General features: G+C 40.7%; 3 protein-coding genes across 3 annotated transcripts; all 3 read left to right on the top strand.

Annotated features, from left to right (window-relative positions):
• The first annotated feature begins 14,882 nt into the window (after positions 1-14,882).
• On the top strand, positions 14,883-26,144 carry LOC131240521 (very-long-chain aldehyde decarbonylase GL1-5-like). The gene is made up of 10 exons (XM_058238799.1): positions 14,883-15,039; positions 15,495-15,718; positions 16,381-16,613; positions 20,841-21,060; positions 21,837-22,212; positions 22,307-22,414; positions 24,011-24,211; positions 24,294-24,392; positions 24,490-24,663; positions 25,624-26,144. Exons 1-10 carry the CDS (start codon positions 14,980-14,982, stop codon positions 25,783-25,785), a joined length of 1,857 nt encoding a protein of 618 aa, XP_058094782.1. The 5' UTR covers positions 14,883-14,979; the 3' UTR covers positions 25,786-26,144.
• A 5,228-nt stretch (positions 26,145-31,372) lies between these two features.
• LOC131240520 (uncharacterized) lies at positions 31,373-33,538 on the top strand. Its single transcript, XM_058238798.1, has 3 exons — positions 31,373-31,649; positions 31,747-31,835; positions 32,026-33,538. The coding sequence occupies exons 1-3, from the start codon at positions 31,569-31,571 to the stop codon at positions 33,026-33,028; spliced, it is 1,173 nt and encodes a 390-aa protein (XP_058094781.1). The 5' UTR covers positions 31,373-31,568; the 3' UTR covers positions 33,029-33,538.
• Positions 33,539-43,672: 10,134 nt separating this feature from the next.
• On the top strand, positions 43,673-49,907 carry LOC131238673 (protein unc-13 homolog). Its single transcript, XM_058236292.1, has 5 exons — positions 43,673-44,608; positions 44,943-45,824; positions 46,268-46,729; positions 47,873-48,062; positions 48,402-49,907. Exons 1-5 carry the CDS (start codon positions 44,072-44,074, stop codon positions 49,388-49,390), a joined length of 3,060 nt encoding a protein of 1,019 aa, XP_058092275.1. The 5' UTR covers positions 43,673-44,071; the 3' UTR covers positions 49,391-49,907.
• Positions 49,908-51,641: the final 1,734 nt, after the last annotated feature.

Here is a 51,641-nt window from a genome sequence, read left to right as displayed (position 1 = left end):
CACATCAAATTTTAGCCATTGTATCATTGTGAAAGTGGCCCAACGGACAGATCAGCCCCTAAAATCTTGATTTGGGGCCTGCCTAATATCTGGATATACTTAAATTTCATTGTCAATGCCTTAAAGTGGATGGGGAAAAGGATGGACGAAATGGATTTCTCACAAACATCACAGTGGATCCCACATGAGGGTGTGCATGCATATAGTGCACGCACACGCGAGCCACACCGGACGGTCAGCCCGGTCAAAGACGGGCTGACCCGTCTCTCCTTCTCCTTCTCTGTTTCAAACAGCGGACGCACCCGGTCCACCGGTTTCACGTAGTGGGGCCCACCCCTCATCCAAATATTCCATCTGGCCCGTTCATTATGCACAGATGGGGGGTATTAACCACACCTAGGTTCCCTTTTGGTCCTATGCATGCACTCAGGCAATCTCCACCATCAAACGCCGGATGGACGGCGGAATAGAAGATCATGTGGGCCACACCAAATCCAATTCAAAAACATTCATACCCAAATAGTTTTTCGAGCAGAATGCAGTGGATGACGTCGATTTCTCAAAACAGCAGTAAAGTGGGATTTTTGTGGGCCACCATCAGGTATCAATGGTCCAATCTGGACCGACCAATAAAAGTCCAAGGACCCTCTCGTTCAAGCCTAGGTGTCCTTTTATTTCCATGCACGCGAGCACGTGTTAATCATGATCAAAAGAAGGATGGACAGCGGAATGAATTCTTCCCTGAGCTGCATCGACAGAAAGCCAAAACCGGTTGTCTTCACTGAAATTTCGAGTAGAAGCTGGTGAACGGAGTGGATCTCCTGTCTGACTCAAGAAAGGGCCCTTAGAGAACATCAGCGTAAGTGAATTTGTCTCCTGCTGTTACAGGGAGTGCGTAAGAGCCTCTTACGCACTTCCAGCCACCGACTGGAACATCCTATAAGTGAGAGAGAGAACGTGAGACAGAGGGATCGACAGCTGAGAAGAGTTGCTGTGGACGTCAGGAGCAGACAGAGAGAGAGAGAGAGTAGTATCTAATTTTTATTTGTTTTATTTCTACCATTTTCTTTCAGGATGCTTAGCCTAATCATGTTGCTGGGCTAAACCTCTTAGCTAGGGTTAAGAGGTGAAGCTTATAGCGTGATGGGAGAATCTATGCGTGTGCCTTTTGTTTAGATTGAATGGATTTTGATTTAATTTTATTATGGAAATATTTTTAGTGTTCAATGGTTTGTTGTGACTGAAATTACAATGGGTTTGCGATGGCTTTGAGTATTTCTTTTTCCTTATTTTGATTATGACGTCAGGAAGCCCTGTTGTTCGCAATCGTCTCCTGGGCATGGTTGGATGTCGGTACCCTTCCTAACCTTCATATATTGTTGATTGGTTAGTAATTGGTTAATTCTGTTGTTTACTTTGTCTCACGGGCATGGTTTGGTGATGGAATCCATTCTAATTCATATACCTTTCATCTCTTAAAAACTATATCAAAGGAAGTTCAGTCTTGATTTTCATGAAGATGGGACTCTAAGTCCAGTTGAGTTCTTGAAACAGGCATAAGATCTCCCTGATCTTTACAAGTGGATCCTCTGAATCCCTAGTTTCCATTCCTTAAATTCTTTTAGTTTTAGATTAGTATTTCATCATTATTCCTCAAATTCAATCAATTTAGATTTCATCTTGGTCTAGTTCTATTTCTACTTGGTTTCAAATTATGTACAGGTTTCAGTCCCTTGGGATTCGACCTCGGTCTCACCGAGTTTATTACTACATCACAACCCTATGCTTGGGGAGTGAATACTAAAGTATGGATTTAACGCTCATAAATCACCAAGTCGAGGGACGGACCCCATTTCACCGAGATTGAAGAATTTACATGCCAAAGATCTGAGAAAATCAAGTGATTGGGTTTAAACGGGCTTGAAAGTCGTCTAAAATGCAAGATCACAGGGTTCCTACCATCCGTTCGGTGCGAAACTTTATATTTGGCCTGAGGACCCTAAATTAATCATACACATTGAATTTCAGCCATTGGATCTTTGTGAAAGTGGCCCAATGAAGAAATCAAAGGGTGCTAGCCATTAAAGAGCATCTTGGTAATCCATAAGCGATCAAGGCTCAAACTTAGGTGTTAGAAAGAGCGTGAAAAATAACAAGTATTGGTAAAATTTCGTCTCATTTGCAAGGTGAAGTAGGGAGGAACGAACGATAGAAGTTCCTAAAAGGGAGAGTGACAAATTTATAAATAAACAAAACTCCATATGCATGCACGTAAGGGAGAACAAAGGTTTGCTTCAACGGTGGGTAGTGCCTCATCATAGGTGGATGGTGTCGCCCACATAGAATTCAGATTTACTTTATACTTTGATCCATGGGCTTACATGTTACTAAGAAGATGATGAGAGGAGTAGATCTCCAAGAATGTCATCAGAAGTGAGCCCCACCTATTTTTGAATAAAACATCTAAACAGTTCCCTTCTCACGTAAAACGCTCAGTGGATGCCCCCGAGCCAATTGAGTTTTGATAGTGGGCCCCACCCATCATTCCATTGGATGATATGACTTGTTCAGTCGACTCAGTGGGTGGAGATGACCCCAGCCATGCTTTCCTTTTGGTCTCATGCACGTGTACGCAAGTGGATCGTGAGAAAACGTAGGATGGACGATGAATTGATTTTATACAGTGGACCGCACCAAAACTTAACCAAAACCACTCCTTTTTGACTGGTTTTTCGAGGAGAGTCCAATGAACGAAGTATATTTCTCTTCCAGATCTGATCAGGGGCCCACCGATTATCACAACGTAAGAGCTTCGGATGCGGTACGCACGGATGCACGTCCAGGAGGTCTGGCCATTGTGGCCGTTGTTCGATCACGGTCAAGTTCGGACTGTCCAAAGTAATGAGAAGGTGGGGTTGACCACCACCAAGAGGTCATATCAGAATTTTTATGATCATGGGGTTCTCACATAGCAGCCAAACACGGCCGCTTCCGAGCTTTCCTGTGCACGCATAACTCTTTGCTATGAAAGCTCCCTTCCAGCCGACCTAAACACCTATAAAAGGAAGAGAAGAGAACGTGGAGGGCATCTTGGTAGCCGTGGAGGCATCGGCTTGTGCACATGTGGAGTTCCTTTCTTCTTTACTTTTCTTTCTTTTCCTAGGATTATGTTCTTTTTCTCTCTTAGCCTAAGCATGTCTGGCTAAGCCTCTCAACTAGGGCTAAGAGGTGAAGCTTGTAGCATGATGGGAGACTTTTTGTTGCCTTTTGTTTCATGAACTGATTTTGATTCTAGTTGATTATAAGGAATGCCTTTAGTTTTTAATGGTTTGTTGTGACTTAAATTACAATGGATCTACGAGATCTTCTGGTATTTTCTATGCATGTGTAGAGGTTATGATCGTAGGATCTCTGTTGTTTACCATCGTCTCATGGGCATGGATGGATGATGGAATCCTTCCCTACATTCATAACTCCCTCAGATTAGATGTGGATTAATTAAATTCTGTTCTTTACTTTGTCTCCTGGGCATAGTCTTGTGATGGAATCAAGTCTAATTCTCATACATCTTATCTCTTGAAAACTAGATCAAAGGAAGTTCATAGTTGATTTTTAATATTATATCTTCCATCTGGATGAAGATAGGACTATGAGTCTAGATGTGTTCTTAAATAAAGCATAGATCTTCCTAATCTCTACAAGTGGATCCTTTGCACCTTAGTTTCTTACTGTTGAATTTCACAAATTTTAGTTAAATAAATTCACAATTATTCCCTTAATTATTCCTGATTAGATTACATCTTCGCCTAGTTTTAGTTAGAGTTACTTTCAGATTACATACAAGGTATAGTCCCTGTGGATTCAACCTCGGTCTTACTGAGATTATTACTACATCACAACCCTATACTTGGGGTGGTGAATAAGTTTTTGGAGCCGTTGCCGGGGACTGACGGTTATGTTTTTCTAAAAATAACTAGTTTTAAAATTAGGTTAAGATTATGGTTTTTCTAATTTTCTAACTTTAGGTTTAGGGTCTATTTTCTATTTGATTTTTAGAAACTAACCTAACTTTCCTGTTTTGTAGACCCTGATATAGACTCTTTAAAGTGGTAACCTCTTTCTAATTTTTCTACTTTTTCTATTTTTAGGATTAGGTTTGATTTTTTTCTATTTTTAGTAACTTTCTAACTTTAGAATTTCTATTTTTAGAAACCAATTTCTTCTGTTTTCTTTTGCAGGATCTTAACATAGGAATTTCTAATTTGGTAACTTCCTTCTAACTTCTTCTCCTTTTACTTTCCATACTGCTGTAGGATTTTTTTCTTTTATTTTTCTTAAGATTAAATTCAGAGTTAGGGTTTCACCATGTATATGCAAGAGTGGGAACATCAGTATACTGACAAGAATAATATATATTGGGATAATGATTATGATAGAAATCAATTTGTCTCAAAACCTTTCTAAAACCATCACCGAGAACTAACCGGAATATAATGCTTCACCGGTTAAGAAGTCCTTATGCGATCATATGCAAGAGAACAATTACACCCCGCAGATTAATAAAATAGTACGTGAGTGTTGGGGTTATCATAATTATGGGAGTGAGGACTATTATCACCCATCAGATAAGAAGAAAACAATGCGTAATTATATCATGGGTGATAATATATATTATCAACCATCAAATTTTTACACCTATGATCCGTATGACTATGATCAGTGGAAACATCAAAATTAGAAAGGTTAACCAATAATATGTTATAGTAATTATTCTCTTGGATCCCCTACCTTTGAGATTTAACCAGAAACGATACAAGAGGATTTATGTTTTAATCTAGAACACTTCAACCAGCATGTTGCGGACATGATGAAATCATTAGAAGTAATTGAATCACACCTCAATGAGAGGAACAAGGCTAGTTTACCCCAGCCTCAACCCAATCCAGAGGCATAAAGCGAGGAAAGTGACCCTAACTCGCTTTTGAAGAACTCTGGAATTTGGAATGAAGAGTTGGATTATGTTAATGAGCATATGGTTCAATTTCTCAAAGAGTCGATCTCGATGGCAGTTTAAAAGAATGATCAATAGACGTGGGTGTAACATCTCAGAAAAATCCGTACAAAGACCCGAGTACCACCTCAGGCAGAAATCGCTAAGGACCGAATTATTTAGAAATTAGATGAAAATTAATTAAGTACTAAACTGAATTAATTGGTAGATTAACTTGAATCGCTTTCTATACGATCTGTAAGACCCAAAACTAGTAGAATCGCTAACGCTACATTACCTAAAAACGTATGATCAATCTCAAAACCCAGTTGCTCTCGCGAGTATACTGAAACTCCGTATCGGACCTAAACCGCGCGTCAAAAGTCCGATGATTACGAAACTACACGCTTATGAGTGCCTTGCTGGGTTTGACAACAATCTTGAAAATCAAGTTCTAATAGTATTCAGAAACGCACAACTTGAGCCTGGAGCGAAGTATGTGAGAAACGCGAATATCATTAGAAAATGAACTGAAACTTAAGTGAATTGAGCCGTTCTCTTGTAGGCCAATTTTAAGGTTTCAGATCGTCAGATTCTGACCCAATTACACCCTTGGTTTAGGAAATTTTTTTAACACATGTCAGTGCACTTGTGGCCATGACCGAGTACCGATGACCGTTGAACTGAAACAGATCCTCCACGGTCGATCCACTGATCCGATTGGACCGAAGTCTTAACCTGACATAGATCCAATATTAGGAAACTTTTCTCAGCCCGTATGCGGGAAATGGGCCTCCAGATGAGCTCCGTTGGACCGAAACAGCCACCCTTTGGTTATATCCTAAGTATACCATGGCCCTGGGGCCAATTTCACCAGTTCTGGGCCTATATAAGGACCTAAACTCACCCTTCTCTCATTCCATACGAATTTCAAATTGTAGGAGAGAGAAGAGAGGAAAAAGAGGAGGAAAAGGTGAGGAGAAGAGAGAGAAGGTGAGAGATAGTCGCTGGGATTTGATCCCACCGCTCTACGTGCTGAATCGCCTCTCCCATGTCGCTACACCGGCAATTCCGATTCCGTTGTTGGGTAAGAAATCCTAACCCTAACCTATTTTAGGTATCCAAATAGAGTAGACGATGAAATAGCTAACCTATTTCATGCTATAGGTTGTCGTTGTGTCGTAGACGAAGACATAGTGTTTGAACTGAATTCGATACGAGTTTACCGACGGAAGGTGCGGACTATAAACGTTTAGGTTATGGTTTTCAAGGCTTTTAATGTCAGTTAATGATTTATGACTGACTTGATTGCTATCACATGTACTTAGATACGATGGTTTCCATGTATTACACATATATAAACTATGTTGAGTATAATGCATTTTATGTGTTTGTTGAAATGTTTGAATGAATGCGGAATTATGATTTGTGCTTACTATGTTTACTTATTGATAACACGTGATTGTTGTATGCGTGACAACTCTTTTGTGAGAGGATTTGCTATAACATGTGTTTTAACTAATTTATCACATGTATGTGATATGTGTAGTCTAAGTGTTTGATAAAATACCTGAATGAGAAAATGCTTGATGAAATGTACGTAATAAGGGCATTGAGATAGGATTCTCAATTCCCTTATCTATAGATATAATTTTTCCTTATGTAACCTATCTTACTACTATGTGATTTATGGATGAAATGCTTATGTATGAAAACACGTGTACTATTTGTTTGTTGAATGCTCAAATGAGATTTATATTTAAATTGGTTGTCACATGCCATCTTTGACTATCACATGTGAATGCAATTATTTTGGAGTGTGATTGGGGCTATGATGTAGTCCAGGCAATCGGTAATGATTCCCGAATCAGTGCCGAGGTCGTTTCACCGCACAAGATACCTTTGATGAATCCGAATCATACGTTATTTGTCGACAGTGGTTAGGCCACGTGGAGTGCTTACGTGCTTCATGTCGATTAAGTCAACATGCGCTCACTCTAATCAAGCTTGTCAAGTAAGCCGATTGGCCTAATATATGTTCACTATGTATGAACACTACTGCTTGAATCTAAGGTACCAACTTACCAGTGAAAAGCCCGTTTAACCTTGGTACCATGATCCACCAAGACTCATGAGCCGGACATAGTGGTATGGGACACCGTGGTCGAGCTGTCGGCCTACGCTGGGGTGACGATCCTCCCTGTAGTGACCAGTGAGCAAACCAAACTCGTGAGCAGAATACGGTGGTATGAGACACTGTATTCAAGCTGTCGGCCTACGATCAGGTGACGAGCCTCTCGTAGTGACCTCGAGTATACACTAGGACTATGCTAAGGTGACGAGCCTTTCCGTAGTGACTTCGAGTATAAACTAGGCCAGCACTAAGGTGACGAGCCTCTCTGTAGCGACTTGGAACTTGCCTATCGTATGTGACAAACTAGGATTGACGACCCTAAATGGATCATTATTTGGGTAAATGATATAAAGGGAGGTGTGTTAACTTCCCAACCTGCTGTATGAATAGGTCTAATTAAGAACTTGGTTAATCACGTACATGCATAACATTGCATGTGCCTTTGGCATAGGAGTTGAGCACAGTGGAAGGGATGCATGCCGCGATCATGAGATGATGTCGCAGAGGGAATGTAGGCGAGGGCATGCATCATTAACACATATCATCCTTGCATTAACCAGAGTACCTAGGATACTGCTTGATTGAATTGATACTATGTTAACCTTTGCCTTATAGCTCCACTGAGTTGATCACTCACTCCTACTCTAGGATGGTGTTTTAAAACACCAATCAGACATTGTTGTAGTTTCAGGTGATGACGAGGCTTACGAAATGGAGCATGCCTTCTATGATGACGAGGAGGAGTTCTCCTACATGCAACTCTCTGGCGGGTTTATAGACCTAGAGTTGCACATTGGGGCTACAGGGATATGGATAGATGACATTACACTTCATCATTTTGTATATTTTGGAATTATACATGTAACTATTTAACTTCGTGACATGTTCATACTCTGGGGACTTACAATCACTTATATGATTTACATACTTATCACAGTCTTCCGCTTGCGTAATCTAATTGTCTCTAGAGTATGATATGATAATTAGGTATAATCCCACTCATGTTTAATACACTAATACAGACAACATTTAATCATCATTATCTATGTTGCATAAGTGATGCATTGGAACTCGGGAGTTGAGCTTCTACTCGACCCCCGATTTTCAGGGCGTTATAGTGGGTGTCTTTCAAATATAATGATAGTGACATACTTCACTCACATGACACACATGCATGATTTCAATGATGAGGGAGAGTTTAGTTTATTCGAACGTCAACATAATTTAGGAATAAAATGTGAGAAAAGCGATCCCATCCCAAGTGTGCACTGGACGGAATTAGATGATGATGCGCATTGGGATGATGATTATGAATGTGCAACCCAAATTTTCCTGGAATCAATCTCAAGTATGGTTTAAGAGAGTGATCAAGAAGTACATAAAGTGATCGGTCATAAGGATCTACTCCACTCATCTACATGCCTGATTTAAATATGGAGGATGAGCCCCTTACAACCGACCCTTCCAACTCTTGTGAAACATGTTTAGACGACTCATCTGAATTGAATGATGATATAATTCGGGAGAAGGACGAGTTGCTGGATATGACTCTGGAATTTGAAATCACCATCTGAGCTGTACACTTTTGACGATTCAATGCCTCTACTGAGTAGCTTCAATGAACAGAGTGGTCACATCGATACTTCCCCTATTGATTTTCAATCTATTTGTGCAGGGCAAGAACAAGAGAGTATGCTTATTTCTACTCTCGAAAAAGATAAAGGAGTTATTGGGCATATCATCACAGACTTCGATGTGGTGAATAAACTCCTTTCAACTAAATGTTTCGACTCTTTAAATGATTGCTTGACACACTTTGTAGATTCAAACGATCCCATAATAAAAGACAAAGTGGATGCCTCGCAAGACAATATCTCGGTAGTTGTCATGAACCGAGAAAACCCTTACTCTGAAGCCCCTCCTTCCCCTGACCTTGAATGTTTATCATTAAAGGAGGAGGAGCTAGAAATTGAACTGAAGTTTGGAACTTCGGAATGTGTTGAGACTACATCTATTGAGAATTTTCCTAAATTTTATCTAGCTGTAATCTTTGATTCACCATGGAGTACTAACATTGAAACTTTTTCGGTCACAGGTGAATCATACATACTTTGGATACCTCAAGCGATTCAATGACAATTTCATACTGAGGTCAATAAATTTATCTGGAAATTCATGCTCCAGGGCATCCAAGCCTATTGCAAAAATGGCTTTTAGATGATCTTGTTGAGAAACCTACTGAGAAATTTATCAAGATACTGGTTGGAAGAGGAACCTTGCGGCATGACTGAGTAGCTTTTCCCCTACTTTCATAGGACTAGGATAGTTTACTTTATATCGTTCTACATTAGTCGGTTTTATGCCGTTAGGTTAGTTTACTTTCCTGTTGTTTTAGGACAGTTTACTTTTGTTTAATTGAGTTTTGTGCCGAGCTGCGTATATGCTGAAATCTCTTTGGGAAAAAACTGCTTAACTCCGTCATCAGGTACTATCTTTCCATCACTTCTCCTTAACTTTCATTGTCTTATGTGCATTACATGCTTATATCTTTTACACTAATGACAATGTAGATTTTAGGTTAGAGATGAGAAATTAGATTACCTAATCAGTATTTTCTTAGTCTTGAGTAAAATTTGTGAAAAGTTTTAATTTTTTTTGAAATTTCTTGTGAATTCGAAGTGATTTTGACTGCCATATTTGATTTAGAATTATAAGATACGTAATATTGGTAATTTATGACTCTTGGATTCAGCCACTGTTAGACTTCACAGTTAAGTTCAAAATTTTAATTCATAATTGGAAGTTTTAAACATTGACTGAGTCATGATTTCACATATCACACCTAGATTACACGTTAAAGCTTCAGCTCGATATTGAATTGTTAACCTGGTAGTTAATAGGCATGGAAGGAGCCAACTTGGGGAATTTGTCCATCATGTTCAAAAAAAAGTTATCTTTAGAAAAAGGTTGGACGAATGGTCTTCACCATAGGTTTTCTCCCTATAGGCGAGAGTTCGATTCCCCTCCTTTGCTCTACCTGATACATGTGGTTGTGGGCGAACGGTCTTCACCATAGGTTTGCTCCCTATAGGTAAGGATTCGATTTCCCAAGGTTGACACGACGTGAAAACCGTTGATAGAAAAAAAGAAAGAAAGAAATTGAACTATAAGGAAAGTTTTGGTTTAGGTTCAGTTATCCAAAGTGTTCCTTTTGGTTATCACTGTTATCATGAAGATTAATGATCGGACCTTTAATTGTGATAAGTCAATGATGAACTATACACCCATGAAACTCAATGTTTAGAATTTTTCTAATAAATGGATTAATACCTTGAACTTGACTATGAAGTTTACTGTGCGCCTGAGCATAGGAGAAAGTAATGCCCAACATTCATGAATCCTAGAATTCTATTGATTGGATTGTTTTTTTATTTTTTTTTGAAATATCACTCGAGTTTATAGAAATTGTCTTGTAATTCTTAAATTATTTTTTGTATACTTTGCTCAGGACTAGCAAAATGCTGGTTGGGAATTGTGTTGAGGGTCAAATATTGCATATTAGACCCCAGTTATTACCTGAATTTACGAACATAATACTGTTTAATGGCCTATTTTAATCGTGTTTGTGATACAAAGTGTATTTAGGAGCATGGACTGAAAAAGGTACAAAAAGCATAGATTTAATGCTCATAAATCACCAAGTCGAGGGACAGACCTCGTCTCACCGAGATTGAAGAATTTACATCCCAAAGATCCGAGAAAATCAAGTGATTGGGTTTAAACGGGCTTGAAAGTTGTCCAGAATGTAAGATCACAAGGTTCCCACCATCTGTTCGACACGAAATTTGATATCTGGCCTGAGGACCCTAAATTAACCGTACACGTCAAATTTCAGCTATTGAATTTTTTGTGGAAGTGGCCCAACGGAGAAATCAGAGGATGCTAGCCATTAAAGAGTATCTTGGTAATCCATAAGTGATCAACGGTCAAACTTAGGCGTTAGAAAGAGCGTGAAAAATAACAATTACTGGTGAAATTTCGTCTCATTTACACAGTACAGTAGGGAGGAACAAATGAAAGAAGTTCCTAGAAAGGGAATGATGAATTTGTAAATAAACAAAACTCAGTATGCATGCACGTAAGGGAGGAGAGGTTTTCTTCACGGTGGGTAGTGCCTCATCATAGGTGGATGGTGTGGCTCACATAGAGTTTGAATTTACTTCATACTTTGACCCATGGGCTTACACGTTGCTAAGAAGATGATGAGCGGAGTAGATCTCTGAGAATATCATCAGAAGTGGGCCCCACCTAGTTTTTGAATAAAACTTCCAAACAGTGCCCACCCGAGCCGATTGGGTTTTGATAGTGGGCCCTACCCATCATTCCATTGCTTGATCTAACCCATTCAGTTGACTCAGGGGGTGGATATGACCCCAGCCATGCTTTTCTTTTGGTCTCATGCACGTGTACGCATGTGGATCATTAGAAAACTCATGATGGATGGCGAATTGATTTTATATAGTGGTCCGCACCAAAACTCGACCAAAACTACTCCTTTTCGACAGGTTTTTTGAGGAGAGTCCAATGAGCGAAGTGGATTTCTCTTCCAGTGCTGATCAGGGGCCCACCGATTATCAGAGCGTAAGAGCTTTGCATGCGTTACGCATGGAAGCACGTCCAGGAGGCCCGGCAGCTATGGGCCGTTGTTCGATCACGATCAGGTCCGGACCGATGATCCAGACCGTTTAAAGTAATGAGAGGGTGGGGCCGACCAACACCAAGAGGTCATGTCAGAATTTTTATGATCATGAAGTTCTCACACAGTGGCCAAACGCGGCTGCTTCCGAGCTTTCTTGCGCACGCGTAACTCTTTGCTGTGAAAGCTCCCTTCCAGCCAACCTAAACACCCATAAAAGGAAGAGAAGAGAACATTGAGGGCATCTTGGCAGCCATGGAGGCATTAGCTTGTGCACATGTGGAGCTCCTTTCTTCTTTATTTTTCTTTCTTTTCCCATGATTATATTCTTTTTCTCTCTTAGCCTAAGCATGTATGGCTAAGCCTTTTAGCTAGGGCTAAGAGGTGAAGCTTGTAGTGTAATGGGAGACTTTTTATTTTTGCCTTTTGTTTCATGAACTGATTTTGATTTTAGTTGATTATAAGGAATGCCTTTAATTTTTAATAGTTTGTTGTGACTTAAATTACAATGGATCTGCGATATCGTTTGTATTTTCTATGCATGTGTAGAGGTTATGATCGTAGGACCTCTATTGTTCATCATCGTCTCATGGGCATGGATGGATGATGGAATCCTTCCCTACATTCATAACTCTCTCAGATTGAATGTGGATCGGTTAAATTCTATTGTTTACTTTGTCTCCTAGGCATGGTCTTGTGATAGAATTCAGTCTAATTCTCATACCTCTCATCTCTTGAAAACTGGATCAAAGGAAGTTCATAGTTGATTTTTAATATTATATATTTCATCTGGATGAAAATTGGACCTTGAGTCCAGATGTGTTTTTGAATAAAGCATAGATCTCCCTGATCTCTACAAGTGGACCCTAGTTTCCTACCTTTAAATTTCACAAATTTTAGTTAAATAAATTCACAATTATTCCCTCAATTATTCCTAATTAGATTACATCTTCGCTTAGTTCTAGTTCGAGTTACTTTCATATTACGTACAAGGTACAGTCCCTGTGGATTCGACCTCGGTCTTACTGAAATTATTACTACATCACAACCCTATACTTGGGGTGGTGAACATGGGGGCCCACCTTGATAATGTGTTGTATATCTGCACTGCCCATCTATTTTTCCAGCTCATTTTAGGGCGTTGTCCCAATAAGCAGATCCAAATCTCAGGTGGACCACACCACAGGAAAAGTGGTGATTGAATGCCGACCATTAAAAATTTCCTAAGGCCCACTGTAAGCCCATCCGTCATGTTTATTTTCCATCCAATCCATTGATAAGGTCAACCAAACTGGACGAAGTGAAAATGGTCATTTGCCCCTTTTGGAACAACCGTAAATACTTTTCTGATTATAGATCTACTATATTAGAAATTTAATGTATCTTTCTTTAGTAGTGTAGTCCTCCATAGATTTGGAGATGTTTAAGTTATGGGAAAACAGATGGGAAGTATCGATATACAAATAAAAAATAAAAAATCATCAAGGTGGGCCCACACGGTAACGGTAACACCTAATTCTCTCCCCTGGAACAAAACTTGAGCCACTGAAGAACGCATTTCACTTCCCCGTTGTAATAAGATAAGTTGGAATTGTTGATTTGAATTTGGAACATTTATGTGATAAGTCTCATTTTATAGGGTAGACAACAAATAAAAGCTACCAATAGAATATTTAACCTTCAATAATTTGGTTCTTTTGCTTTAAGCATGGAGGGTGACGGTAGTTGGTTTGGATGTGTTATATCAAATAAAAGGTTATACCAATAAGAAAAAAAGAAAAAAAAAAAGGCTCAAATCTTGTAGTTGGTTTGGATGTGTTATATCAAACCATTATAATTTAATGGCCCAAATTATTTATATGATGAATCTTATCTTAAGATTGAAAATGGATATAAAAAAAATGAAAAGAAAAAGAATGGTAAAAAGAAAGAAAATAACCTTTTATATTAAAATATTTCAACCTTTTGATCAGTTGAATATTTACCTCTCAATATGCATTGTCTCATTAAATCTTACATAAGTTTTTCCTTTTAAGGGTCTCAGAGAAAATTAACAAAGAGATTTTGTCTGTCACTTGATCATGAAACGAAAGTACGAACATAGGTTACCAAATAAGAAAGCATCATTTAAATCAAACCTCCATAATTTAATGATCCCAGCTGCTTATATGATAAATCTCATCTTGGATTGAGGACAGATAGAAAAAAAAAAAAGCAAAAAAGAAAAAAAAGAAAAAAAGAAGAAGACCTTTTATGTTGAAATAATTAAACCCTTTGAGCATTCGAAATTCACCTCTGATTATGGATTTTCTCATTAAACCTAGTATATCAACATATTTCAACCCTTTGATCATTTGAGTATTTAATTACCTCAGAATATGAATTGCCTCATTAAACCTTTTATATTGAAACATTTCACCCCTTGATCTCATTTGCATATATACCTCGTCCATGCATCTTACTTCAGTAATTTGGTATGTATTCTTGCAAGAGAGTTATTTGATACTCCGCTTAGGTGTGACTCTTGATACACATGCACTAAAAAATGGTACTCGTTCCACATATTAACCCAAACTAAGCCAATTAAATTGAAACCCCATATAGTTAAGTTATATTATAAAAATCAGGTTGGTTAAACCTCTGATTCAGGGCAAACTGTTTTTTAAATAAGACCATCAAATATATATATATATATATATATATATATATATATATATATATATATATATATATATATATATATATATATATAACTTTAACCGTTCAATAAATGCCCAATGATATGACATTTCAATGACCAATTAAGAGTAATATTGTTTGGTTGATGATACATCTAAAATAACACTCATAAGAAATTTCGGAGTAATTTCTAACTGCCTGTGTATCAACCATCACACTCTGCCCGTGCATCAAAGCATTCCTAATTTCCCATTCTGGCGTTCCTTCCTTGTTGTTAAACCTCTTCGTGCGAGACGGTTGGAGCAGTACAGCCCGCGCCAGCTGAAGCTGTGGTAGCATTTATAGCCACTTCAACTATCCACCCGAGATACCAATGAAATTACATACCCTGCCATCGCATATGAGCCCGACCCTACGTGTATAAATTTCGATGAAAGCCCATCCCAAAACGGAAGACGATCACGATTCACGAAGCGAAGGATGGCTACGAAACCCGGCCTCTTAACCGAATGGCCATGGCACAGGCTCGGAAATTTCAAGGTATTCCAATTTTACCCCTCAGCTTGTCAATATTTTCTCCTCCAAAACTTGCATTTGCTTGCATGAGCGTCCTCGATCTTTTTGTTGGATCAATGACCACGACACCCTCTACATCTTGACCATTCGTTGTAGAGACCTGAGTAATCCTGACAATGGTTTGTTAATCAAACATTTTGAAAGGGTTTTCAATATATTATTATCATTAAAAAAAAATCACTTTTCTAAAATTCATTTTCAACCGTTCAAATCAAAGGTTAATGTGGATTAGCGGTTCTAAAGCATGTGGTGAGCGTTTTTCTGTGTATTGAAGATCCAACCGTTGAGATGGTGGATTGGAGTGAATAAAAAATGAAAATAGAATTTTGGATGGTTCAGATATCATATCTTTAACTTGTTTGGTGTAAGTAAGCTAGCTTTGGCTAATCTCTCTGTTCTTTTCATGTGTGTTGTAAAAGTACATTGTTTTGGCGCCATGGGTAGTGGAGAGCGTGTATTCGTACGTGACAAAACCGGAAGGAGAGAGGGATCTGTCCAACTTGCTGATCTTACCATTCTTGCTGTGGAGATGGCTGCACAATCAGATCTGGATTAGCTTATCCCGCTTCCAAACGGCTCGAAGCAAGCACAGGATCGTACACAAGGGTATTGATTTTGAGCAGGTGGACCGGGAAAGTAACTGGTTAGCGTCTCTATTCTGTCTCATGTGTATGAGATAGTGGATGGGACCCACTGCAATAGCCACGCTGGAAGAATGATCTGACCGTTGATTTATGGGTTTGGACCTTAGAGGTCACAGATTGATTTTGAACGGTCTGGATTTAACTATATTTAACTTGGGTTTTGATAGATTACAGCGAGAGTTCCATCACTGTTGGATGACACACGTGTTGGAGATCCGGGCCATTCATCAGTTAGTCTAGTCTCTCAAGATGTCTGCTGATGAAGCAGATTGCCCGTGTGTGTGAAAGTTGATGCTTGGAATAGAATTCCAGCGGACCATATTTGATGCACTTTCATGGCTCATTTGATGAGTGTACTGCCCGATTTTTGGCACATGCCATTTTCACAGTGTGGAACACGTAATGAATGGCCCGGATTTGTCACGATTGTGCCATCAGTCGGTGAAACCAGATCCCCATCGTATCCTGTCAATGGGTACCTACGTATCATTATTCAGAATCATTCGTTCAGCGTTTGTTTTTGGGTTGTGTTCCACCTAATGAAGCACCCAAAAGGTGGATGGTTCCGATCATCTGATATCTATGCATGTGGGTCCCATAGATAACTTCATGCATATACTTCTGTACATCTCATGCGTTTGAAAAAAAAAATGGATGGCAGGGATGACCAGATCATTTTGAATGGGACCTTTCTCTACATGTTTAGTAAGTTCGTACCCGGATCCGATCACTTACCGTTTTGGAACACGGAGGGGATAGTGATGAACATATTCCTGCATGTGGGCCCGGTGGAGTTCCTCTACTACTGGTGTCACAGAGCGTTGCACCATCACTATCTGTATTCTCGGTACCACTCCCACCACCATTCCTCCATTGTTACAGAGCCCATAACATGTAAGGCCCACTCCTCTCTCTAAACCTCTTTTTTTTCTTGTAGTATTTTATTTTTGAGAAATGATCCAGTGCTCACAAAGGACTACAAGTTATTGTGCTCTTAGTTGTATAGAAACGCTTAGATCAGCTCAAAGGATTGATCTGGACCGTCCATTGGGTTGATCACTTTTCACAGGCCACCGTGGACGGTTCAGATGAATATTTGGACCTTTTAAATTTCCCAATGAGATAAGTAGCAGCATCGCTTAAAGTGTTATGAGAGCACATGGATCATTTCTCATTATTATTATTATTATTATTATGGAAAGGATCTAATACAATAGGGAGAGACTCTTATGTGGCACTGATGTCCACCTATCCAGACCATCCAAATGGCAGGTCCCATCGTGGATGGTGCTTATTTCTAAAATCACGCTGATTAGGAAATCCTAACTATTCAATTAACGTCTATCAAATGGATGATTATAATTACAATAGTGAGATATCCAAAACCCAAGGTCAAAAATCCGATGGTTAGATCTTTAGTGCAATTATTCGGTTTTGCTGGATCCATGGCTGGGCGGGGATTTAATAGTTTTGGTTTGGATTGTCGTACAATCATGCCATGCGTACGGTTGAAAAGTCTACACAATTTTTTTTGTTAAATTTTTTTTATTTTTAAATCTAGCATATAAGACTACAGTTGTATCTTAGCCTTACCATACAGCCAATTGCTTTGGGCATCGGATACAGTCGGATCGTCAATCTGGACCGTTCAACCATTCCAGCTTACTCTTGGCAAGCGATGGTAAAGAGCAAGCAAATAAAAATAGGCCTAATCACCAACTTTGTCCTATTTGATGGACCGTCCTTTGACTGTTTTTCATTACAAAGAAACACTTTCGTAAAAGATGCTACCCATCTCATTTGGAGCGGATTGCCTGTGGCACGACGTAGCCCAACCATGACGTATGTATTTATCCACGCCACCATCCGTTTTGCCGGTTCATTCAAAGCATGAGCCCAAAAATAATGATGATCCAGTGCTCAGGTGACTGTACCGTATAAAGCAACAGAGATTGAAATCGCACCGTTGAAAACATCCTAAGGCTAACTGTAATATTTAATTTTCCATCCGAACGGTTCACCAGGCCAAAAAAGGTGAATGAAGGGGAAACATAAAGATAAGCTTGATACAAAACTTCTGTGGTCCCCAGAAAGTTTTCAACGGTGGGCATTCAATCCTCACCTTTTTCTACGGTGTGGTCCACTTAACCTTGAATCTGCATCATTTTTTGGCTCATTTTCTAAAATGTGCTGGCAAAACGGACGGACAGGCTGTAACCAAATGACGAACGCTGAAAGGGTCTCATAATTCCAAGGTCCAAAATTTTGCAACATATATAGACAGCTCAGATTGGTGGTTGGACGTCCACACATCCAAAGCATCTTTTTGCACGAGGCCTCTAATACAACTCGAGAGGCAAACAGACGGTTCCGACAATATTTATATCTGCAATTAATGACCGAAAGATAGACATAACTTTTACGTGCTAGATTACGTGAATAGTTTTCTATTGTACTACCGGTCCATGGTCCAATGATCCGGGCCATTGATATGATGGGCCACATTCTAAAAGCGGAACAATGTAAAATCAGGAAGCGGATTGCGTAGAGTAACTCACTACCCTTGGCGTACCGAGTAAACTCTGCGAGGCCCATCATGATTTATGTATTTTATTTGCTCCATCTGTCGGTCCATTTTCCTAGATAATTTTAGGGATTTAGCCCAAAAATGAAGTATATACAATGTTCAAATGGATCACACCATGGGAAACAATTGAATTAAACATCTATCCTTGAAAATTTCTAAGGGTATAGAAGTTTTGGATCAAGCTTATATTTGTGTTTTCTGTTCATCCTTGTATGTATGATCTTATGAACAGGCTGGATGACAAATAAACATCATTGGGGCCTGGTAAGGTTTCATCGGTGAGAATCATTATCCTACTGTTTTCTGTGGTATGATTCACTTGATCTTTGGATAGACCATATACATTCAAGGTGGGCCTAACCGAGTTTACTCAGTACTATAAGAGCGTACTGATGAGTAACTAAGTACGCAATCCAATTTTGTAAAATCAAGCATCCTGAGTTTTGGAGGAGCCTGAATTTTTCATTCCTTAAGCTGGGTGAGAGGACGGCCTATCAATGTATTATAAAGACTTTAACATTCACCCACACCATTGCTACTTCAACAACACAATGCCTACTGTTCAGATACAATGTGAAATAACACTTGCCCGTATATATCAATGTCCTTAAAAGGTCTTTAACAGTTATAATATTAATAGTTGCTATCATTTTGTTTATTTCTGCGGACATGTCAAATACCGATTGTACTATTTTTGGCAGCTTTTTGCCTGGACCACTGACATAAATGGGTCGACGTGTGGTCCATTTTTAAAATTTTTTTTAGAATATTACGGAAATACCTCCAAAATATTATTGGCCAACCAACAATAAAAGATAGGATTTTTAAAGGGGCTGTAGGCTTATGGTGGTAATTGGCAGATGTGAACCCACAGGCTGTATTCACACCATCCAAACCTTCTATAAAATGCATCACGTGAGAGAACCACTGTCACCCAAAATTCAGCTTAATCCAAGCTAAGATGTGTAGACTGGATGGCATATACACATCATATGGACCCCACATACAATTTGGACAATTATAATGGTGGGACTTCCCATGTCAACTGTTTCCCATGGTGTTGTACTTCTGAGCATTGAATCGACTTGAATTTTGGGCCCCAGTCCAAAGTCAGGGCGGCACACCTGATGGACAGGGTAGATCTCATCCACATGAAATTGTTCTGTCTGTGTCAGAAAACGCCATGCTCCACCTTTGATTAACTGATGGCCTTTGTTTAAAAGTGACTGCCTTTTTTTCGTAATGGAATAATAGATGTTATGTAAAAGTCATTTTTTGATCGTAATAGTATCTTAGCTAGATTATTAGAATTTGGAACGTTGGTTACAGAAAGCCCCACCGAATTAGTTTAGAAGTACTAATTAGAAGTCATGCATGGAAGATAGTTGCCGCGGTAACACGTGTGCCACATGGAACACGTGCCAGGGACTCGGTCACCGTTCATGTGGGGTACGCTATGTATCATCACCAGTCCAAAAATCAGGCTGGCCCACTCGTCAGGTGGACCCCACGTGTGTGAATAATGGACTGTTAGAGAAAATTGAGCATGGCAGCCTACCTGACGAATGGACCTTCTTGATTTTTTAGCTAGGCGATGCTCATGGTGGGCCCCACCAGAGGACTCGTCTCCCTCTAGAAGGGGCGCGCATTTAGGAACTCAACTAACGTAATCCTACCTGGATTGTCATGAATGTTGCCCTCCCAATGTGAACTGTTTTCTCTCATTTTTAAACCATTTATACGCCAGTAGTCAACGGCTAGGATGTTCCCATTACCTGGACTACATGCCCATCGGATCAATGGTTCCAATCACTCTATATGTCAGCCATGTGTATACCGGAAAAAATTCCACTGATCATAGATCTTCACTGCTATACAAAGGGCGGTTGGAAATAGACGGTCCACATCTTTTCAAGACCTTCCTATAAACGATCATCCATAGAAATTTGTATGCATAGCTCATCCATGGTGGGTCCCACTAGGTGAATAGGTGATATGCAAGAAGTGGGCAACAGCGGGCTAGCAATGCGTGTAATTTCGCTATGTGGGTCCGATTCGCCCACCATGACATGTGCATGAAATCTGTCCATCCATCACGTTCACTGCCACAATTTCACCCTAGAGCTCAAAAATCAGCCCGATCAAACACTCAAGTGGCCTCATCTGAATTTTGTAATGCCTTGATTTTTTGTCTAACTACGTCCTAGTGGGCCACACCTGATGGCTGGATAGCTTGGATGCCATACACAAAACACGGTAAGCTCCACAGAAGTCCGAAAGATTTCATTGAATAGGCACTCCCTTCCAACTTTTCTCTGTGGTGTGGCACACGTGAGTTTCCAATCAGGCTGATTTTTGGCTTCATACTGTAACATCTAAGGGCCCACCTCAGTGAATCTGATGCACACATCATGGTGGACCTCAGCGTTGATACTATATGATCGTTTTCCATGTTCTAGTATACATAGATATAGAGAGAATTGTTTTTATTTATTTACTTGTTTATTTAATTTGTAACCTTGTGTTGGTGGCAGCTGTGATACATCCATTTGCGGAGCACTTGCTGTATTTTGTACTGTTCACAATACCTATGATTACCAATGTGATGACAAGGACCAACTCCATCGTAGCAATGGCTTGTTATGAAACATACATAGATTTCATGAACAATTTGGGCCATTGTAACTTCGAGATAGTTCCCAACTGGCTCTTTCGCATCTTCCCCCCTCTCAAGTACCTCATGTACACTCCCTCGTATGTCTTCGTCCCTCTATATATTCCATGGAATTTTTATTTTTTTAAAATTATTTTATTGCTATCATCTGTCTGATCTTGTAACCACTTTTTTTATTTTTTTTATTTTTTTATTTTTTTATTTTTGGGGTGATGGAGATGGTGTAATGACAATTTCCTATACATGTGATATACCTGGGTGAGATCTGACTGTCTATCCAGAGAGAACTTTGATGGTAACCAAATGGGCCTTCAAAGGCATGGATTACTTTTAATGAGGAAAAAAGATCTCATAAATTGGATAGATAGGATTGTCCTACCAAGACAAAGGTTGGTTAGTGGCCAGTCAATGGAGTGGGTGAGCGGTATAGATCTCATTTAAGTATGCCACTTATATGGAAAACGATGAGAGGAGGCATTAATTAGCAGGCTATACGTAAGTGTACTTCTAGTATGATGGTACTGAATGAGATGTAGAAGAAGGAACCTCACTGCCGCCGTTCATTGTCCGGGGTCCACTGTAAACATGCCCTGGCCAAAAAGTCCCGCGTATCCATCATCAGGTGGACCTCACATGTATATGATAAAAGATGGACTTCAGGAAGATATTACCATTGTTTACATTTGGCCTGATTTTTGGACACTGTATGTTCATAGCAGGCCCACTTGATGAATGGTCTGGATCTCCAATATATTTGCATGCCTGTTAAAAGACCCTTCTTCATCTCAGTTAATGTACCTTTTTTTTTTCTTTTCTTTTTTTTTTTGAATTTCCAACCAATGTTACTTCCAAACAGGTTCCATTCTCTCCATCACACACAATTCCGTACAAACTACGCATTGTTCATGCCAATGTACGATTACTTATACGGTACTGCAGACAAGTCGTCAGATTCCCTATACGAAACCTCCCATAAAGGGAATAAGGTAATGCCAGATGTGGTCCACCTGACCCATCCAACCACATTGCACTCCATCTACCATCTACGGCTAGGATTTGCTGGCTTCGCCTCCAGACCTTATGCTTCCAAATGGTACCTGTGGATGATATGGCCGCTGACATGGGTTTCCATGTTATTAACATGGGTATTTGGCTCCACCTTTACTGTGGAGAGGAACAGGTTAGATAAACTCAAAATGCAGACGTGGGCCATACCAAGATTCACCTTCCAGGTAAGATGCAAATGTATTTTATGCTTCGATTTAATGATCTTTTGCCACGTGTTGTAGTGATCTAACCAACGGTTGTGATGGCTTTCGTTGGCAGTATCTATTGTCATGGCAAAGAGCTACGATTAATGGCTTGATTGAGAAAGCCATACTAGAGGCTGATGAAGGTGGGGTGAAGGTTATAAGCTTAGGCCTTCTAAACCAGGTAAGTTCATTACCTTGGATCAGAATCAATACTGCAAAATAAAATGTCTTTAGTTCTTGAAAAATATCAGTAAATGTCTTTTTTATATAAGGGGGCGTTTTCTTGCACCAAATATCACCATATTTCATGACTAATCAGTGATATTTCATGAAATTTTGTGCAACCAAACACACTCCAAGGCTTCATTTCTATGGCCAATTGAATTCAATTGAACTGTGATTATAAAAATTGAAGTTGTAGTAAAATTTCGTTGTGGCATTTAGGACAGCAAAGTAGCCCTCTAATTACATTTAGTGCCTGTTTGGATAACCACCATATAAGTTACTTTTTCAACTTGCAACAGTAGATAAGTAACTTATTTGAGATAAATAAGTTTGGTTTATGATCAATTATAAGTAACTTTTTTTTACTTAAAAGGTACTTAATTACTTCAGCTTAATAAGTAGAAACCAAGATAAGTTACTTAAGGGTTCCTTATTCATGGCTCAATGGTAAACTCACAAGAGTTTCAACACAAGGTCATGGGTTCAATTACCCTACTGTGGTGAAATTCCACCATGGTATGAGTGCGTGAGTGTGTGTGGAGTGTGAATGTATGTGTATGTGTAAATAATAATAATAATAATAATAATAATAATAAGTTACTTAAGGCTTAAGTAGCTTATCTCAAGTAAATTAAGATCCAAACACCCCTTTAGAGTCACGTTTTCTTTCTAAACAATCTTTAAAGTGATTTGATTGCATCTTGGAGCCTCAGTTACTTGATATGAGATGAAGGATAAATGTGATTTGGTTGTTTAAACTTCATTGAGATGATTATTTCATTTGAAACTGATAGCGGGTCTAAACAAAAACTTAAGGGAAGGTGTGTTTGGATTCTCTGCCAAGTTGAGTTGAAGTTGTTATTCATGGAAAGTGGGAAACACTGAAATAGTGATTTCTTTCCTTAGCATGGTCCAAATTACAATTATATTATATGAAAGTAACGTAAGAGCTATCTGAGGAACACTTCCTAGTTATGAATGCATGCCAATAAGGTAGGATAACTTAAGGAAAATCTCTTAATGGTCAGGATTGAAAAAAAAAAAAATCCAACAACCACTACCTTACAACCATTTTTCCGTTTCACTAGTAAGTTCGACTAGTATTTTAAAGTTTCAAAAGTCTTATAATAGCTTAGAGTACTTCTTTAAATTATAGAAAATAGTTTGAGAGATTGTTTTCTTTCTCCTTATGATTTAAGTGCTATCCTTGAGAAAAGGATGGTGATCTCTTCTTTGCCTTCATGCTTTGCTGCAATAACCAAGAAATATTAAAATTCACTAATCCTGTCATTTCTTATTAATCAAAATGAATATTCACAATTCATGTAGTATATTCAAACAAGCCCAAATCGTAGTCAGATTAAAAACATAAAACATAAATTGGATACTATTCCAATTTATTCCATTCTCTTTCACCTTATTCAAAGTTGAAATGAATTGTTTTACTTAATTTGGTTGAATGGTTATTTGCAATTGTCTACATAATTTTTTCAAGGCAAGTACAAGACTATACAAGTATTAATAAGACTAAAACAAAAATTTCAAATTCCAGGGAGAGGAACTAAACCGAAACGGCGAGCTATATCTACAAAAACACCCAAAACTCAAGGTTAAGATCGTCGACGGGAGCAGCTTGGCAGTCGCCGCTGTGCTTAACAGCATTCCACAAGACACAAAGCAGGTTCTTCTGAGAGGGAATCTCACTAAGACAGGTTACGCTGTTGCGTTAGCCTTATGCCAGAGGGACATCCAGGTACGATTATTCACACTTACTAATATATATAGTTTTTTACTGTTATAAATGAAAGATTAAGCTTATATTATAAATGAAACAGGTAATGACGGTTCGAAGGGATGAATTCGAGAAGATGAAACTGCGTTTCCCTGCTAAGTTGGGCAGCCACTTAGTCCTTTCAAGTAGTTACACCTGTGAGGTAGTCTCTCTCTCTCTCTCTCTCTCTCTCTCTCTCAGTGTGTCCATCGATCAATGTGCCACGTGGTGGGCGGAGATGATAGTTGAGATTTTGGCAGGTATGGTTGGTGGGAGATGGACTGAGGGAGGAAGAGCAAAGGAAGGCAGCCAAAGGCACGCGCTTCATTCCCTTCTCTCAGTTCCCTCCAAAGAGAGTGCGCAGGGACTGTGTTTACGACAGCACTCCGGCGTTCGTCGTTCCAAAGGCACTTGAGGACATGCACGCGTGTGAGGTCAGTTGCCGCACCTGTATATTTATTGTCTTTCTCGTTGGTATGTCTCAACCGCCCACAAACATTGTCCTAAAATCACTAGGAACGCATGACACTACGTGGTTGTGTTCGAGTTGTGTTTGGTTGATCCAAAATTTGTGAAATATAGTGAAAAATAGACTGATATCAATTGTAAACTTTATGTGGAATTGAAGCTGACGGTGAGGACGGAGATTAAATAAACTATATAAAAGGCATACCTGATTGAGAAACCATAGCCGTAGGATATGGCCAGAATCTTATTCACCTTATACCCTTAGAGAAGGGCTTTAGTCATATGTAGGCATGAGGACTCAGCCTTGTATATATAACTTAGAGGGTCGAGGAGTTTGAAACTAATAGAAACTCCTCTCATTACTAGCCCCACGCGAATTTAGTAATCCTAATTCAACTAGAACATTGGAAATGTGACACAGTTGTGGCACATAGATTAATCACAATTGAGTGGGATCCACTGTACTCCCTATTACACTATCCAACCCTTGAGCCAATTCAGACCATTGATCAATAAAGCCCACCTTATAGAATTCTTACATTAGCGTCTTCCAGTACTTCATGAGATTTTTGGGCCATGGCCATCCCATGGAGGCTCATCGAATGAAGGGTCCAACATGTAAAGAACATATCAACAAACCCGTAAATTTTGTGAGGATCCGACCGGTCATTCTGCTGGCCCTTCTATTCTAATGACTTGATCATTCATTTACGGGCATGCGGTGGGCCACGTCCCACCTTCAGGTCCATCATATTCATTCAAGAAATTGGGCCTTAGTTCCTGGCCCATCTGATAACCAGGCTCAGCCACGGGCCTGATAAACAAATCACCTTGTCTCTCCTTGGGCTCCTTCCCATGGTTCTCCTTCACTTCCATTTTTTGAAACTTTTTTGAGTTATGGGATTTCTCATGTGCACTTGTCTCAGAACTGGCTGCCGAGGAGGGTGATGAGCGCATGGCGTGTCTCTGGAATAGTGCACGGGTTGGAAGGATGGGATGTGAACGAGTGTGGCGACTTGCTGTTCGACGTCGAGAAAGTATGGAGTGCTGCTCTTAAGCACGGTTTCCTGCCCTTGTCGCACGCTTGATTGTCTCATATAGAAGAAAAAAGCCCAGATAGAGATCTCAATGTAGGTGGCTATATATGAATGTTTCTAGCATGTGTTACTGCTATGTAATATGAGAATTTAAAATAACATAAGGCTACAATACATATCTCCTTAAGCTAGTAGATTATTTGTATGACGTGTGTACCATTAAGGAAATATGGCAATAGATTAGTTTGCTATTGAGATATGAGGGTGTGTGATTAGAAGGATTACATGGATCCAAAACATATGCTCTCCAGTAGCGAGATGTTTGATGAATGCTTGTATCGTTTGTATCATAACACTGGATTCATTAGTCCATCGTATCAATAAATTTGGCAGATGCGCCTCCAACTTCAGCTAGCTCTGCCCAAACGTGATAATGTTAAATGGTTGTATTAGATTCGGATTATTTATCTGGTGGACCAATCCATGTATGTACGCAGTCCAATAATATTGTTCCTCCAGTCATCAGGATGGTCCCACATGTGCAAACAAGATAGATGATTTTAGAAAGAAAAAAAAATGTACTGATTGTATTCAACCATTATTTGTGGATTACACAAATAAGCCGATGTAAGAGTATCGTGTATCCTTTGCTTATGGTGTAATGTGAATGGTGAAATAAACAGATCGTTTATGCATCAATAATGGAGATTCAAAGTTGTAATTTTAAGCGTGTACTAGTGTGGGAAGACAATCCCGCCGATACTACGATGTCGCCGAGAGAGGATGCTCGATCTTTTGCACCTTACACCTTATGAAAACCTCTCGTTGGGACTATGATTTTTCTATCTATATTGGTAAGGGTACGAGGACATGTATTTATAGAAAAGAGAGTTATAAAAGCTTACCTATCACACTTCTTCCCTCTGAAGTTTCTACACCAAAAGTTTCTATATTTGTCTTGATAAATGTATATAAGGACCATGGTTCAAGTGTCTCGTACCTCAAACATATCTATAATGACTACAATTGTAGTGGAGCCCACTAAATCGCTTAATCTAAACAATCCAACAAATATGTTTAAACCAATGATCATGTGTGGTTGACGTAGGGAAGGACGTGTTGAGGTTGAGCACCGTCTTCCTTGAGGGATAATTGTTCCGAATTCACATAAATTCTCTAGACTCCTCACAGGGATACCTCAAATCCACAAGAAAAAAATAGAAAATAATTTTTAGAAAATTTGCAATAATTTTTATTGATCATGAAAAAGAAGATTACAACTAAAAGTCCTAGAAATCGCGACTTACTATAAATAGTAAACTTACTATTTATAGACAGTCATAATTCCTACTAGTGGGCATGGTTTTCGGCATAAAATAGTGTCCTATTTGGCTCGACCGTATGATTCTCCTAATTATTCTAAGCACAACAGACGAAGAGTTATACTCAAAATAAAACCTACTATAAGTAGTAAAAACGAATTTAAAACAGGAATTTGACCGTTGATCTATGGTATTTCGTGAATTCGACGTGGGCAACCCGACATAGCAAGGTTAGGTTGGGTGGCTAAAGTAGCTCGTCCTACCCTAAAATCATTTATGACATATCGAATAACTCATTCCGATTTGCGAGATACGCCCATTTTAAGTTCTGACGGTCCACATCACTTTTGCCTCCAATCTGGCCTTTTCTGGTCCATCTTGGCCATGAAATTATCCGCGACCCGCTCTACATCAGTGGCCTACCTGACTGGGGTCTTACATATAGGTTGTGACTTACATTATGATAAGGAATTTACCTCAAATTATCATGTACTGAATCCATATAGGTTACCATTGATACCCTACAAGATACACATTATATATGTGATACATTGATTTATTAGGCATATTAGTGTGGAATTTTTAAAGGTAAATTAATGAAATAATATTTTATATAAATTATTTTTATATTTGTTATTTCAAATAAAAATCCTTCTATGTATTGATACATGACATCAATATTTTGTCTAAGGATTAGGTAAATAACAAAATATGTATTTATTTTTATTCGAAATTAATATTTTGTCCAAGGATTAGATAAATAGCAAAATGTGATTTTTTTATTTTTACTTGTGATTTTTCTTTAAATATAATAAGTATCGATTTACCATAACGGTCATTACCCATGCGTACGAAACGCATCAGCCAATAGGGTAGATATCAGCCGATATTTAAAATCATGATCTAGACTCGTTGATGGCCAAGGTAATCTTAGATATCTTGGAGCATGTACATGGTCAAACTCACCTCACAGATGGATTGGATATTGCATCTAGCAAATTGCGTGATTGTGTGTGAGCTGACTTGTACACAGGCGAGCTTCGCAATGCTCACGTGCTGACGCGAAACAGGCCCAGGAGGTTGATTATGTCCAACGTCAATGAAAAAGTACGAGTCTAACGCCGACGGAAACGGATTGGCTACTCCCCTGTCACCAGCCCTGTTGCTGATGGTCGGTGCTCTGAGGGCCCTACCATGATGTATGTGTTTCATCCATTCCGTTCATCCATTTTTAAAGATCATGTTAGAGCTTTATCCCAAAAATTATAGGGATATAAATCTCAGGTGGTCCACACCACATGAAAACAATAGTGATTGGATATCCACCATTAAAATCCTCCTAAGGCCCACTGTACTGTTTATTTGACATCCAATCTGTTGATTTGGTTATACAGGCCCAGATGAAGGGAAAAACAAAAATCAGCTTGATCCAAAACTTTTGTGGCCACCAAAATGTTTTTAATGGTCGACGCTAGTTCAACACGGTTTCGGTAATGTGGTCCACTTGAGATTTGGATATATCTCATTTTTGGTCTCTTATTGTAAAAACATTTATAGGGCTATAAAAGTTTTAGATTAGGTTAATATTTTTATATTTTCAGTTAATCTCAATAAGAATGATTTTTTGAATTATTATAAAAGCATCACAATAGACCTAAGAAGGTTTTAAGGTAGACAGTTTCTTATTCACTTTTACCTGTTGTCTAGGGGTGTACACGAACCGAGTTAGCTCGATTAGCTCGCTCGACTCAACTTAAAAAAGCTTGATTTGACTTGGTTCAAAACCGAGTTCGAGCTGCTTTTTTGAGTTCGAAAAAATTTTAAGCTGAGTTCGAGCTTACTTGAGCTTGACTCGACTCAGATTGAACCCCGACTTGAATTGAACTCAGATCGAACCAATTTGGTGACTCAGTTATTTTGATATTGATGTTGCTAAGCAAGTGTTTGATGAAATGACTCAACGAAGTGTTGGCTAGTGGCAAGGAAGGAATGTACATGAAACAAATACCTTTGTATCTTCATTTTATGTTGTCTAGTGTTGAGTGTTTGATGAAGTACTTGTAAATCAATGTTGCCGCTTTACATTCCATAAGAAATTGAAGGTGCATTTCACGTGTCTGAGAAAATGCCACAAAGGCTTGATCTTGGCTTGAACTAAGCTCAAACTGGCCCAAGCTACTGATTGAATTGAGCTGAGCTAGCCAGTTAGGCTCAAGGACTGAGCCGAGCCAAGTTCGAGTAGGGGTCAGCTAGTGGCCGAGCTAAGTCGAGTTGTGCCAAGCTTGACTCAGTTCGACTCGTGCACACCCCTACTATTGTCTATCCACAAACTGTCCTATTTTTTAGCAGACGTCTTACGATAATCTGAAAAACATAAACATTTGGTGGATTCCTCACTAACATCATGGTAGGCCCCACCTGCTTCCTATCTAACCCATATCATGTGAAAAGTAAATACTCATACTACATAATGACAATCTTATCATTTGACCATGCATGTACATGTCTAACAAAAAAAATCCCAAGTGACATATGATGCTTTTCATTAATAGTGGACAAGTTAAGAACACGTTAAGAGTTGTACACAAGTCAATCCATTCGAGCTTGGCTCAACTTGGCTTGGCTAGGCCGCGGGCTATTCCAGCTCGAACTTGGCTCAACTTGGTCCTCAAATCTGTCTGACCAGCTCACAGTAGCTCGGGCTACCTCAAATTGAGTTTGAGCTAATCTTGAACTCTATCTTTCGAGTACGAGCCTATGAGCTGAGTTCAAATTTATCTTTTAGAAGTTTAATATATATAATATATAATTTATTTAAATATATAAATATTTACGAAATATTTATATTAAGTGGATCCCATTCGAATTGAATCAAGTTCCAAGCCGAGTTGAGTTGAGATAGGTCTAACTCGGAGATGACTCAAAAAATTTCCAAGCTCAAAAAATCAGCCCGACTTGGACCCAAATTCAAGCCAAGTTGAATCGAACTTTTTCCTGTCAGGCCAAGCAAGTTAACCGAGCTAACTCGTTTGGTGTGCAGCTCTAGACAAAATGAACGTTAGCACCCGTTAAAGGCAATCATCACCCCATGCACAATTCGACTCATAGCATGTATTTATAGGAGTGAATTGAAAAACAAACACCTTTAATGGACACTGCAATTTGAACGGTTTAATTTGAATTATTTATATGTTGCTTGCACAATGTCTCACCACCCCATCAACCATCACAATTAAACAGAGTATCAAAATCTTCTTGAACCCAAAATCACTTTAGATCTTGATGACCAACGGGTACAAACCGAGATGTGCAATCCTCGTGTTGTAGCCCCTTGATCATCCGCATTGGAGCCAATGAGGAATATCGGTTGGGATCAGTCGACAGATGTAGCCATGTGGCCCATCCAGCACCACACACCTGATTTTATAGAGTTTGTTTCGCCTCTTTCACGACTAAGAATACAGGGCGTGATGCTGTCCACTGGGGCCACATGCTGAGATGGTCCTATGATTGGAACCGTCCATATTCTCTTTACTTCCACAAAATAGGCTATTTAACCATAATCACACTTCACAGATGAAGCTACCCTTAGGATTTTCAGATCTAAATGCAAGCCACTGAAAACTTTTAAATTGCTCCAAATTCATCTATAGATAGTGACATTAAAAATCATCCATTCAGAGTAATTTTCATAATTAGGCCTTTACAGCATGCACAACACAGACGGTTCAGATCATCGGACTGCTCAACATGTGGGCCCCATTGGGCAGCGACACTCCAGAGTCGCGTCTGAGGCAGAGCGAACTCTTTATAATAATTCAGGAGTGAGATTTGCTCCAGTGCATCCTGATGTATTCGAGTAGGATACATTGGGACATTAATCTTTGAATCTGAGGCATCTTCAAATGATCCAAACTGTTTATAAGGAAATTATCAAATTTTTAGTGGAAAGAAAATAATAAAATCTCCAGACTGGATCATTTCAATCTTTCCATAGTTTGATTATTTTTCTTTGAATATGAACGGTGGAAATAAACTTTGTATAATCGAAGTAATAAAATATTTAATCTAAGATTTTTTCTTTTTTCATACTTTCCCATCTAAGATGATCCCTATCAAATGAAAGGTTTGAGTCATTAGAAAGAAAAATAATAATAATAATAATAAAAATCAAATCCAACGACTAGATCCCGACGTATCATTTTTAATATGTCTCGATGTATCCGAACCAACCCCTTTCGGGAGTGTGTCAGGCAGGTCCCTCCCACAACGGTCACATTCTCGAAACCAAAATCCCCCCAACCAAACTTCAAATTTCACGACCGTTTTGTCCTCTACTTTCCCTTTTCTCTTCGTAGAGAATCCAAGGCTCCTTCCCTTCCGACCTTCTCCTATCTCTTTCTCCTCTCTGTATTTCAATCCCATTTTCTTCAAACATGATCTAGAAAACCTTTCTCTCTGCAATCAACATCATCTTCAAAATCGACCAAACATCTCCATACCCATTCTCCCATGGGGTGTTTTCTCGCCTGTTTCGGCTCCGTCAACCGGAAGCGTCGAAAACCCGCGAAGAAAACGCTCCAGAGAGACCGAGTAAGCACTCTTCAAGCTCAGCGGTCATTTTTCTTTCTTTCTTTAATTTCAGTTGAATTTCAATTTAGATTGACTTAATATGGGAATTTTGACACAGAGCCATAGGAACTATGAACCTCTGCAACCCATTTCACCTTTGAAGAAGACTACTACAGAAACAGCAATCAGCCCAATTCCAGAAGCAAGGTCATTTGATGTTTTTTGTTGGGTTTTTTGGTTTCTGAACTTTTGATATCTCAATCAATAATGTTTTAAGCTGTTTCAGGATTTTCTGTTAGTAGCTCATTGATATGTTTTTATCTAAATTTATACTTGTAGCTTTTGTGTTTGGATTATTTTGTTAAAAAATTCAATTTCTTTTATGTTTCATGAGCAGAGACAAACCTCAGGATCTTAGCTACAATAGCAGAAAGAAAGTCACCTTTGATTTGAATGTCGAAACATACATCGAGGTCTTAACTCCTGAAGTTCCAAATTATGCATCGGAGACGGATGAAGAGAAAGAAAGGGAAAAGGAAGAGAAGAAGGCAAGAAATGGAAGCAGACCACATTCTCTGTCCGAAGATAATTCAACTTCATCAAGCACGAGCACAGGATCTTACCCTTCAAATCACAGATACCAGAATTCTATAAACAGCAATGAAGAGGAGGAGGAAGAAGAAGAAGTTGAATATGAGGACAGTGATTTTGAAGATGAAGATGATGATAGTGAAGAAGAAGAGTCCTTTGAATCGTACTTTTCTAGGAGTCCGTTGGCTGTGAAAGAGGATGATGACTGGAGACCCTTCTGTGGTTCTTCTCCTGATAGGAAATCGGTGCTTTTAGTAAAAGGAAATGCTCGAGATCGAAGCCAATATGTTCATTCCGTGTTGAACCCAGTAGAAAATCTCACTCAGTGGAAGGCTATCAAGGCAAAAACTGCAGGGCCAATGAAGGATCATCAAAAGGAAAATGCCATTTTAGACGCAGAATTGCAGCTACCTTTCAGTCCAGAACCAGCTTTCAAGCTCCCAAAACCTCAAATACCCATAGATGCAAACATTAGTTTTGATCCGCCGAAGCCTCTGAACAAAGAAATTTCAGTCAATGCAAGTCTTTCAAGCTGGTTGGTTTCTTCTGAAACTGCGCAACCCACAAAAACTAGCATGGCCCGGTTCAATTTTTCCGAGATAAGCAAGTCTCAGGGATCAAATTCATCGAGAATTAATGAAGATAGGCCAATTTTAGGTGCATTAACAGAGGAAGAGCTCAGGCAGTCAGCTCTGTCTTCATCACCGAGAAGGTCGCCAAGTCGGAGCCTGGATGAAATCCCCATCTTGGGTACTGTTGAAGTTACTGGAATCATGGAAACCAGGCCATGGATTCTGATACCATGCTGAACACAATGAACAAACACCGAACGGTATTGAGAGCACGGTAAAAGACTACAGGGGAGAAACAGGGGAGCTTGGTTTAAAAATCTTATGGGGACTGATAAAATGCACTTGGTGTGGAGGATAAGAGAGTGAATTGGCACTCTACTGTTTTTGAGTTAAGGTTGGAAAGAATTTTGAAACAAGGTGCTGATGAAGCCTACTCAAGCAATCCTCCTGGTGCATGTTAGAGAAGTGTGGGATGTTGGAGTGGTAGTGTTTGTTTGTTTCAGTAAATTACTTTTTCTCTGTACAATGTGAAGGTTTTGTGATTTGAATCATCCCTCTCCTTGGACTGGTGGTATTTGGTTGCCTCATCTATGGGGTTTGTATTTGTTTCGAGTGTTGGTGTTTGGTTGTCTCAGCTCTCAGGTTTGTAATTTTTATTTCTGGGAAGGTATTTCTTTGGACATTGTATTTGTTATTGTTTGTGAGAGAGGAAATAAATGAAGCCTATGCTGCTGTTTGAATCTTCAAGTGATTTGAATCTTCTAGTGAGATATCTTTAAGCTCTCACACTTTGCTTTATAGCTTTTGTCCATATCAGATTTGTCCAAGAAAGTTTTCTTGTATGTAAGATAGGTTTTTTGCTTTGAGGCTTGAGTCCCATTTAAAGGCATGTGAATTTGTTCACGGGGGTATGCCAATAATTATAATTTATGCCATTTACCACACACGTGTGGGCACACACCGGGCTAAGTCCGAGTCCATGTACACGACGAGATAGGGCAGGCGGGGCCATGGGCACGGCGCAGGTGTATTGGTGCAGGTGTGTATGCGCATGGGTACTCACGAGACTTTATTTTGTACGAGTGTGTACTCGCACTCACGCCTTTTCGTTTTGAAACAGAGAGATGTGGTTGGTCGGTTAGTGACACTTGTTGAGTTTAAATCCAATAAACCAAACCCTTTCAAAAGGATACTTAATGCATTACTTCGGAGTCTATATAAGAACTTCCATTTTGTTTTAAAAAACCACGAAAATTATCTTTTCTTGTGAAAACTCTCTCTGTTCCTTTTCTAGTTTACGAGATTTGGTTGCTGAGTTCATCACTGAGTTAATTTAACACTTTTGGGTTAAAGTGCAAGTGGTTCAAGCCCACGTACAGTGAGTGTACCGCTGTGACTGGATTATAGTTGCAATATCCTGGAGGTCAATTGCTCTGGAAGCTTGTTACGCTTGGGACATTGTCCAAGGGGAGAAAATTCAATTTTAAGCCGAGTAACTCACATTACACTTTAATTTAACTGTACGAGTCTTCTATCTCATTTCTTTTATTTTCTTTTTGGTTTTCGATTTTAAATGATGTATTTAGTTCAACCAAATATATTCCAACAATCTTTAAATTGAATTTATTAAATTAAATAGACTATGGCTACCGTAATAGTTAATACTTCTACCGAGTTAACCAAAATGGAACCATTCCTTGGACAACACTTTAAACAGCGCAAATAGAAACTTATGTTCACCTTATTACCATTAAAGTTTCAAACATATTGTCCGAAACATTCACTATAAATCCATCAAATCAAATTAAAATAACGGATGAAAATAATTGTAAAAATTATATTCTTAACTCTTTATCCAGCCCTCCCTCCCTAGTTTGCCCACCCGCTTGGAGGTAGTCAGAATGCATGTTGACCATGCCAGTACCTGCCGTAGGATGATACTGGTAGTTCTCTATAAGCTCCACTGTGATGCATGTGTTTTATCCAAGCCATCCATCCTCTTTTCCATATCATTTTAGGGGTTGTGCTAAAAAATATGAAAGAACCAAATCTAAGATGAACCACATTGCAGGAAAAAGTGGTGATTGAACACCTACTATTAAAAAAAATTTATACAAAAGTTTTGATGGAGCAAATATTTGTGTTTTCACTTCATCAAGGTTTATATGACCTAATCAATAGGTTAGACGGCAAAATAAACATTATAGTGGACCCTAGGAAGTTTTTAATGGTGGGCAGTCAATCACCACTGTTTTCAGTGGTGTGGTCCACCTGAGACATGATCTACCTCATTTTTGGGTTCATGCCATAAAATGAGCCAGCAAAATGGATGGACAGCTTGGATAAAACACAGAGATCATTGTGGGGCCACCAACACCAGCCTGTAGCAAGGTGGGTACCGGTAGGGTTAGTACGCAGGGAAGGATTGTGTAAGGAGTTAGTACGCTAAGGGTACTGCATAAATTCTGTGGGGTCCACCATGATTTATGTATTTTATTCACCCTTTACATCCATTTTATCATATAATTTTACCTCTTAAGCCCAAAAATAAAGCATATCTAAAGCTCAAATGTACCACACCACAGGAAATGGTGTGAATTGAACGTCCACATCCACGGTTGAAAGATTCTTGGGGGCTACAAGTTTTGGATCAAGCTGGTAATAGTGTTTTTCCCTTGATACATGTCCGTGTGATCTTATGAACAGGTTGGATGACAAATAAACACCACTGCGGGCCCTAGAACAGCTTTGACGCTGGAAATAATTATTCCCACTGTTTCCTATGGTGTGGTCCACTTGAGCTTTGCATATGCTTCAACTTTGGGCTCAACTCCCAAAATGAGGTGGAAATATGGACGAATGACATGAATAAACCACATACATTCACGGTAGGCCCAACAGAGTTTACTTAGTACGATAAAAGCGTGCTTGAGTATCTCAGTACGTAATCCAATTTTAGCAGGCAGCATGGAAAACAGGTACTACCAGTCGTGCCATCAATCTGCTAATAGGGTTCGCTGAGGTGGGCCGACCTTGATGTGTATCACTTAAACTCCACTCAAGCCATAAGGTAGGTGATAAACATTTAGCACTAGAGCTCAAATATCACATATATCCATAATTTAGGTGGGCCACATTAATGAAAACAGTGTAAAGGACACTCATCATCCAAACTATTTTATTTGCCTTGGCCCGCGCATAAATCATAAATGTAACTTAACGTGCATGAATTTTTATGAGGCGCATAATGGTTGAACTGGATTTCACGTAAAAGTAACCATAGCTCCTATAAAATTCAACGGTAGGCATGTCCCCTTCTCTCAATTTTTCCCTTGGTGTGGCCCACCTGAATCATGAATCCAACTGATTTTTCAGCCATGTTGCTAAGTTGTTAATATAGACTTGGTCAGAGTGGATTTCAGGAAGGTATCATGGTAGGGCATGACTTCCCTTCCGTCTAAGTGAGCCTGCCTAGGTGGTGCGCATGAAGTCTCATGCAGTGCGGTTAGCAGTGAACCAATACTCGTGTGTAGCCAAATGCTCAGCTAGGCACCAGGTCACAGGGAAGTCGTCCACACGATGAATCACCCCGTGAAACCCCCGGCGCCCAAATTTTACTTTGATCCAAAACTTTGGTATGCCATGAAAAAAGAAAATGGTTTTCTCCCTTGATTTGCATTTCTCTTTGCCATGGCCCACCAGAGTTTTATATCAGGGTGAAAATTGATCCCTTGGGGTTTCATGAGATGCCGCATCACATGGACCATTTGGATTTGCACATGTAACCACCTGCGCACAGGTGAGCATGCCTCTCTCTCTCTCTCTCTCTCTCTCTCTCTCTCTATATATATATATATATATATATATATATATATATATATATACACACACATGTCAAAAATCTACCTCATCAGTCAGATGCACCATTTCATGGTGCGCCATGGGCTTGAAAATCAAGTCAATTCATGACTTGGGTGGGGGCCACAGGCTTGAAAATCAAGTCAATTCATGACTCGGGTGGGCCATACAATATATAACAGTTGAGAGGAGTTATCCTCTCATTAAAACATTCATAATCACTTATTGCGCCCCACCAAGATGTGGTTCACGAATGGAGCCTATCCATTGTTTGTGTCCCAATTGGATAATGAATCAAACCAAGTTTCAACCACTCCAATACTCAAGTGGGCCCCACCAAATGCTTTTATATGTTTTAGGCACGTCTTCACATGGTTTTAGATGATATGCCCCACCTAAATTCCATATACAATTGATTTTTGGGATATCCTATAAACTAAAGGGGACCCATCAAATTCACGGTGTTGATTGCCCACACAGCTCAACCTCATGGGAAGTTTCCATGAGGTCGACCTCATAGTACCATTATATATATATATATATATATATATATATATATATATATATATATATATATATAGGGAAAAAGGTACTATGCGCTCGACCTCACGATAAGCTCCCGTGAGGTCGAGCTGTGTGGGCCCCACCGTGATGCGTGTCGACTATCAACATTGTGCATTTGATGGGTGCCCTTTAAATTATGGGATATCCCAAAAATCAGCTGTATACAGAACTCAGGTGGGCCATACCATCTAAAATCATGTGAAGACATCGTTAAAACATATAAAAGCACTTAGTGGGGCCCACCTGAAATTTGCATGTGTCTGAAACTTGGTCTGAACCCTCATCCAAGTGGGACACACATAATGGATGGGCTGGATTTGCAAACCACATCTTGGTGGGCCCAAAAAATGGTTATGAATGTTTTAATGGGGCACGGCCCCTCTTCACTTCTGTATGTGGTGTGGCCCACACAAGTCACGGATTGACTTGATTTTTGAGACCTAGGCCCATGATGGAATGTTGCATCTGACTGATGGGGTAGATGTTCGAAACGCATCACGGTGGGGCCCACATAGCTCGACCTCATGGGACGGACTCGTGAGGTCGAGTGCATAGTACCTTTTCCCACACACACACACACACACAATTGTGTGCACGTGCAACGCCATGGTTTTTAGGAATCCGAGTATGGAACTCGTTTCCTAAAAACCCGAGTGTTAATGATTAGATAATTGACAACATTGCAAAATCAGAGTGCGATAGCCTAACCAAGTGTAGATAATATCATGTAACCAGATATCAAGGTTCTGGTCCACCCAATTGGGGACCTTAATTATAAAATTCATAAGTTCAAAATGTGCCAAGATAAATTAAGAAAGAAACACTACAACTACTGATTTAGTCCATAGTATGCTGTCGCCTCTTGGTGCGGCTCTTCTTCGTAATGTCCCTCCTCTGATCCTGCTGCCATGGCCTCAGGGCCTACACCGTAGTCACCCTCATCTACGCCTGCATCATCTATATGGTTATATATTCAAAGGATGAGTGACCAGCTCAGTGGGAACTCCTCTCAAGATTTCACACTATCGCATTAACTAAGCATTGTTCCAAATAGTAAAACATACAAAACAGTTCACAATGCGATCTTGTTTAAGTAAGTAGATGCATGAGTGCACATCAACTGAGGATGCACATTCAGTTGGCCAAGTGAATGGACCTTTCAAACAGTCAGTCCACTCATACAAGAGAATGGGTCTTTCAAACAGTCAACTCATTCAACTTCTAAGGTAACGGGCCTTTCAAACAGTTGACTCACTTAAATATGAATGGGCCTTTCAAACAGTCAGCTCATTCATGTCTAGGGATGGGTCTTTCAAACAGTCGGCACTTAAACATGAATGAGCCTTTCAGACAGTCAGCTCATTCATGTCTAAGGATGACCCTTTCAAACAGTCAGCTCATTCATGTTTAAGGATGGGCCTTTCAAACAGTCAGCTCATCCCTAATAGGGGAATGAACCTTTCAAACAGTCAGTCCATTTAGGCAAGAGAATAAGTCTTTCAAACAGTCGACTCATTCAACTTGTAAAGGAATGGGTCTCTTAAACAGTTGACCTGTTCAAGCAAGATAGTCGGCCTTTCAAACAGTCGGCTCACTTAAGTAATGAATGGGCCTTTCAAACAGTCAGCTCATTTATGCTAGGGGATGGGCCTTTCAAATGGTCGGCTCATCCCTAATAAGGGAATGGACCTTTTAAATAGTCAGTCCATTCAAAAGTAGAAGTGTCATGAATGCATGATTAATCCCAGCCATCATTATTCCAATTTGCAAGTGGGCAATTTAGGTAGACATTCAAATAAGTGTAATGGTTCAAGGTTTATAAGCATGCATAAATTAACATACCAAACATATATGTTTTCACAAAATAAGTATTGAGCATGTAATTAAAATTTAATAACTAACGCAAATAGTTTTGAAAATAGAATCATCCATTAGTAGGTAAAATTAGAGTTGAACTAACACATGAGTTAACATAGAAAAGGAAAGCTCAAGAGGTAGAATCCTCACCTTGGGAGTTGTTGCTCTCAACGATGTTGTTTAGTCTGTGTGCTTCTTAAGGTTGAGCCTTATCTGCTCTCCCTATGTTCGGAGTGAGGTGGTTGATTTAAATCAGCTTTGAAAGGGAATTGCTTGTCTAGACAAAGACACAATCATGTCTTAGGCAACCGATTTAAACCTGGAAATCCTTAAGTGGTGGGGTTTTTTTTTTTTTTTTTTAAAGAGACAACTTAGTGTATTCAAGGTTATTATAAAGAGACGATGGATCTGACCCCACTTGGCTAGAGATCTAGCTTGCCATTTCTCCTAAATGTTGTTGTCCATATGAACCCAGTCAGATTAGTCTTACTTGTTATTTCATGTATTCACAAGTTATCCATTGGAACAAAGAGCCTTATAAGGAGGTCTATCTAAAAATTTAACTCAGGTTAGGGGTTGAGAAGTCGGGTGCCTACTGCTGGAGGTGTTGCTGAAACCCGAGTTGGGCTGGGTTGGTGCAATCGAGTCAATTTGACTGAGTTGACTCGGTTGGGATCGAACCAAGCCCCTAACCTTCTTCCTTTTTTCTAGTGGTGGTTGTTAGACTTAAGATCTGGTCGGAAGACCTACGTAGGGTTGTGTTAATGGTCGAATATGTCGCTGAAATGATCGTAAAGTTAGGTCAGCCAATGCGACTCGAGATAAGTCGACTCGGTCAGTTCTAACAGCACGACCCACCTCTGTTTGGCCATGAATGGAGCTGACCTGGTCCGGGGTCTTTCCAACGTGGAGCGAGGAGGAGTTGCTCGACTCAGCAACGTCTGGAAGGAGTTAATCTTGACTAGAACGAGTCAGGACTTGTCCAGACCAGACCGGACTCGATCTAGGATCGCCGCTGGTTGGAAGGGGCGTTAAACGGATTGCTCCCACCTTTTTTCTCTCCCTTCTTTCCCTCCTATTTCTCCTCCCATTTCCCCTCCGATTCTTCTTCCTCCTTTCTTTCTTTCTTACAAAACTATTTCTCGCCTGCACTGACCCAACTCGTTCCAGTTTGAATGGTCGACTTGGTGTAGTGCAGCACCGAGCTCAGCGCCTGCCTTAACCTCACTCTCTTCTTTCCCTTCTCCTTTCTCTCACTCTCTCTGTGTGTTTCTCTCTGATTTTCTCTTTCACAATGGTGTCTACGGGCTGCACTGATCCAGCTCGATCCAATTTAAACGGTCAACTTTGTGCAATGCGGCATCGGGTTTCACCTGCACTTGGCTTCTCTCTCTCTCTCTCTCTCTCTCCAAGTTACTTGGTGAGAATCCCGAGGAGATAGGGCCCTATTTATAGGGCTAGGGTCACCCTACGGCCGCATTCATCCTCCCAACGGACGGTCCAGATTAGCGGTCCCATTTTGGGCTCTCTCTCTCTTTCTATCTTGCATGGAAGTGATCCATCGGTGGGGTAGGTTTCGCATCATCATGGCCCATCGAATGAGCAACTTTGATATGGAAGTGGGGCCCACTGCACCGTGGTGGGTTTCCTTGTTAAACGGGGAAGATGGGTCGTCATTCATAATAGATTTTTATCGATGACCCATCTTGTTGATCCATTCCATTTGGACGGACCGGATGGGTCCTATGATTGTTGTGGGGTCCACTAATCTCACCCCTGATTGTCATCCAAACATCTCGCGATATTTTCCCCACCGCGACTCTTTTCTCGTGTGGACTGGCAATTTTTTGGGGAAGTTGTTGCTGCCCTAGTGCGGATGCTCAGGATTGCCCTTGGAGCTTAGGCAGAAGGCTGGGATTGAGCCAGCGTGGTTTCCCGAAAAGGAAAACATCCAACCTCCTATTGATATTAGCAGGATGTCTCTCCTTTCCCGGTATCGAAAGAAAGGTTGGGATTTACTCTGGATGGAGGGCTGAGATCCGTAGGAGAAGGCGCACACGGATCTCCAGCATGGTAAAAACCCGTCTTGAAGCAATCGTGTGTGTTCCTATATTGCTTGAGCTCGTGTTTGTGTGTACGTGGGCATGTATGGCTGTGGAAGTAAAGCATGGTTTTGGTCGTCCACGCAAGACCATCCAGATGAACGGTCCCGATCTGGGTGAAGTGGTACGGTGGTGGGTCACTTGTGTCGCTCGTTCAAATCGTCCATTGGAGGAAAAAATGGACGGAGAGAGAATTTTTCTCTTTTTCGAAAGGTTTCAAGTCAAACAGCGTTTGACCCGATCCTTTGTTCGGCGCATGACGGGTGTACGCTCACGTTGTGCACACGAAACCTCTTGTGGGGTCCACGGTGGTATATCTGTCTAATCTGCTCCGTCCATTCCTCTGGGAGGCCATAGTCAGGGATTTCTAACCGTTGATCGGTCAATTTAAGGGTCCATTGGGCCACATACTTCGACTTGGGGGACCCATTTGGGGATATCTACTGATCTATGGGTCAATTCAAGTTTAGGCTAGTAATCATTGGTTATAAAGGCCTTAGGTTTTGCCTAGCTGAACCCCAATGATGGCCCGATGGTCAAATAAGATAGTAATTCATCAATTTGAAGATTGTGGACCCGACAGACTCTAAGCTGGGTCCCAACATTGTGACGTGTGGTTTTAATAGCATGATGCAAAGTGGGTTGTTATGATTTAAGTTGATCTAGGGTCGACATCTCTCATATTACGATATGATGTCTTGAACACTAACCCAATTTACGGTTTAATGAACGGGCGAAAGTTCTCAACTTAGGCCAAACTTATTTGCTTAAATGTGTTCATACCGGGTTTTATGGTAACACCCGATCATCAAAAGTATGGGGGTGCTACAGTATCTGTCATGGGCATCTAATCCGAACGGTCCATGTGATGCGGCATCTCATGAAACCCCACATGACCAATTTTCACACTGATCTAAAACTTTGGTGGGCCATAGAAAAGAGAGATGCAAATCAAGAGAGGAAACTGTTTTCTTTTTCTAAGTCCCTCTAAGTTTTTGATCAAAGTATAAGTTGGCACTAAGGGTTTCATGGGGTGATACATTACGTCGACTGTTCAGATTTGAGACTCACACCACAGATTTGAGACTCACACCACATATGATGAGTTCTCAAAATGTTCGCACGATTTCCATGCGAACCGATCACCTGCGCACCAGTTCACACAGAACTCATGTAAACTTTTTTGAGAACCCATCATATGTGATTTGATTCCAAAATCTGAACGGTCCACGTGAATTAGCACTTCATGAAACACCTTGGGCACAATTTTTTACTTTGATTCAAAACTTTGGTGGGTCATGAAAAGTGAAAATAGTTTTCTCCCTTGATTTGCATTTCTCTTTTATATAGCCCACTAGAATTATAATTTAGGGTGAAAATTTGTCCCACAAGGTTTCATGGGATTCCGCATCACATGAACAGTTCGGATTATACGTCCATTATACCTGTGTAAAGGTGCAAACGTGCAAGTGTGCAGGTGAGCACGACTCGTGAGTGTGTGTGTGTGTATAACACATTCATCGGCAGTGAGGCTGAGGTTATCGTTGAGGTCGTGTTGGCCTGCATAACATTTAATTAAACCTGAAAGAACAAGTTGGTGTACGGATAAAAATAACAGATCTAGCGCCATTTGTTGAGTGCCTAACCGTATCCTGTAGAAAAAGCACTACATGATTTTATGGTAAAATTTGATTGGGCCACCACGTCGTCTCACCACCTCTACCTGGTGGCAGGGTAACCATGCAATCGCGTCCCAAGCGGAGAAAAATCAACGGTCTGATTAACCATGCAAATCCACAACAGCGAACCTCTAACATCCACATGTGGCTCACCTGACGAGTAACGATCAAGCATCTGGAAACAGTGTTGATACTGGAAACGGATTGGCTACTTCCCCTGACCCCAGCCCGGTGGCTGGTCTTCGGTGCTCTGTGGGCCCCACCATGATGTATGTGTTTCTCTTCATCTATTTTTAGAGATCATTAGGGCTTGATAAAAAAATGAGATGGATGTGATAACACTACAGGAAAACAATAGAGAATGGATATCCACCATTTAAATCCTCCTAAGGCCCACTGTACAGTTGATTTGATATGCAATCTGTTTATTAGGTCATACAGGCTCAGATGGGAAAAAACAAAAATCAGCTTGATCCAAAACTTTTATGGCCCCAAAAAGGTTTTTAATGGTAAACGCAGTCGAAAATGTTTCCTGTAATGTGGTCCACTTGAGATTGGAATATGACTCATTTTTGGTCTCATATCATAAAATGATCTGAAAAAATAGATGGACGGTATGGATGAAACACGTACATCATGGTGGCTCCCACAGAGCACCGACCACCAGCCATTGGCCGGTGGCAGGAGTAGTCAATCCGTTTCCGTTGATACTGCGCCCCACCTAGTACATGTGGTCAGGATCTAGCACTCTGTAGACGAAAGATAGAGCCGAACAAACCGACGGTGGCGATGGGGCTGATATGATATGGGCAGGCCAAAAGTAAGGTGCGGCAAAAGATGCATCGCCGCTTGTAGAGGCGAGTCAAAAGTCAAACATCCAGGCTGTTAAAAAAAAAAAGAAAAAGAGCAGCGAACATCCGGGCCCTTAAATTAGAAAAGACAGCAAAGAAGTCGTGAATGGAGGGAGGAGAATAAAACCCCACTCGTTCCCATCGCCGTTGTTTTCGTGACCCACCTAGCTGGCCCCACCTCCACCGTCGTATTCTTCGGTATCAACGCTAGCCAAAAACAGACAAGGTCACCACCAATCCCCTCTCTCTCTCTCCTACATCAGAAAATGCCGCGGATCCCACCATCTCGTCTTCCCCTGGAAACCTGACGAACCTCCACCGCCGGGATTGACCCACAACGCCGCGCCCTCCTCCTCCTCCTCCCTAGAGATGGGCCACCACTCCCGGCGGGACTCGTTGGCCACATCCTCCATCTCCTCCTCCACCACCATCACATCCCGGTCGGAATTCGACCTGGACACCGAGTTGGAATGGCCATTCGGGAAGGTGGACATCGACCGCGACGATTTGAGGGAGAGCGCCTACGAGTTGTTCTTCACCGCATGTCGCTCGTCGCCGGGTTTCGGTGGGAGGAACGCTCTAACGTACTACCCGGCGGCAGGGGCGCAGGATAACGGCAACAAGGACGAGAGCTGCTCATCACCCAAGAGTATAGGCCTGGGAATGGTGGTCACCAGCAGAATCAAACGGGCCCTCGGCCTTAAAATGATGAAGCGTTCTTCTCCTCGGCGATCCCACAGCCATTCCAATTCCTCACCGAGAGAGAACAATGGACCACCCTCACCAGCTCCATTGAGGATCAAGCGTCCAATGACTTCCGCTGAGCTGATGAGGCAGCAGATGAGGGTGACGGAGCAGGGCGATAATCGCCTCAGGAAGACTCTCATGAGGACGCTTGTCGGACAGGTTTCTATATATTTCTTTACATGCATTCATTATATCCTGACTGTTCATCCAATGGACCCCACCTGATCATATATCCAGGCCAACGTGTCCCTTTTCAATGTGGACCAATCCACTAGGTCATTTCCATGATCAACGGTTGTCATTCCTTAGAAGGTGGCCAAAATCGATTTTTATTTATTTTTAATGTTTTAGGCACGTAAATATGTTTCTGTTCATCCACATGCAATGCCCCAAAAGTTAGAAGATCTTATATTAATGTTTTCTTATTATACTTCTACGTCCATCTTTTCTACGTTCTTACATCTTCACCATTGGTTTTCTTACCTTGCATCAGATGGGCAGACGTGCAGAGACGATCATCCTTCCATTAGAGCTACTTCGACATCTAAAACCATCCGAATTCAATGACGCTCATGAGTACTACATTTGGCAAAGGCGCCAGCTAAAAGTCCTTGAGGAGGGACTACTTGTGCACCCCTCGATCGTATTGGACCGATCCAATCCGTCGGCAATGCGTCTTCGTGAGATTACTCGAATGAGCGAATCAAAAGCTATTGATACTGGTAAGAATTCAGAGACAATGCGGGCCCTGTGCAATGCAGTGGTCACATTAGCCTGGCGTAGTCCTAGCGGCGCCCCCACAGATGCATGTCATTGGGCTGATGGTTTTCCACTCAACCTCCATCTTTATATCATTCTCCTTCAATCGATATTCGATCTCAAGGATGAGACCACCGTATTGGATGAGGTAGATGAGCTGATCGAGCTTATGAAGAAGACATGGTCCACCTTGGGGATCAATCGGTCGATGCACAATGTATGTTTCACATGGGTTCTCTTCGAACAGTTTGTTATGACTGGGCAAGTGGAGCATGACCTTCTATGTGCTTGTCTAACGATGATGGCCGAGTTGGCCAATGACGCAAAGCGGCCTGATCGGGAAGTTCTATATGTGAAGATCTTATCAGCGACGTTGGCATCCATGCAAGGGTGGGCCGAGAAGCGGTTGCTTGATTACCATGAGTGGTTTCAGAAGGGGGCGATGGGGTCAATGGAGAACATCCTACCGTTAGCTCTGTCAGCGGCGAAGATTCTGGATGAAGACGTTTCAAGTGGTGGAGGGGTGTTGCAGGAGAAAGAGAACGATGAGCTTGATTCAAGGGAGAGTAGGGTTGATTACTACATCCGATCGTCTATGAGGAATGCGTTCGCCAAGGTGCGTATCATAGTGTTGTGGATAGAGTTTAAAGATTTGGAAGATAGCTGAACGGTGTGGATCTTCTGGCCATGCAGAAATAGGCATAAGGAAAATTGCACTTGAGGTCCATTGCTTGATCAACCCATGTGGGCTACCATGTCTGCATTGTTGGATGATCTGAACCATCCATGGGTGGGCCCACATCACTACATGGTTGGATGATTCGAAACCATCCATCTGGTGGTCCCTACCAAGGTTAGAAGCTGCACGAATATCATACTTCCAGGACTATCCTAGTCATTCAATTGGCTTCTAAAGGATGGTTCAAAATGCAACACTCAAAAAGGAAGATCCAATGGCTAGGATCGTCCTATCACAACCATCTAATTGTTATTATGTAATGGTCATTAACAGATGCAAAATACATGATGTACTTCCTCATGATCATCTATCAATGGCAGATCTTAGAAAATGGGAATTCCAACAACGTGGCTGAGGAAGATGAGGATCACGACGATCCAAGCAAAACTCTGATTTTACTAGCTAAAGAAGCAGAAGACCTGGCTATGAAAGAGAAGGAAACCTTCAGCTGTGTGCTTAAGAGATGGCTCCCAAATGCAGCTGGAGTTGCAGCTGTGACCCTTCACAACTGCTATGGAGTGATGTTGAAGCAGTACCTAACCGGCGTTTTGACACTCAACCAGGAGGCGGTTCGGGTACTTCAGACGGCTGGGAAGCTGGAGAAGGTCTTGGTTCAGATGGTCGTGGAGGACTCGGTCGAATGTGAGGATGGCGGGAAGGCGATCGTGAGAGAGATGGTACCATATGAGGTTGAAAGCATTATCTTGAACCTCATGAAGACTTGGGTTGATGAGATGTTGAAGAGGGGGAGAGATTGCCTTGAGAGAGCTAAGGAAACTGAGGTAAGTGACTTCCCGTGTCTTACAGATTTCCTTATATCCATGCTCTTCATCCGTTTTCATAGATCATTATAGGCCACGTTCCCAAAAATGCAGCAGATCCAACGCTCAGGTGGACCACACCACAGGAAACAGTTGTGATTGAATACTTACTATTATAAACTTGTTGGGGGCCAGCAGAATCTATATTTTCCATCCAATCTGTTGATAAAGCTATAAAGTCCTGGATGAAGGGATCTCACAAAAATCAGCTTAATCAAAAACTTTTTTGGCCCACAAATACAAGAAGTTTGTAATGGTAAGTCACCTCTGTTTCCTGTGTTGTGGTCCACCTGAGATTTGGATCTACTTCATTTTTTAGATCATGGGCTAAAATTATCTGTAAAAACAGATGAACGGCGTGTCTCTAAGGAACATACATCAAGACGGGCCCCACATTCAGGGATCCACTCACCCTGGTGGATCCGGGGAGCTTGTGAGATGGTTAAAAATGATAAGTATGAGAGTGGATTATGTGCGCCTCTTTCCGTGGGGCTCACATTAACGGTGTATTCTATATCCATGCCGTCCATCCGTTTTTTTAGACGATTTTAGTGTAAGAACCCAAAATTTAAGAAGATCCAAATCTCAGGTGGACCATACTATAGGAAACAGTGGTAATTGAACACCTTACCGTTAAAAACTTCCTACAGCCCACCTCAGAATTGGACATGCTTCATTTCTAGGATCATGCCCTAAAATGATCTGAAAAACGGATGGACGGAATAGATGCAGAATAACCACATCATGGTGGGCCCCAGAGTAAGGACCGGACCTAATCCGCTCCCAAAAGTATCCAACGGTCCTGTTCCCATAAACAAGTGATGATAAATCAGAGGTCAGGATTATCCAACGAATCTGATTGTAACTCAGCGATAATGAGATGCACAATCTAGTCGGTTTTATTTTAGTTAGTATATGCCACGTGTACAATTTCTTAGTGCCTGAGTATTATAAAACTCCACCCTCGAAAAGCAGCCGTATAACCAAACTCAGGCCCATACAGACTGGCCCACTTGCACCTACACATGGGACATACATGGCTAATAAATCTGATGAACGGCTGGGATCGAATTTTTGCTAAAAATGCGTGTGTTTATGAGACAGACGTGGAACCCAAAGTCGAAAACGGAGGCGTACGCACAGTCAGCTGTGGAGATAATGAGGCTGGCAAAAGAGACGGTGGATGGATTCTTCGAAATCCCTGTTGGAGGAATATGCGACGACGTACTTCAAGACCTCGCTGACGGCTTAGAATCCCTCTTGCAAGACTATATCACCTTCGTTGCTTCCTGTGGTATGCCTCATCTTTCTAACTTCCTACTCGTCCCATGCTGACCCACACATGTTTGTTTTAATGACCCATCTTTCTAACTTCCTGTGGTATGATTCTTGGGCCAGAGCATCTAAGCTGTGGGGCCTATCAGACGACTGGATTGGATCTCTCTCAACTGTGCCATGATAGAGAGTTGGAAGGGAAATGCTGTGATAGGCCCATATCTGGAGAGCCACATTAGATGATCCACGTGGCAGGGAGAAAATGGATCAAGACCATCCTTTTAGCAAGCTCTCTCTTGGATGCATCATGATAATGGTTTTTTTTTTTTTTTTTCATTCACGTTGTATTCTTTTGCAGGATCAAAGCAAAGCTACGTACCTTCACTCCCTCCTCTAACCAGGTGCAACCAAGACTCCAAGATCCTGAAGCTATGGAGAAAAGCCAGCCCCTGCCGAGCCGTCGGACCGGATGGCAAGAACGGCTCGACAGAAGGCAACCACCCGCGCCCCTCCACGAGCCGCGGCACACAGCGACTCTACATCCGTCTCAACACCCTACACTACCTCCTCACCCACATCCACTCCCTCGACAAATCCCTCTCTCTCTCCCCCCGTCCGACCCCCGACCCCCGCTCTCGCTTCCCCAACAACCGCCGTCGCCTCTCCGCCTCCTCCTCCTACTTCGACCTTGCCCGCTCCGCCATCAGTTCTGCCACTCAATACGTCTCTGAAGTTGCTGCCTACCGCCTTATCTTCCTCGACTCTAACTCCGTCTTCTACGACAGCCTCTACGTTGGCGATGTAGCCAATGCCCGCATCCGGCCTGCTCTCCGCACCCTAAAGCAGAACCTCACTCTCCTATCTGCCATCCTCACCGACCGCTCCCAACCACTTGCAGTGAAGGAGGTGATGAAGGCCTCCTTTGAATCCTTCCTGATGGTCATGCTTGCAGGTGGAAGCTCCCGCATGTTCGTCCAGTCTGACTATGATATGGTACTGGAGGATTTTGCTAGCCTCAAGCGGGTCTTTTGCACATGTGGGGAGGGGCTGGTGGCAGAAGAGGTGGTGGAGAGGGAAGCAGAGGTGGTGGAAGGGGTAGTTACATTAATGGGGCAGGGAACAGACCAGCTGATAGAAGATTTCAGTATAGTAGCATGCGAGGCGAGTGGGTTAGGGCTCACAAATGGAGGGTCTGGAAGCGGAGAGCAGAAGATGCCAATGCCGCCAACGACGGGGCGATTTAATCAAGCTGACCCAAACACCATCCTTAGGGTGTTATGCTACAGAAACGATACAACAGCTAATAGCTTCCTCAAGAGGACGTTTCAATTGCCAAAGAGAAGATAAAAGAACATGAAGGGCACGTTTGGATGCACTATCAAGTTGGATTGTAAACTACTAGTCTCACAAAGTGGAAATAGCCAAACTGTAATTTTCTTCCTTAGCATTCATAAGCGGGTCAAGATATAAATCACAATTTCAGTGCTATTAAGTTGGACTCGAAAGAAACATAATCGAGATTCAGCAACGAACTTTCCCATTATGAATACTAAAGGAAACATCATTAGGTTTTTTTTTCATTTCCTCTTCATTGAACTTAATGTTCACAATTCAATTCAATTGTGTGGCCAAACGGACCCTTATTGGCTCTTCACTTGTATATGAATATGGGAAAGAGTTTGATATTGGGTAGGAGAAAGAGAAAGAGAGAGAGTAGTGTTCATCTGTTTTACGTTGGAATGGAACAAGATTCTCAATTTGTTATGTTGAGGTTTGGTTTGGATGATGAGAGAAGTTTGTATACTATGGCATTGTTGATTCACTCGCTAAGCTTGAAATTATGGGGTTGAAGGAAACGGGTTAAGAGTCCTTTATTTGGTTGTTTGTTTAATTTCATGGCTATTATATAATTATTAATTACATATTGATATAAGGCCAAAAAAAAAAAATAATTTAAATCATTTTGAAATCTAGAGTGTGTTGGGATGAACCATGGGATTGTATTCTGATTATTGGTCTAGTAGAAAGAAAAGAGGTTTGCAAGAATACATCTTGACATATTGCAATAAGGATATATCAATGTCCATTTGATTTAGGTTTTTTCTCAAAACCGTTTATGCCATCAGGCCGAAGTTGGTTGGGGATGCCCAAAAATAATCTCAATTGAATGTTTCAACCATTTGATTAGATGAAAGTAATAGAGACCGTCCATATTCAAACAAAAAGGCCAAATTATCAAAGGCCTGAAATAATCCAATTTAAAAGATTTAATTTGTCGGTTATCCTCCATGCAATCGAGACCAATCGATAATGGTTTGGATCATGAGAAGATGATCCAGATTCAAAGGCTGATGTGGCAACCTATTTTATTGCAATAAGCATAGGAGGTATTCTATTAAACCTCAAGTGAAAATGACCAAACTGTAGTCACCTTAGCATATTATCAGGGATTCCAGTCCAATTTGAAATTGAAAATTACCGAGGATTTCTCTATCTTTTTTTTATTATTATTAAGAAACTAAAGTATATTTCATAGATCAGAAAATGTACAACCTTCAGGTGGACCCAACAAAAAGAGAGGCAGCCACACTTATCATATACCACGATCTAAAATGGACAGGATATAAACAGCTAGCCTACCAGAAAAGCAGAAGCAACTCCACAAGCAAAAGGATAAACAGGGAGGAAGAGAGAAAAAAAAAACCCCTTCTGAAACATTTTTCTATCAATACCCTCTACTACAGATATATCTTCTGAAACATTTTTCAAATACAAAAGTTCAGTATTTTTCCATGAATTAGTGAGTTAGGCAGAGTGTGTGTCTAGAATTACGTTACTTTCAAGTGGTGATAAAAAGATTATAACCACATCTGGACTGCCCTCATTCAAAATATTAAGAAATATGATTACATTTTCCTCTTGTGAAATCTACATGTGCATCCAAACATGTTACATTGCTCAATCTACTACATTTTGGGCCAAGGCGTGCATGTAATTCCCTTGCAAGAAGAAGGGAAAAAAGATCAAATCTTCCAGTAAACACTCCAAATTAATAACATGGCTATCCACATTAATTGTCCACCAGTTTTCTTTTATTCCAACATTATTATAGAAAATGACTTCATATATATATATTTGTTGGTAATTAGTAGCTACTTCCTAACATGCCCCTAAAAAAATGAGAACTGATCACCCAGGGTGACCTGAATGACTATTTGATGTATAAGGCGTTTTAAGCCACAAGAGGCAAAGAGGCAAAAAGGACGGACACAGATTGGGTACCACTCCGGTGTGTTCCAAGCTCGCCATCCATCTATTTTTATTTATCATTTTAGGATATGAGCCCCAAATAAGGCAGATCCAAGTCTTAAAGTGGACCACCATAGGAAGTAAGGTAATAATGAGGCCCACCATTGAACCTTCTTAGGTCATTCCTTAAAAGAATTGGCACATGTTATGCCTAGGTTCATCTCGGAAGAATCCACCTTAGGCCATTCCCTAAAAGGATCAGCACAAGGGTTATGCCTAGCTAGGTTCATCTCGAATGAATCCACCGTTACTTATTAATTATTGTTTATACATAGCAAGCCTTTAAAAT

This window comes from Magnolia sinica, chromosome 3 (genome assembly GCF_029962835.1).
Source record: "Magnolia sinica isolate HGM2019 chromosome 3, MsV1, whole genome shotgun sequence".
NCBI lineage: Eukaryota > Viridiplantae > Streptophyta > Magnoliopsida > Magnoliales > Magnoliaceae > Magnolia > Magnolia sinica.
Note: the sequence above shows the minus strand (reverse complement) of the source record. Positions and strands in the feature narration are given on the sequence as shown.

Bases quoted from the DNA above. Each gene is read 5' to 3' on its own strand.
- LOC131240521 (XM_058238799.1), top strand. From the start codon at position 14,980: ATGGCTACGAAACCCGGCCTCTTAACCGAATGGCCATGGCACAGGCTC. The intron at 21,061-21,836 runs GTATGTCTTCGT...ACTTCCAAACAG, and splicing joins TACCTCATGTACACTCCCTC to GTTCCATTCTCTCCATCACA. The intron at 24,212-24,293 runs GTACGATTATTC...TAAATGAAACAG, and splicing joins TATGCCAGAGGGACATCCAG to GTAATGACGGTTCGAAGGGA.
- LOC131240520 (XM_058238798.1), top strand. From the start codon at position 31,569: ATGGGGTGTTTTCTCGCCTGTTTCGGCTCCGTCAACCGGAAGCGTCGA. The intron at 31,650-31,746 runs GTAAGCACTCTT...ATTTTGACACAG, and splicing joins AAACGCTCCAGAGAGACCGA to AGCCATAGGAACTATGAACC. The intron at 31,836-32,025 runs GTCATTTGATGT...TTTCATGAGCAG, and splicing joins AGCCCAATTCCAGAAGCAAG to AGACAAACCTCAGGATCTTA.
- LOC131238673 (XM_058236292.1), top strand. From the start codon at position 44,072: ATGGGCCACCACTCCCGGCGGGACTCGTTGGCCACATCCTCCATCTCC. The intron at 45,825-46,267 runs GTGCGTATCATA...TATCAATGGCAG, and splicing joins TGAGGAATGCGTTCGCCAAG to ATCTTAGAAAATGGGAATTC. The intron at 46,730-47,872 runs GTAAGTGACTTC...TTTATGAGACAG, and splicing joins AGAGAGCTAAGGAAACTGAG to ACGTGGAACCCAAAGTCGAA.